Genomic DNA, 72,089 nt, shown 5'->3' with positions numbered 1-72,089 from the left:
CTGTTAATTGATTTAATCTCGTTAGACTGACCTAACACTTGGTAAAGCACCCCCATCCTTTCATGTATTTATACCTGCTCCTGTATTTTTTACTTCATACATCTGATGAAGTAGGTTCTAGCCCACGAAAGCTTATGCCCAAATAAATTTGTTAGTCTCTAAGGTGCCACAAGGACTTCTCGTTGTTTTTTTGTTTGTTTGTTTGTTTTTCCTAAATAACTAGTCACTTTTGAAAATCTTGAGCTTTTGTTTTTGCTTACTCTTATAACACTTATGCTGTTGGAACTAACAAATGAAAATGTGAGTAAATGAAGGTAATCATAATACTACTCTAGTCTGCAAAATAGATTGTATAATTTCTACAAAGCAGTGACTACAGAACTTGCTAGAAAATTACCAGACTCTCTATAGCACACTCATCTTCAAACACAACACCAGTATGCATGCTGCATAGGACAAGACAGTAAATAAACCACTGCTGCAATAAGACTTAACTTAAATGATTTAGCTTTAATAATATTAATATTTTGGAATATATAGAACTCCCAAACCAGACCTTAAGCACACAGCATTAAACACAGAGGATTCATGTTAAAAAATTTCAAATTTCCATCACCCCTTTAAATCTGCAATTCTTAATTACAAAATTATATCTACAATTCTACATAAGTATAAAGTTTTACTTACTGTCACAGTTAACAGCTGTCCTAATTAAAATGACAGCTCTGCCCGGATTTGGGTCACATTAAAATTAATGGCAAGATAAGATTCAGACATAACACAAAATAAAATTTATTGAATAATTAATACTGAACACATAATTGTACACCTATTTTAATGGGATTGCTCTCAAAAATCAACATAGAACAGAAAAATTTTGCTCAGCATTCTGACAGAGATTAAGTCACCAAAAGAGACATGCAAGTCTCAGTGTGAATTAGGACATATGTTTACCATCTGTTGAAGATCTCCACTGAGAGGTTATGATACTTCTGACCTGGTTCTGCTTGAATTTTCATCTCCTCTTGTGCCTGTTTCTTTCTCCTATAGTCTCTGGATGCTAATCTGCTCTACATCTTTCCTGACAGATGCCCATGGAACTTCTTGTCTCCCACACCAGAGTTTTCCCAAAGTCTAGTTTCTGCCCTCTCTCCCCTCCCCAGCTGGTAGTTTATATCTCCTTCTCCACAGTCTTGACCAAATCATGTGAGCCAACTCTATTGTAAGGGTCAACAAGTCAGCAGAGATTATCTCAATGTTTTTTAATCAGCTGTCTGGAAACTGGCAGATTTCATATTCTGTGCTCTTAGCATCCAGATTACATGGGATAAGAGTGAAGGAAGGGAGTGAAGGAGTACAGTTGAGAGAACACTGTTTATCATGTTGAGCTGTGACTTCTGGTTTCTTGAATCATTTTTTAACCAATTGCTATGACATGACTTGTGATCGGCAACCCTGAAAATGTTTAGGGGTGCAGTTGAGAAACATTTAAAAGTTCACATTACAAGTATAGACAATAGAATGGAAATCTCACTAGGATAGCATCTCCCATAAATTTTATAGCACAGTACGTTTGTTCAGTCTGGATGTGTGTGTGGAAGGGATGAGGGGCAGAGATGCCTTTTCTTATATGAAAGTGATCCAGTGACCAGTACACAGAACTAGGAGTCAGAAGTTCTGGGTTATATTTCAATCTCTGCCATTGCTTTCTGTGTAATTATGGTCCAGTGATTTAACATCTCTCTGCCTCAGTTTTCCATTTATACAATGAGGAAAATACCATCTATTCATAGCAGTGGGATTTTGTGAGGCATAATTAAATGTTTTAAAAGCATTTTGAGATGGTTAAGTGAAAGTTGCTATGGAAGTGCAATATATATATATATATATTATTGCTCCATTGCAGTGCAATCTTCCCTTTTATGTCAAATATAGGTATCAGGAGGATCTATTTCAGAAGAAGGTGAAGCTGCTGCTATGTCTTTCTTAAATATTCAAAAAAAATTGTGTATGGAGTCTAAAACAGATGTTTTATGCCAAGAAGTTTCATGATCGTTTGGAATAGCTAAACAAATCTTAATTATAAAGACAAGGTGGAAATTTGTAGATTACTCATAGATGCATTAAAAACATACTGTGTTGAAAAAAGGAATTTCATATAAATAATTCTAGGAAGAAGACTATACATACACAGTATTGGATTTCCAGCAAGATTTGGAGGGGCCAGAGCCCTTAACTAGTCACCCAAAATTATTGGATTTTAATTTGAGGCATAGGTTCAGGCAGATGCTTACAGAAAACTTCTTTATTAGAAAAAAATTATTATACCGGAGAAAGACAAACAGCTATCGTGAAGAACTTAATTATATCATGGACCTAGAATTCAATAGGCTGTTTAAAAAAACACTATGGAAAGGATTCCCTTTCTCTATTCAATTCTATAGAACCCTATTGGTTTTAACCTTCTTAAATAATATAGGACTTTGTCCATATGCAGAGAGAGTGTTTTGTGTCTCAGACTTGCTTTCTGGTATTTGTGAAGTTATTGGTGGCAGGATTTTTATTCGGAATTATGCCAAACCCTCACTGTTTTTCTCCTCCTTGGAGGGTAAGAGCTGAGTTTAGTGTTATATCTGATGGGAAGAAATGGTTACTTATTCAGGAAAGTGTGTATTTTTATGTTCCTCTGATATATCCAGGGTAACTCAGATTATAACACATAAATCTGATGTACTGAAACCTCATTTCATAAAGTTTAGAACTGCAATGATATTTTATTTCACTAAACTTTAAATAATTTTGGACAGCAAGAAATTCATTTCCAACACTTTGGTGAAGCTAAAGAGTTGTCTCCTTGAGAAAGTTTTAACAGTTTAACTTAAAGCATCAATGTCAAACCCAGATAGTTAAATCATTGTAAACCCTTGTGTGGATACTCTGATTTTGATTTAAGGGTGGTTTATAGAGTTTAGTTTATATTGATTGGGACCAGATTCAACTAAACCAAAATAGGTCAATTTCAGTCAGAAATAAGTGTCCACTTAAAAACATATTTAGGTTAAATCTTTAGCCATCTCCGACTTATCACCCACACTGAAGTAAGTGATGCTGTTATGGTTGCAGCACTAGTTATACCTCTGTCTCCTTTTTGGCCCCAAGTGTACCCCTCACGTGTTGGCCTCTTGCCTCACCTGTCTTAGGGTGGAATTGCTCAGTTCTCCTACTCTTAGATTAGGACCCATGTGTACAACTGCTTGTCACCCTGCAGCTCCATCACAGTTTGAGCACCTGTATTCTTCCTTTTGCAGTGACAGTGACCAATGTCTTTTTCACATTATTTATTTAGCAGTTACAATAAAGCACTGGAAAAAGGCATTTAAAAACACCCCAAATCCTATGTACATAGGACAGGGGTTCCTTTAAGTTACAGAAACAGTAGCACCCTAACACATTCTATGAGATAGCAAATAACCTCTTAAACGTCTGTCTAGTTCTCTGATCTACCCTGTTCAAACTGGTTTGGGTGCTCCTCAGGACAGCGGGCAACAGCCATTAAAGCTACTTGCTCTAGCATTGTCTCTTTACCAGCCTTTCCCTTGATTCTGCTACCCAGACAGAACCCTAGGAGGAAATACCCACCCCCTATATGGTACGGAAGCACCATGCTAGTAAGAAATCCAGATATAGTATTAATTATTAAAGAGCACCCCCACATTTGTCACAGACACAAGTAAAAGGTAGACAGGGCCTTAAGACCAGGGATTTGCGAAGGGATATAAAAAGAAAGGCTAAGGTAGTAGTAAATTACCTTTAAAATTCTTCCAGTAATGGCAGCAGGTAAAGAGACAGGGAGAAGAATGATGGCTTGTGCAATTAAGGCACTAAACAAATGTAGGATACCTAGGCTCCTAGTTAAGCCAGCCTTCTGTGTGATTTTGGCAAGTCTTTTAATCTTGGTTTGCCTCAGTAATCTTGGTTTGCCTTGTGCAGAATGACAGTAGTAATATTTATTTACTCCCATTCTTTCTTTGTCTAGTCTTAGACTCTTTGGGTATTTCTACATGGCAGTTAGACACTGATGGCTGGCCCATGCCAGTTGACTCAGGCTCACAGGGCTTGGACAATTAATGTTGTTTAATTGTGATGTAGGTGTTTGCGACTGGGCTGGAGCCCAGGCTCCGGGACCCTGCGAGATGGGAGAGTCCCAAAGCTTGGCTGAAGCCCGAGTTTGAACATCTGCACCACAGTTAAACAGCCCCGTAGCCCAAGTCAGCTGGCACAGCTGGCTGTGGGTGTCTAACTGCAATGTAAACATACCCTTAGGGGCAGGGACTGTCTCTTACTACACGTTTGTACAGTTCTTAGTACTTCAGTACTCTGATCATGGCTAGAGTCCCTAGGGACTGTAAAGCCAACAACCATGAGACAAATTGTGAAACGAAGAAGTAGGGGAGAAAGGAAAGATTTTGGATTCATGAAACATAGATCTTCCTTCGGCATGCCGAGACACAGAGTAGTCTCCTTTTTCTTATACCTGTTTTACACCCAAGTAACTCCATTGTCCATTTCCAAATCCATCACAAGGGATGGTTTTCTAAAAAAAAAAAGAAAGCCTGTGAACCACTTATATGGGCTATAACAGTCTATCATGGTAAGCTGTAATGCTTTATTGAGCCTTTATGTGCTTTTCTGTCAATGTAGTTTATGTGCAGTGACTCCTGATGTTAAAAAGTCACTGAACACTTTTGATGAAAAATACTTTTACAAGTGCAACAGTCTCTTTTATAAATATAGGTCCACATTATAAATAAAGGTTCACATTATGCTCTCACATGTACCGTATGATACCTCACTGACTTCTGTAGATTGGCACAGAACATAATTCTGCCCTGACTTACCACAGTCAGAAGATATAATTTCTACTAGAAACTGGAGCTCATTGATGATTATTTTCACAGGAATTTTGATGTATTTTGTACACATTTTGGTAATACTTTTTCAATAACATTTCATTTTTTTCTAACTAGCTCTATTATAAAAAACATATACAAGTCCAGAGGATTTACTTTGCCAGTCACATAACCCTGGTTCTTCAAATACACACTTAGCTGCATTCCGGCTCCAGCAGCCATTTTCAGCATCTCAGCTAAAAATTGCTTAGACCAGTTATTATTGATGTGGTACTGAAAATGGCTACCAGACCTAGAGAACCACCTACACTAAATTTGTCATATCTAAATTTAGGCAGATATGAGGAAATTTCTAATTGTCACAAGAGTGAGGTTCTAGAACAGGCTTCCAATAGGAGCAGAGAGTGGGTTACACAACTTAACTAGTCTCAATACATTTAATAAATTTAAAAAAATGATAAATCTATTAATGAGATTATGTGACAGGCTTGTCTGCAATGGCAATTGTAGGGACTTGATGAAACAGGAGGTCGCTTCCATTGCTATCTTCCTATATAACTTTACCTAAATGAATAAACAAACATTCCCTGATGTATCAGAGGGGTAGCCGTGTTAGTCTGGATCTGTAAAAGCAGCAAAGAATCCTGTGGCACCTTATAGACTAACTTACGTTTTGCAGCATGAGCTTTCGTGGGTGAATACGCACTTCTTCGGATGCAAGTAGTGGAAATTTCCAGGGGCAGGTTTATATATGCAAGCAAGAAGCAAGCTAGAGATAACAAGGTTAGTTCAATCAGGGAGGATGAGGCCCTGTTCTAGCAGTTGAGTGAAAACCAAGGGAGGAGAAACTGGTTCTGTAGTTGGCAAGCCATTCACAGTCTTTGTTTAATCCTGAGCTGATGGTGTCAAATTTGCAGATGAACCGGAGCTCAGCAGTTTCTCTTTGAAGTCTGGTCCTGAAGTTTTTTTGCTGCAGGATGGCCACCTTAAGATCTGCTATTGTGTGGCCAGGGAGGTTGAAGAGTTCTCCTACAGGTTTTTGTATATTGCCATTCCTAATATCTGATTTGTGTCCATTTATCCTTTTCCTTAGAGACTGTCCAGTTTGGCCAATGTACATAGCAGAGGGGCATTGCTGGCATATGATGGCATATATACATTGGTGGACGTGCAGGTGAAAGAACCGGTGATGGTGTGGCTGATCTGGTTAGGTCCTGTGATGGTGTTGCTGGTGTAGATATGTGGGCAGAGTTGGCATCGAGGTTTGTTGTATGGATTGGTTCCTGAGATAGAGTTACTATGGTGCGGTGTGCAGTTACTGGTGAGAATATGCTTCAGGTTGGCAGGTTGTCTGTGGGCGAGGACTGGCCTGCCACCCAAGGCCTGTGAAAGTGTGGGATCATTGTCCAGGATGGGTTGTAGATCCCTGATGATGCGCTGGAGGGGTTTTAGCTGGGGACTGTATGTGATGGCCAGTGGAGTCCTGTTGGTTTCTTTCTTGGGTTTGTCTTGCAGTAGGAGGCTTCTGGGTACACGTCTGGCTCTGTTGATCTGTCTCCTTATTTCCTCATGTGGGTACTGTAGTTTTGAGAATGTTTGGTGGAGATTTTGTAGGTGTTGGTCTCTGTCTGTGGGGTTAGAGCAGATGCGGTTGTACCTCAGTGCTTGGCTGTAGACAATGGATCTTGTGGTGTGCCTGGGATGGAAGCTGGAGGCATGAAGGTAGGCATAGCGGTCGGTAGGTTTTCGGTATAGGGTGGTGTTAATGTGACCATCAATTATTTGCACCGTAGTGTCTAGGAAGTGGACCTCCCATGTAGATTGGTCCATTCCCTGATGTAGACAAGGCTGAAAAGTCAAGGGCACAGATAGAAGTTGAACTTAGTAACATTGATTTCATACTCTCTCTCAAATAGTTTTTGAAAATATATTTGACTGTACTGATCATTTTACACACAACAAGGAAAAAATGTGCAGTGTCAATGAAAAGCCTTTGGGTGTTGATTAGTCCCATAAGAATATATGTACTGTAATATCTGACACAGAAAACATCTCCAAAAAGGAAAGTGATAATTAATCAGGTGTTTATTGCCAGACTATAATCTCACAATAAATCTACTAACATTTTCTGTTAAATTGACATATTGTGATACCTGAAATTGGATATAAATGTCATATTTTATAACTAATTTACTATATGAAAGTGATTAAACTGAAACTTGATTATGGTATTAAATCACTACCAGTGAACATGATCAATTTTCACAATTTTTTACAGCAGTTACTTGTACAAGTTTCCATTCTGGAATGTCATGCTGCTCTACAGTAAGCAAACCCCATTTGTTTCAGTGACAAGAATAGTAAAACCAAATGTCAACAGATGAATTATGGAGTTAATGAAGAGGTGGGAGCATAACTCCATTGGTTTCATACCCTACAGCAGGGGCTCTCAAACTTATATAGAGCAGCTGTCATGGACCACATTCCCTCCCTGTAGCAGCCTCATGAATCTCCTCAAGATCAGGCAACACCCCTGTGGCAACCACAGCAATTGCTTTCATAGAAAAATCATGTTAGCAGAATGTTTATTTATTAACCCTTCAGTATGTGTCACTGAGGGCAGCATCTGTAGCAGCTGCTCTCATGAAAAAGTGGCTACTAAGCAGAAGCATCTCAGCTTGTTTCCAGCTGCTTTTAAAGGCCTCCACACTCTTTTTTGCAATAAAAAGGGCCGATATCTTTCAAAACTCATGGAAGTAATGAGGTTGAGCCAACACTATGTGACCTACCAGTTGTCCCTGGATCACAATTTCAGAATCACTGCCTTTCACAGCCTGTATCTTGGAGTGATAAAAGGGTCAATTAGAGCTGGTGGGGTCTTCCTCAAGAAGTTTTGCAGCAGACCTCAAGAATCTTGCAAATTGATGGTAAATTCCCCTCTGATCAGGCATAGACTCAAAAAAATCCCCAATATTTTTGCCTGAGTTTCATCTAATGCTGCACATTCTTTCTCATGTGAAGAATTTGCCTTGCCTTCGTGAATTTTGCAGCAGTCCAGTTTTAAGTTTTAGGAGATGCATGGACCTTGTCTGTGCACATATAAACTGCTTCTATGACATCCATACTGCAGCAGATTTGGGTCAACAAACATTTCATGAATGTGTGTCAAATTCCTCAAACTGATTTTGGGGAAAAACCCCAAAATCAAAACATTTTATTTTGACATTTTATAAAAGAAATTTTCATTTTTCAATTCAAAATGACTTTTCTTTTCAATATTTCCTTCATTTTTAAAAGAAATTTAAAAAGTAAAAAGCAAAGATCAAAATAAAACACTTCCTTTGAACTGAAACAAATATTTTTTGACTTTTTGGCTTGCCAAGTATTTGTTGTTGTTCACAACCGCCAGCAAAGCCAACATTCAGTTATTTGTGCAACCTCACATTGTACTGTCACTGGGCTGGTCTTTGACTATTTTAATCACCACACTTTCTGAGGAGTAGAAAAGATGAAAACTGAGATGGGGCAAATGAAACAGAAACTTCTATGCTCTCCTTCATGACATTGCTTCTGCTGATCCCCCTACTATAGGAGCTGACTGCCCTGCTGTGGTAGCCATGAAACCATTCAAAGTTGTAAAACCTTTGGATCCAGCTCTCAGAAACAGGGAGCATAAATATCTCGAGCTATTTTTCTGGTCCCCATCCCCACAGCATCTGAGGGCCTCACAAAGTTAATCCATTTTGTTAAGACTGTTTTTGAGAGATGACCTGGGTCTGACTAAGTTGAAGTGACTTCACTGGAAGCTCAGCATAAGGGGTTCACCCAACATCACAGTGTCAGAATTGGTAACTAAAGAGTTCCAGAGCCCCAGTCCTTCACTCTGCTCTCTAGGGAACATTATTAATATCCAGATGCCTAATTTATTCAGCATGCAAAAAGGAAGAATAAGAGCTTTATTTTTTGGAGATTGCAATATGCATAAGTCAGATACTATAGGGACAGATTGAGTGGGTAACAAAGCACATTGTGCCTCTTCACAGGTGCTGTCTAGTGCCTGGCTGGGGATCAGTTGCATACTCTTCCTATTAGCAATGCTAGACACTGATGGGGTCAGGGTGGGTTCAGACCTTGTCCCTATTGATCACTGGCCATTAGAGCTAGACTGTTCACAGAGGGGAGCACATAGTGCATTCTTTAAAGTATGATAGGGTAGAGCTGCTGCTGCCTTATGCAACCCTAATCTCCAGGAGGAATTCTAGGTAACAACATATCTAGTCTGGCAACATTAAAAAGCACAATCCAGCCCTCTATATTTAATTAACAGATACTTTGTCATTCAGGTACAAAAGCCTGATACACATCAAAAGCACTGCAGAAACCCTGATGTGGTAATGATTAATAATATGGTAACTGGTTGTTAACACACACTTAAATACTGACATTCATCTCTTCTTTACATCTTAAAAAACCACAAGAGAGAGAAAGGACACTGAATACTCTCCAACTCATAAAGGTTGCTGAAAAGTCTTTGGGCTAAAATAATCTCTCAGTTATGATGACATAAATCTAGATTAACTCCATTGAATTAATTTGATTTACACTGGTGTAAAATCCATGTAAGACAGATTAGAATCAGGCCCTTTGAATCTGAAGAGGAAAACTGGAGCTACAGAAAAGGAAAATCTCCCTTGAGGATAAACAACTTTCTATCTATAATGAAAATCAGAAAGCTTTGCTTTTGGTTCTGGAGAGTAGGGTTCATTGTCTACAGAAATGCCATTCCTGTTCATTACGTTTTGAACAATGTAATCACGTTTACAAAATTTTGCTTACATGTTCACTAGTGTAGTCCAACCCTCAGCAATTAATATACTCATTGTTTGATACAGATCGCTATAAAGTGCTCCAATTATATAGCTTGTTTGATGAGAAAAGAAAATGATTTCATTCTGCGGTGAATGTGAAAAGATGTTTTAAAATGGTGGCTTTGTTCAACTCAGCACACAATAGGCAACAAACATTCATGTTTGAAAAGCAAGGGAAAATACAAAAGTAATAAACGCAGATGTTCACATAATTGTGCAAGGCTCAGCTGTAAAGTTCAAATTGCAGTCCCGGAAGGGTGTGACCAGTGGTATCTATGCAGCATCCTTCCTCATGCCACTGGTTATAACTGATCATAACTAGAGGTGTTGCACAATTTTGTTAACAAAACAAAAAATAGGCAAAAATCATCTGGTGTAGCTATAGATCAGCAGCTCAAGAAAAATATCCTTTAGCGAGCAAGCTTGTTGGAGGCAGGGAATGTATTCATGTCACGTCTTCTATAGTACTAAGCATTTTGGCAATGCTTGACAAGTAATAAGTAATAACCATCTCCAAGATTTGATGTCAGGTTTGGAGGCATATCAAGCAAACATGAGCTGAGTTTTGAACAAATCCATTCCATTCCGTTGGGATTTGTGTGTTTGGAATGAAACCAGGCAAAACTAAGTAGTTTTGTTTTGAGATTGTTGGGTGCATTCCAGCCTGAATTTCAAAGCAAAACTCAAGATGGGCGAGCCTACATGAACTGAAAATCAAAACTACTTTGCTGAAACCCAGGCAAACTGAAACCACGGACAACAGTGGAAAGTAACAAAGAACCACACATGCTCTTCCAGTTAATAGGAAAAAGGAAAGAAACCCATGGTAGACAAACCCTGGAGCAGGTGGAAGTTCACTGTATGTACCTCCTTGGGTTCCAGGCACATAGGAGACCGTATTCTGGGGTTTTAGGGAGGAGGACATCAATCTGAGGGCAGAACTATGAAGTTATGGAGTAGCAACACTTCATTAGCATGTTTCCCTAATAACTGCATGGGTTACTCAAATGAGACCGAGTAGCTGACTCTCATATTATTATGTGCAAATCCTACTGTATTTAAATAATGAAATCATTTCTACAGAAATTTTAAGTTGTCATATGGAAGTTAATAGAGAATTATAACCATGCTATATAATTCTATAAGGTGGGTTAAAGATTAGATACAGAAAATGTACAGTTTTCTATAAATTCCTTACTTTTTAAAGCAAGTTCTGTAGTTTTCAGATTTACTTTCTATATTATTTATAATTTGTATTACCATAGCAACTAGGAGCCCTAGTCATGGCCCCCATTGTGGTAGGTGCTGTACAAACACAGATTCTTATTTACCACTTTCTGACTTAGGACAGGTTGGCTAAGGTCCAAGGACCATAAGTCAAGGTAGCATATTTCATAAAGAGCCATTCTGCTTCAGAAAGAGAAAGATGGCCCTTAGCAGGATCTGTCCAGATCTGTGCATGGAGTTCACAATAGATCCACAGGATTATTGCCCATGCAACTCTTGCCTGGAGTGAAACATTTGGAGATAACTCAGTGGATGTGGTAACTTATTCAGTTTTGGGCAAATGAATATATGAATATATGAATATATATAATGAATACAATGAGTATATTAATTGCTGAGGGTTGGACTACACTAGTGAACATGGAAGCAAAATTTTGTAAACATGATTACATTGTTCAAAATGTAATGAACAGGAATGGCATTTCTGTAGACAATGAACCCTTCTCTCCAGAACCAAAAGCAAAGCTTTCTGATTTTCATTATAGATAGAAAGTTGTTTATCCTCAAGGGAGATTTTCCTTTTCTGTAGCTCCAGTTTTCCTCTTCAGATTCAAAGGGCCTGATTCTTATTCTGTTTTGGGCAAATGCTTTACTTTCCAGATGATTTATATGTGAAGAGTTAGCATGTGCCCCAAATGCATACCTAGGACAAAAGTCAGAGAGACAAGTAGAATACCACACAATAAAATGGATGAAATTATTTTTATAACCCAAATATTTTTTATAGATAAGCACCCCCCTACCCCCCACATGCATATAACCTGTTAATACTCCATACTCTTATTGTGCTCTTGTCACATTAGCTTTTTACTCCAGTATAATTCTAATGTCTTCAATAGAATTACTCCTGATTTACTACTGTGCAAAAGAGAGCAGAAAAAGGCTCCAGTCTTTTCTTTTTGCCTTTAATATTTTTAACCAAACATACACTACAAGATGCAATTATACACATTGTAACTCTTGAACCTGATTGAATTCAATATATGACAAATAATATAGATACAAAGATGAGCAAATGCAATATGTGTAGGCTTCATTGCCTTTGCTCACACAAGCCTAAATAATGATTTTTTTTTGCTTTTTTGACAGCCTTCTATTGTAAAAAGAAAATTTGTATTAAAACTCGGACTTAAGCATGATATTATGTACACCAAATTTACAATAGCTAATAAAGTGAGTACTGAAGTTTTAACTTAAATGACCTGAATTTAGTGCTAAGAGGGTCATAAAGCCAATTTTCATATAATAAAAGATGTAATGTATTGCCAATTATCTAACCAAGAATAGATCATGTTAAATACCTTTATCATTAAGAGTTAGGCTAATTAACCTTATGCTTTATCTCATTTTTGTAATTATAAATTTGTCCTCTGAAAGAAGCAGTCTATAGCTTTGAAGGTAGAGTGTGATGGTGTCCAGCAGCAATATACCAAAAGTAGCTGTGAATCATAATGGAAAGGAACTCTTAAATCCTTTTAAATTAATTTCTTTCTCCCTTTTTGCACTTTTTGCCTTTCTCTTTCAGAAAGCAATATCAAGAGGAAAGTCAGATTCAGGGTATAAGAATTATATTGGATCAAAAAGTTGATGTTATTTCCTGTCTTCCACTTTGATCTAAAAATATTTGTTTTCAATGAAGAAATGCCCCCTATTGTATTTCAATAAAATTCTGAATAATGAAATAGTTTAAAAAGTTTCCACTAGATCTAAAAGTAAAAACCTGATGATGTTACACCATCAACAGAAAATCTTGCCGCCATGCCAGCATACATGAAAATGAGACTTTCATACACAAAGCTTCAGCTCGTTCACCACAAAATTAACAGAAGCCTCTGAAAAGTGCCATGCTGTAATAGAAAGGTCGGAGGGGTATAAGAAAAAAGTCATTATTCTAGTAAAAACAATAAATACTGTTGTATTAACTTGATTGAATCCTATGGGGCTCCACAAGTGAGAATGTTCAGGAAGTAGCAAGAGCTTCCCTGTTATGTGATCCACCATAGTGGAATAAGAACATCCGATGTAGGCTATGCCTACACTGGCAACTGGACACAGACCCATGCAGGCAACTGTGCCAGAACCCCCCATACCATGCACAACACACCCCAACCCAGAAGCACAGGTTTCGAGGTGTGCTGGGGCAAGAATGCTAGCACACCTGAGGGATATGGGTATGAACATGCCTCGGGATGTGGCACAGCCCTGTGCTAGTTTGCAGTCTGGACAGCAGTAAGGGGCACGTTCTGGGTCCTGAGTTCAATAGTCCTCCAGTCCTCTTCCCACAATACAAGGATCCTTTCCTGCCTTACCCAAATCTATAAAGGTCCCTTTGCCCCACTCTCATGCTCATGCATAGTAAGCTGTACTTACCACTTCACAACAGTTTAAGTGTGAACTGCTCCACCACTGCAAAGTTTTGTAGTGAGTCAGCCACACTTTATGATCAGCCAGTGTCAAAGGTGGCTCCATCACTATTCCCACGGATTTATCACCTATGGAAATGAGATCATCCATTGATTCAATCGCCACTATAATCTGCTCTAAAGCCTGACTGCAAAGTGGCCTAAAATGTCTGAGGAAGCCAAATGCTGCTCTGCTGGCTTATTACTATCTTCTTGAAAGAGAAGGGATTTGAATGAGAAAATTATACCATTAGCACATACAATCAAAGGGCATACCTATCTTTTTGTTTGTTTGCATGTCAAGTTGTGCATACACACATAAATGACAGTCAGGTTGAGTAGGCCTGACTGTTAAAAAATGCTTTGATATATTTTTCACATCAAGTTTTGCAAACGGAGCAGGAACCAGCAGTATTGAGATACCACAGGAGACTGCTTTGTGACACACTCTTAGCTATGACAAGAAACAAAAGTGCAAGGAATCTCAACTGAATGCATATTCTTGAGATTTCTAACCACATTTTTCAAACGCTTAGATAATGATGAAGTAAAATTTCCTCCTTCTCCCTTCATCCCCAACCAGCCTTCTGAAAAGGCCAGCATGAAAGGATTAACACACTAACCTATTTATTTTTTCCCATTCATTTAGCAGGCTTCAGCATATTTAGCCCTTTTTCCATTTGGTTTTAAAATCACCTTTTATAAGCTAACATAATTGTAATGAATTTTGTTAGATCCATTTTCTCTCCTGCAAGATTCTTTTTGGTCCTATGTAAAATTAGCACCATGTAACAAATTTGACAGCGTTAGATGTTTCGGACATTGCTGATTGCTAAATCATATGCAGCTGTGCACATATCTGATAGGCCCTATGCAAACAAATTCACTTCAGCACTGCAACAGCCAGTGTTCTTTCCAGCCAGGTACTAAGAAGTTAGTTCAGTTACAGTCAATCTTATTAAGACATATTACCATAAATAAGCAATATTTACAACAGAGGTGGCTAATCTGAGCCTGAGAAGGAGTCAGAATTTACCAACAGACATTGCCAAAGAGCCACAGTAATACGTCAGCAGCCTCCCATGAGCTCCCCCCGCCCCTGCTCCCAGTGCCTCCCACCCTCTGGCAGCGCCGATCAGCACCTCCCCCTTCCTCCCTGCACCACCCAATCAGCTGTTTCGTGGCATGCAGGAGGCTCTGGCGGGCAGGGGGAGGAGCGAGGGCATGGCAGGCTCAGGGGAGGGGACCGGAAGGGGGTGAGTGGTGGCAGGGCCTGTGACAGAGCCAGGGGTTGAGCAGCGAGCACCCCCACACACATTGGAAAGTTGGCGCCTGTAGCTCCAGCCCCGGCCCTGGAGTCGGTGCCTATACAAGGAAACTCATATTAACTTCTGAAGAGCCGCATGTGCATCCGGAGCCACAGGCTGGCCACCCCTGACTTACAGGCCCAGGTATAGAAGAACCTCTTGTGCTTATTAGGCTGTGTACTTTTTATTATAAAGACAGAACAGACCCCTCCCAAAATTCTAATGCTAATTATAATGAAAATACTAGGGCTGGTTGAAAAATGCATCCCATTTTCCTATCTTCTCTAGAAAATACTGAGCTAACGATCCTTAGAGCTTCAATTTGTCAGTGCTTTTACAAAGATTCAGGACCTGATTGTGACTTCTGAGTAGGGTCACTTATGAAAGTAGTTCCCTGGACTTCAATAAGAATACTTGAGAAAGTAAGCTGCTACTCATAGTATGGGTGGCAGAATTGGGCCCAAAATAATTAATCCTCACAACTTGTCTGGGAGGGTAGGCAAAACCAACAGGAGAGTGCTTCTGGATGAAAAGTTAGCAAGGATACCATCCTGGAGCATTCCCCACATTACTTCATTAGAGGAGGAGCCATTGCCACAGGGTCCACATAGAAACTCTGTGGATCTACATGGATCTGTGAAGATATCAGCAGATGTGACAGTGTCCAGGACCATTCACAAGAAGGTTACTATGCAGTTCTGCATTTCAGTGACCTCCCGCAGGTCTCTAGCTCCTAGAATTCCCTCGACAGAGGGAGAGCCATACTTTTTCCAGTTTTTCCATGGAGAAGGAGGGGGAATGATGTGCATTCCCCTCAGCCCTGTTCCCAGCCAACCCCACTTTTCTCCCAGCCTATGTAGCACCCTCCCCAGACCCACTAAGCATCTTGTGGGGCCTAAGATGGGAAACTATGACACAGATGCAGCTTAGCCTCTCTGTGCAGGAACTGTAGACCTGCACATAGTGTTGTCTCTTTACATATATTAGTAGGGAGGGCATAAACCCCAGCATATTATTATTCCATACTGAAAATTTCCATAAATGGGTACCATCCCATGGTTAAGGATATGAAATCAAGGAGTCAAATAACTAGGAGATTCCAACCAGAGTTTAAAAGATCAACTTTAACTTTGTATGCAACAGAGCTTAATGTACATTCAAATATAGTCTCTATTATAAGCAGAGCTGGCTGCATTGCCTATGTCAAGGTTACTTGACAGTTTCCATTATAATACCCTGTTCACATGTGCTTATAACTTCACCTGACTTTAATCATTCTTGCTGAGAATGGGGTTCTGACTCAGGCTGAAATTGTTTAGATTCAGAGAATAAAATTAGGGGAATATAATTTTTTTTTCAATATGGGCAAAACAATGAAACTATTTCATTGTTAAGCTCTTGTATCTTCATGTTATGGAACAGGGAGTTGAAATTTGGCAGGGGAACAGAGACAGAACAGGGTAATAGGGTCAGAAGGATCTATAACCCATAATAATACACTCCCCTCCAAAACCTGGAATTGAATCGAGGATTCCCAAGTCTCTATATGACTCTACTGTTGGTAAATAGCTGTGACATCCACCGGCAAATGGTATGCCTCATCCCCTTATAAAGCCTGGTTCACATGTAGATTAACAGCATAGTACTGCTACCTGTTACTTCATTAGCTCAAGCATCAGAGGTCTGTACTGTGGAACTGAAGGCCCAGACCTTGCTGATGACTCAAGTAGGGGATCAATATGAAGCCACATGATGGAACTGCTGTGTTGTTTTTCTTTTTTTTAAATGAGGAAATTGCATCCAAAAAGCCACATTAAAATAACATTAAGGTTGCAAAATCAAGCACTCAAAGTTAGGAAATGCCAGGTTTAAGATTGCACCTACAACTTCAGTTCAGACTATCTTGATGCATTCTTTAATTATATGTTCACATCGCTCCCCCCCCCGCCACACACACACAGATCCCCTGCTTCATTCAGTGCACAAGATGGAAGGTGCTCTGGTGATGAATAAGGGTTGTGTAGAGAAAGAGGCTGTTTATTGTGCCCCTGCCTCATTTGCTGCCGAAGTTGGAAGGTGCTGAGTGAATGAAGCAAGGGATTGGAGGACAAGAAAGGGCAGTCTCAGAATTAAAGCAGTTGAATACTTCCCTGGATAATTGAATTCTATCCCTGCCTCTGCCACAGAAATCCTGTGTGATGCTGGGCAAGTCTCTTAAACCAAACTTTTCTCAGATGGTCACTAGTAGTATGTGACTCAGTTTTGGGTGTCCAACTTCAGATCGTTGGGTTCTGGTTTTTTTGAAGTACAAAGTGCTCACCACTGAAGTCAATGAGAGTGGCCTTTTTTAACATAGTACACTCCTGATTATCCAAATAGCATGGGGCGGGGGGCGGGGACACAAATATTTTACATGGATAATCAGGATTTTCGATCATCAAGAAGATGGGGGCCATTTGGCATGGCTGGGGGCTCATCTTCCTCTTCCTCTTTGCAGTCCTGGTTGAGGGTTTCTGCTCTGTCCCACCAGTTCTGGAGTCTCTGCCCTGTCAGTACCGCAGCCTCCCCTCTGGACCTTGTGCCTTGGACAAAGGTCCCTTTGGCAGCGCAGGAAGCCCTCTGCATGTCCACTGTCATGGCCCTTGTCACTAAAGCCCATAACAGTGGGTCTACAGAGGGCTCCCTGCACTGCCACAGGAGCCATTCAGCAGCAGGGTAGCCTCCCACATGGCCATGGTCTTGCCCTCTTCTGCCTCTTCCTTACAGTCCTGACTGGGGATGTGTCTTTACTCTGTTATCCAAATCTCTGCAGTATCTAAATCCCTTCCTTTTCCCCCAGCATGAGATACATGCCTTCTGCAGCATGTATCACATGTGCGGGGGGGGAGGGGGGAGGGGGGAGGGAGAAGGGATTTGGATAATAGGGTTTTGGATAAATGGTAGTGTACTGTAAAGTACTTTCTTCAGAGTACTTAATCGGGCTCTAGGTATCTCAAATTGGGCACCCAAAATTAATGGATACTTTTGACAATTTTTGCCTTAATATCTGTGGGCCTCCATCCTCCAGCTCTAAAAAGGAAATAATACCATGACGATATTATGGTGACAGCACCATAAAAGCACCCAGGAGGAAAATAATGTTGCATTCATTACAGGGTTTTGATTGTGTGCATTAAATAAGGCCTGGGGTCATACACTGAATGAGGAAGATAAAAAGAAATATTGAAAAACTACCATACAGCAAATACAGGGGTTCTGTTAAAACAATTGCATGTGAACATGTAATTAAAGACTGTATCATGATGCACATTTACAAGAGGGCTGAATTGTTTGCACAGGCAATCTTAATTTTAGCATTTCCTAACTTCTGAATGCTTGACTTTGCAACTTTAATATTCTTGTAATGTCGTTTTGGATGTAATATCTTTCATGGTTTGATAAATAATGTATAGTGGAATCTGGAATTTCTTAGTGTCTTACATCTTAATAAGTAAAATGTAGAAAAAGAATGTGGTTCTATTTCCTGACATATAAGCAAATATACTGCATAATCTTATCAGTCTTGAAAGTGAGGTATGGCCTTTGAATTGTGACCTTTGTTAGTGAATAAACCAGTTCAGGAAATGTATACATCAGAGCAGATTTCACTGCTACAGAAAGTTTTGCCTTTAGTTAATCTGGGTACCCAGAGTTAGGGTCCTAAATCCATATTTAGGTATTTAGGTGAGAAGGTCTGGTACTTCAGCAATATGAAAAGGAAAACATCACAGCTATTAAGAGTACTTACTAGCTAGAAAAGGGGAAGATGCAACAAGCAGTAGCCAGTTACAAAATGACAACTTTAGGGCAGCAACTGTGAAAGGGCCAGCCCCACTGAGGGATGCTAAAATAAAAGATAAAAATAAAAATAGAAAACCTCCTATAAGAGGGCAAGCCTGAACTAGGAAGACTCAATGAGAACCAAAAATTCACTAAGGGAGAAATGCTCATGTCCTGTGATACAGATGTGTAATTAAAAACGGTTTGGTTTCAGTGGTGCTGAGTATCTATAGCTCCCACTGAATTAAGTAGGATATGTAGCATTTCTGACAATCAAGCTAGTTTTATGCAGAAGCATAACTTTATACATTTAGCTTTGAAAATTTTGGCCTAGACCTTTAAGATATGAAAAAATGTGGCAAGTTAGCCTGATGCCACACGAACATAGCTGCACTTAAATAAAGTCTCTTACATACCTTTGCTGGAATTAGTTCTGTCTTAAGCCGTGGCTACATTCAAAACTTCAAAGCACTGCCACAGGAGAACTCCCGCAGCAGTGCTTTGAAGAGCTAGTGTGGTCATGACGCCAGCGCTGGGAGAGAGCTCTCCCAGCACTGCACGTACTCCACCTCCACAAGGGGATTAGCTTACAGTGCTGGGAGTACGGAGCTCTGAGCACTGGGGCACTGTTTACACTGGCGCTTTGCAGCACTGTAACTTGCTGCTCAGGGGGGTGTTTTTTCACACCCCTGAGCGAAAATGTTGCAGCGCTGTAAAGCGCCAGTGTAGCCATAGCCTTAGCTTATATCACAATACATCCACCACTAAACTCTTTACAGCACTGCCTAGTTAACATGACTGCTATATGTGGCAGTGATTTTTTTTAAAAAATGTGTAGTTTTCATACCTTAACATTTATAATATCTTTATTTTAAATGCTTGTGCCCCTCCCCAGCCCTTTTGAGTCATCAAAACCTGACATTTGAGGTGGGTACAGTATTCTGGAAATTACAATCTTTAAAGATGCATCTGAGCAGGAGGTAAAACAAACTATGCTATTGAGATTTTCTTTTTGTTCCCTGGATAAACTTTTTGCTGAGCTTTCTGAAAGCCTGGAAAAATTACCCCTCCCCCCAAATATGCACTTATGGGTAAACATGAACTATTTCATTCAGTTCTTTATTTTAGATCAGTCTTTGAAATTAAATTGACACACAGTAACCATTCCCTTGGATTAACAATAAATTGATGTGCCCATGACAAGGAAATAACCATGATCAGGATCAAGAGGACAAGAAGTACCAAAGTAAAAATAAGAATACAGTGCTTGTTAGAAAGAACCATATATATGATCATATGTTTGACTATGCTTTGTAGACTCCAATCTATGAAAATCTAGGATATGTTTTTTTTTTCCTGTATCATGCATCTGAAAGTTCTTCACATATATAGCTGAGCTCAGAAAAGAAGGATTAAAGAAGTCAGTCATTGTAATAGAATGACAGGGTCAAGTTTCAGGCAGAAGACAAATACTTTCCAACAGTATCAAAAGACACCACAACTGACAAAGAGCACTATGTTCCCTCAGATTTTTGTTAAGATATTGATTGTCTCTTACCATACCATTCAGGGAAGCATGGCAGATACTTTCCGTGAAAGAAAACTGCAGAAAGAATGACATGTTAAAAGAAACATCAAAGCTGAATTCACCTACAGAAGTCCAACCTATATCTTTCTCGAAGGGTCAACCAGATCTGTGACAAAAGCTCCTGGGAAGAAAACTTAAAGGATTTACTTGTCTGTTTGTATTTTAAACGGTGCTGTTCTCTGCTATGTACCATTATTACAGTTTGGGATCGTTACCTCACTTTGTCAGTGAAACTGATGTGAAAAGTTCTCACTATTATGCTCTGATAGATATATACATTAACGGAATGATGAAGTTCTGTCCCCAGCTTTTGAAATTTGCTGAGCTTCAGTAGCAATGAAAAGTGAAAGATTCACACAACAGACTTAAAACTGCTTGCCTTGCTGCAACAGATTATATGTGCAGAAGTCTATGGTGGCTTTTTACCGTGTCATAGTTTTGTCAATTAACTTATTGGCTATGAATTATGTAAATTTTAAGTTGCATTCGTACAAATAGGGAGTGAGTGTGGTCAGAGATTAGATACTTCCAGTTATGGGTGCTTTGGAAAGATCTAATAGGATATCAGGGAACATTAATTAGATTTTCTGAGTTCCATGTTTTTCCTGACCAGTAGGTCAGCATATGACCTACAATAAATTACTTAAGATGAAGTTCTCAAAAGGATCCACTGATGTTTGAGATACTTAATGCCTGATTTTCAGAATTACTGAACAGCTGCTCCAGCTCTCAATGAAGTCTACTAGAGCTGTGGGTGCTCAACACCCTTGAAGAAAGTTAGCATTATCTGTAGTTGGGAATGCAAAAATTGAGGCACATGAAATCGTGCACACTTTTGAAATTTCAACCTTCCTGTGTCATAAATCACACAAGGCCTAATTCTCCGCAGAATCCAGCTCACCTTGGACATGGGGGGAATAGGGGGGAGCTGTCAGGGACCGAGTTATGGCTCCCTGATTCTCTTTCTGCCCTGGGTCCAGGTTAAAACAGCTTGGGAGCAGCTCTAAATTTTGTCAGCTGGTTACTGAATCATATGCCAGCTGACGATTGCTAGAGAGAATTGTGCTTCAACCACTCTCGCTGCCACCAGCACATCCTTCATCACTCCCATTCCCTGCACCAGGGGCTGAGTGAAAGGTGGTGTAGAAGTCGGCTTGGGCAACCTAGGCTTCTGAGGACTCACATACATTGTAATCCCTAGGAGGAGACTGGAGACAGATTTTCACTCCCTTTGGGTCACAGAGGGAGTAGATCAGGGCAGAGAATCTGGCCTTCACTCCATGAATTGAGTATATCAGTATTTACCTATCAAATAGGGTGTACTGAGGCTTATCTATTTAATGACTAACATGTTTTGAGATATATAGTATGCTTTGCCAATGTAAATGTTAAGTATTATGCTATGCTATGAGTGTAAGTTTGAAGAGTGGATGGACCCAGTATTACAGTTAGACCAATTTATGGAGCAAGGAGCCAGGTGTGAAATCTAGAACTGGGTCTAGAGTCAGATTCTTCACTTCTCTCACCACCCAAAGAGGGAGATAAAACAAATGGTGTTTGGAGCTGGAATTTTGGTTCAGGCTCCTCTCTAATTATAATCTGGAAATGCTGGGTCAATATAATTGTGCAAAAGAGACAGCCATCTACATCCACCCTCCCCATATTAAAATCCTCCCCCGTTTGTCTCTGCCACCATCATCCTATCTTCCTTGATTTCTGCTTCTTTTAAAGTTTGCATGCTCTCTGCCAACTGAATAATGCACAAACTCATGTGTGTACACTGATGAATACTGATTGTGTAATTTAAATGAAAGACATGCTGCCTGATTTTTCTTTGAAAAATATATTTAAAAATCATGTAAATAACATTTGTTACTTGATCCATAACTGTAGTATGCCAATGTAGCATTAAAGGAAGCTAAAAATGTATAATATTCCCCCATATAACTAAACAAAATAGAATAAATCCTTGGGAGATATTTTATTGAATTTAAGCCTTGACATACATACATCTGTAGTGTTTTATGATGGTAACAGGAGCTGTCAAGGTCAGAACACTCACCAGAATATAGAATTGTTCACAATATTATTATATTGTACAGTTTTTTAAAATAAATTATAATTTGCTACTTATAAATGTTGAGCTCCTACTAATTGTGGCAAAGTCCCGTCTCAGTCTCCCCAGCCTCTGCTGTTTTTAGCTCTGGTGAGACTGGCTAGGGTAATGCAGTCCCCCTTAGGACTCAGGGGAAGTCTGTCCCCTGTCTTCTCACCAGTCTTAATTAAAGCATTTTTACCCTGTCTTGTAGGAGAGTGTCCTGCCGCTCTGCCTGGGAAGGCTTGCTGCTTCAATACTCCTGGTAGCCAGGCTCCTTCTCTCTCTGCTTTCGCCCCCCCTTCCTTCCTCCCAGGAAGGGGTTTAAAAAGGTCTCAGGCAGCTCCAAGTTGTAACCAGCTGATCCTAATTACCCTCAGGTAGCTCCCCTCAGCTGATTCTAATTTGCTACCTGGGTAACCCTTTCTCAGCTGAACCTGCTTGACCTGTAGTTGCTTCAGTTGATAAGGAGGAGGGCTTTTTAACCCTCTGGGACTGACTCCTCCCCCCCCTCTGGCAACTGTCTGTCCTGAGTTTATCACACATCCCCTGCTCAACACTACAGGGTTGGGCTACTTGGGTCGGCAAAACAGTGTACCCTTGAAAGGCCGTCCGCGTTGCCATGCTTGATTCCAGACCTATGTTGTACTCTGAAGTGGAAGGGTTGTAGTGACAGGAACCACCTGGTCACTCTCGCATTTTTCTCTTTGTTTTGGTGCATCCACTTCAGGGGAGCATGGTCCGTGACAAGGGTAAACTTCCGTCCGAGTAGGTAATAGCGAAGACTTTCAATGGCCCACTTTACGGCCAGGCATTCCTTTTCAACTACGGCATATTTCCGTTCCCTGGGCAGGAGTTTCCTACTGAGGAACAGGACAGGGTGTTCTTCCGCTCCAACCAGTTGTGAAAGTACCGCTCCCAACCCAACTTCTGAGGCATCCGTTTGCAAGATAAACTCCTTCTCCCAGTCTGGAGCTACCAGCACTGGGTCAGTGCAGAGCGCGGTCCGCAGATCTGCAAATGCCTCCTCAGCCGCGCTAGACCATTTCACTATATCTGGGCCACGGGCTTTCGTTAGGTCAGTTAGCGGGCATGCCCTGGTGGCGAAGTGGGGGATGAACCGCCTGTAGTACCCCACCAGCCCCAGGAATGCTCTGACCTGTTTCTTCCGGACAGGTCGGGGCCAATTCTGTATTGCCTCTAACTTGTTGAGTTGGGGCTTTACCACACCTCTCCCCACTATATATCCAAGGTATTTGGCTTCTGCTAGCCCAATTGCGCATTTGGAGGGATTTGCAGTCAGCCCTGCCTTCCTCAAGGTGTCCAGGACTGCTTCCACCTTCCCCAAGTGCGTCTCCCAATCCGGACTATGTATAATGACGTCATCAAGATAGGCGGCCGCATACCTGCCATGTGGGCGTAACAGTTTGTCCATGAGTCGTTGGAAGGTGGCAGGAGCCCCATGTAAACCGAACGGGAGGACAGTGTATTGATACAGTCCCTCTGGAGTTGAAAAGGCCGTCTTCTCTTTGTCGGCCCTAGCCAAGGGAATTTGCCAATAACCCTTAGTCAGGTCAAGGGTGGACAAAAATCGTGCTTTCCCCAGTCGGTCAATTAGCTCATCTATCCGGGGTATAGGGTACGCATCAAATTGGGACACCTCATTCAGTTTCCGGAAGTCATTGCAAAACCTCATACTGCCATCCGGCTTAGGTACTAGGACCACTGGGCTTGACCATTGGCTATGAGACTCTTCAATGACCCCTAGCTTCAACATTTTCCTGACTTCTGACTTGATCTCTTCTCTTTTCGCCTCCGGGATCCGGTATGGCTTTACATTCACCTTCACTCCAGGCTCTGTGAGGATGTGATGGTGAACCTCAGTAGTCCGGCCTGGCTTTTCTGAGAACACGTCCTGGTTGCGTTCAATCATGTGGATCACCTCCGCTCGTTGGTCAGAGGTCAATTCTGGGGATATTCCCACTTGGCCAGGCAGGTTGCTCTCTGGAGGTTGTGACCCTATAGTGACCACATGCGCTTCTCTGTCTTGCCAAGGTTTCAACAGGTTCACATGATAGATTTGTTCCAGCTTCCGGCGTCCGGGCTGTCGGACTTTGTAATCGACCTCTCCAACGGCTTCTATTACCTCGTATGGCCCCTGCCATCTGGCCAGGAGCTTGCTCTCTGCTGTGGGTACGAGTACCATCACCCGATCTCCCACCTGGAATTTTCGGGTCGCCTGGCAATTGTAATATGTTTGTTGGGCCCCTTGTGCTCTCTCCATGTGTTCCGCACTATGGGAGTGACTTGGGCTATCCTGTCTTTCATCTGCAACACATGCTCGATGACGTTTCTCCTGGGTTCGGCTGTTCTTCCCAACTTTCTTTGGCAATGTCCAATATGCCGCGGGGGTGGCGACCATATAACAGTTCGAACGGGGAAAACCCAGTCGAAGTCTGAGGCACCTCCCTGATCGCAAACATTAGGTACGGTAGCAGGGTGTCCCAGTTCCTCCCATCCCGGCTCACCACCTTTCGTATCATGTTCTTCAACGTCCTATTAAAACGCTCGACGAGGCCATCGGTCTGCGGATGATAGACTGATGTCCTTAGTGTCCTTATGTGGAGCATTGCACATAGATCCTTCATTAATTTAGACACAAAGGGAGTTCCTTGATCTGTCAGGATCTCTTTGGGTATTCCCACTCTAGCGAAAATTTGGATTAATTCTTTAGCTATGGTCTTGGACGTAGTGTTCCGTGGGGAATGGCCTCGGGTATCGGGTGGCGTAATCTAGCACCACCAGTATGTGCTGATGGCCCGGGCTGATCTTTCTAATGGCCCTACTAGGTCCATAGCTATCCGCTCAAAGGGGACTTCAATAATCGGGAGAGGTACCAAAGGTGCCCTTAAGCGGGGTCGGGGCCCGTGTAACTGGCATTCTGGACAAGAGGCACAATACCGTCGGACCGCTGCATATATTCCAGGCCAAAAAAACCTCTGTAGAATTCGGTCCAGGGTTTTATCTACCCCTAGATGTCCCCCGAACAAATGGCTGTGAGCTAGCTCCATCACGCCCCTCTGATGTTTCTGTGGTACTAGGAGCTGTTCCACGACTTGCTCTTGGATACGGACAACACGGTACAGCAGATCCTTCTTGATCATATAATACGGCCCGGGGCCCTTGGCTCTCCCTTCCACAGGGACCCCATTCACCTCCACTACTTCTTTGCGAATGTTCTGGTATACTGGATCATTGGCCTGATCCTGTCCAAAATTCTCTAGTGAAGTTCCAAGTTGCCCAAACTCAGAGGGTTCTATCTCCCCCTCCTCTTCAAGGGAGGTCCCTGGGGAACTGGGCCCGGCTACTGGCTCCCCAACCTCCTGCCTAGTCCCCTCGTCCGTTGGGCCAACTCTCTCCCCTACGAGTATAGGCTTCTGATTCTGGGCCAAGATGCCCGTTCCCTCCTCTTATCTGCCCTCCTTTCTGCGAGTCTTCCTGGTTTTCCCAGGGGGCGAGAATAAGTCCTGGGCAAATTCTTGGAAGGCTGGGGGGTTGCTAACTATTGAGGCCACCCCATTGCTCTCTGGAGTGTTATCTTCTTCTGACTCCTCTCCAGGAAGTAGACTGCCAAACCCTGGGAAGTCTCGTCCTATGAGGACTGGGTAGGGGAGTTTCGGGACCACCCCCGCCATCACCTTAGTGGGGTTTCCTTGGACCTCTATTTTCACTCGGATGGTCGGATAGTAATTTACATCCCCATGGACACAGGATATCCCTGTGCGCTTGGCCCGGGATAGTTGATCATACCCGACCAGCTTTCCCGAGACCAGCGTGACTGCACTTCCTGAGTCTACTAACGCGGTGGTCTTTATACCATTCATTTTAACTTGCCTAGTATATCTATGAGGGACCATCGCTACTCCTACTAGGCTTATCAGGTCACATGACTCTTCTAGATTTCCCAGGTCGCATTGCATGGGCTCCTCTAGGTTTGGGCATTGGGCCGCTATATGCCCTATCTCTCCACATGCATAGCATCGGTACCCTCCTCGGGGCAGCCCCTTAATTTTTGGGCTGTGGGGCCTTACCCCCCGAGTCTCTCTCTCCCAGTCCCCAGGTCCCTCCGAGTACTTTGGCTGCTCTTCGTTCTCCTTCTTCCCTGCCATAGTTCGGCCTGGAGCTATGGCAACTCGGGCCCTTGGTACATAGCCTTGCCTCCTATCCTGGCGCCTCCCTTCCCCAGTGGTCCGAGAGAGTTCCTGTGCTGCTAGATGTCTCTCTACAAGGGCAACTAGCTCATCATAGGAGGAGGGATCATTTTGACTGACCCATCCTCGTATGTCCAGCGGTAGCCCTCTCATGTACCTGTCCACAACTAGGGTTTCCACGACTTCCTCCGGCCGGCGGGTCTCGGGGCACAGCCACTTCCGGGCCAGATGGATCAGGTCAAACAGCTGGGACCTCGGGGCTTTGTTGGCTCGGTATTTCCACTCATGGAACCTCTGCGCCCTTATAGCTGTCGTCACGCCAGACCTTGCCAGGATCTCCGCCTTTAGCTGGGAGTAATCGGAAGCTGCTTCTGTTGCCATATCAAAATACGCTTTCTGTGCCTCCCCACACAGAAAAGGTGCCAGGATACTGGCCCACTGGTCTTGGGGCCAGGCCTCCCGCCGGGCCGTCCTCTCAAACGCAAGGAGATACGCCTCCACGTCATCATCCACTGTCATCTTCTGTAAGTAGCGGCTGGCGTGCAGGGGCCGAGTCCCCTGGGGGCCGTGCGTTAGGGTGGTCAGGGCCTTTAGCTGGTTCACAACCTCCTGCAAGGTGGCTCGATCCTGAGCCGCTTGGCTCATCAGGAGTTGATTTGTCTCCTGCTGCATTCGTACCGCCTCCTGCTGGGCAGCCATCTGCACCCTGGTAGCTTCTTGCTGAGCCGCAGTGGCCTGCACCAGTGCCTTCACTACATCTTCCATTTTTTTTTTTTTTTTTTTTTGGGGGTGCTTTTACCCTGCCCCGAGACGGTTTGCCGCAAAGTCTCACTCACATCCCACTCCTGACACCACGTGTGGCAAAGTCCCGTCTCAGTCTCCCCAGCCTCTGCTGTTTTTAGCTCTGGTGAGACTGGCTAGGGTAATGCAGTCCCCCTTAGGACTCAGGGGAAGTCTGTCCCCTGTCTTCTCACCAGTCTTAATTAAAGTATTTTTACCCTGTCTTGTAGGAGAGTGTCCTGCCGCTCTGCCTGGGAAGGCTTGCTGCTTCAATACTCCTGGTAGCCAGGCTCCTTCTCTCTCTGCTTTCGCCCCCCCCCTTCCTTCCTCCCAGGAAGGGGTTTAAAAAGGTCTCAGGCAGCTCCAAGTTGTAACCAGCTGATCCTAATTACCCTCAGGTAGCTCCCCTCAGCTGATTCTAATTTGCTACCTGGGTAACCCTTTCTCAGCTGAACCTGCTTGACCTGTAGTTGCTTCAGTTGATAAGGAGGAGGGCTTTTTAACCCTCTGGGACTGACTCCTCCCCCCCCTCTGGCAACTGTCTGTCCTGAGTTTATCACATAATAAAAAGCACTATTTGCTGGTATCCTGAAAAGACCCCTTTGCCTACTGGCTCACATGCCCTCCACTGCATGTCATGAAAATAATTCAGTGAAGTCAATAGTAGTTGAGGGTACTGAGTGTCTCACAGGATCAGGCCAGGCATACTTACGAGAGGTGCGAAAGTGATTCTATATTCAGATTTCATCTTTCCAAAGACAGGGTTTTTGTTACGAACTCAATTCTCCACTGCTTCTGAGCTCCTTGATTTAACCCTCTGCCTGTCTTCAGCCTGAGGGCTGCTCTAATTTATGCCACGTGAGATCTAGCACAGTGGAGCTTTGATCTGATATGCATCCCACCTGCCTGGCCCACAGTTTTCTCTCTCACTATGTACCGTAGGTCAGAGTGGGTACAGCTGATACTGGAGTTGACACCACTAGCTCCATAAGCGTTACACCAGTGGGAAGTTCCCTAGTGTGAGGGAAATTATCACGTTGCCCTTTATGGACATAATCATATAGCAGAATCTGGGCCAAGATATTTTGGCCCTGATCCTGGAACACTTGCTCCTGTAAATAGTCCTGCTTGAATCCAGGGATCAACTTGTATAAGGATTTTTCAGGCAAGAGCTGGAAATAGGTGAACATCTCCAGCACAAAGTACATACATTTGAAGATTGTGTGAAAATTAGCATGAAAATGACAGAAATAGCAATGATAACTATGCATTTACACATCAGAAGGTCTCAAAATATAGTACAAACACAGATTAGGATGTAAACATTCCTGTGACACAGATAACTCTTTATCCCCTTTTACAGGTAGGGTAACTGAGAAACAGGGAAATTAAATGACTTGGAAGTGACAGTTCTGGAAATACAATACAGGACTCCTCAGCAGAGAAGTGAGAGAGACTTGCTCCAAACCTCAAAATCATGTTGGGTTTCAGATTCATTGTGTTTTGTCAATGGGGAAGGAGGCTGCTTGTACTGTGTGAATCCAGAAACAGCTTGAAGACATGCTCACCTGAGTCAACCTGCCTTTCAACTTGTTCCCAAAAGCTTTCACACCCAAGAAGCCCACTCCTGGGACAGAGGGGGAAGCTGGGGATGGGGAAAGTTTCTTCATTGTAGCCAGTGGTTCTCGTAAGCCAGTGGAACAGAGCATTAGTGTCCCTGTGTAACCATGCTAATGAAGGAAAGGAGCATAATCCCTTAATTAGATTGTAAAAATCTACATAGTATGTTTTTTTAATAGGTTTGAACAGCAACTACCATAATAGGGACCGAATTCAAAGTTGTCTGGTATCCTGATATTAAATTATATCTCTAATTGGTCCATAATGGTCCATCTGAGATGAACTTCTACTGAGTTGCAGAATTTAAGATACATTGAAATAGGTAAGGAAGTATTTCCCATGATATTTCAGTACTTGGTTAACATGCAAACTATATTATGCTGCTGTCCATAATCAAGTTAAGAATTTTATTTTTAAATGTGGAAGTACTTTTGTTGCCTGGTTAGACAGCTATTGCTCGTTACTAGTCAAAAAAGCCATCATTAATAAAAGGAGGCCCAATCCTGCAATGCACTGAAGCCCAGACTTCTCACCATGAGAAGTGAGTTGAGGCTTTGCCCATTTCTATCCCTTCCTGCCCAATCCCATGGGAGGATCCTATGAGGATCTGGCCCTGAGTTACATCAATTCCTCTTGATTTCAGTGGGAACTGAGAGTTCCCAGTCTGTCACAAGATTAGGTCCTCAAGCAGCTAAGTTATACTACCTCCGGTATTCTGGTCATTACTTGGATCACTGTGGGTCAGAGAGGTTACACATTGTCAATAATCCAGCTGGGTTTGGTTTTGCCTTGGATCACATTAATCATTTTTGACAGATCAAAGTTGATAGAATTGCAGTGAGTGTTACTGTGTCTTTTTAGCCCTCTTAGTAAATCTCCGTCAGATAAATAACCATCATTTCTTCAGGACCTCATCTGGTCTTGTTCCTTCTGTGCAGTTTGTCAAATGCCCCCCTCTTTTTTAACACACACGCCGGCAGATCATTTCCTTCTGAATTTATGAAGTTTCCTGAGTTGATGTCATTTGATTTCTAGCCTTGGCTATTTTTAAGATATCTGCATTTCAGTACATCTCTTTGAAATCCAGAACATCTTATATTGAAAGCAAGGGTTTGCTCCTTAGCACAGAAGCTATTTTTTGCACAACATTACAGTCTGCCATACAGTCCCTGAGTAAGGGGCAGCACATAGCTGTGCTGCTCCAAGTGCAGGCCAGGGAGTGAAGTGTGTTCAGTTGAGCCTCAGTTCACTCATTGTTTCTCTCTCTCTCCTAGGTCTTGGGGGGAAGTGATCTGCTTCTGCTCCTAGCCAGTAATGGAGGACTTCACCCTGTGACAGATCATATCAGCTCACTAAAACGTTCTGGGGATATAAATTGAGGTTCTGCCCATTCCCCATCCAAGCCTACTTTTGAAGGCTCCATGCAGCTTTTTAGCTTCTCCATGATTTCAAAAACAACCCAGGTAATGTACACCAGCAAATAAAGATGTGAAATATGCCCCCTTATTCCTTTGCATGAGCACATTGGGAAAATAACAGCCTTGACCACTATTACGTTTTTGAGACTGTAGATTGCATTGCTGCTGAATTTATGAATGATACTTCTGTATTGGGATAATCATACTTGGGTTTTGGAAGTTCAGTAACAGCTGAGTCATGGAGGTTTGTGATCCTAATTAATTTCCATTGTCAATCAAGACAACAACACTGATTCCTTCTGTGAAGCTAATGGGCATATGCCAGAGAATGTTACATTGGCAGCTTGTAAATTGCCAAAGAAATGCACATTCTAGAAGTTTTCCTGAAGGAAAAAGGAAGACAGTAGAGCAGTCTGGAAGAAAACTTTCCTTTGAATGGAAGCAAAGCCTTATGTTTGTCCAGAGAGTGGCATGAAGGGCTGAGATTTTCGAGTGAATTAGTTGTTCCTTCTAGGGAATGGCCAAACTACAAATTTGACTGTTGATGTGTCAGAGGGATAATTTCTCCAATTCTCAAGATAAATATTAGGAGTAATAATTATTAGGAGTAAAATTAAAGACATACAACTGAATATGAATGTAGTTTTGTATTCCTGTGATGATTCTTATAGTTTCTTATTGTTATACTTTTGAGCTTGGTTCAATTTTACTCTTCTATTTTGTAAATAAATGTGTATCTATAGCCCATTGCTAATTAGATTCTGTAATCATATTTTATCATTTTATCCATCTTTTCCTGCCTAGTGAAGACTGACTTATTTAAAATTATACCGGTAATACACCAAAAGGGGGAAAGAATCTACTTTGAATATCTTCACAGGACATTGCTTAGTATTCAGAGTGGTATCCAAACAGATGACTCTTGGGTCTGATTAACTGAAACACTTAAAAAAAGAGTTAACTTGGAGGCAGTTGATCTACTTTAACTAGGGGTTAAAGTAGATCAAAGTCGGGGGGGAATCTCATCAATTTTGCTGTCTGCACATCATCAAGGGTATGCAGGTCATCTGCTGAAGTCAACTTGCATCAATTTGCGTGACGGGAAATGGCACAAAGAAGAGAACGGAAACAAGGTAATACATGCATCTGAAAGAAAATCCATGTTTTTCACAGTGTGGAGCTGTATAGGGGAACATTTCACACATTCCCAATAATCAGTCTCGCCAGAGCTATTTCACTTACACACCCACTATGGAGTTTCAAGCTGGGAGAAGGAACTGTCAAGGTCATTCTGCTTCCTCTGGATTCTGGCTAAGTGAGAAGAAACCAGTGGCAAGGTCTTTCTTTCCAGAGGAGATGGAAAACAGGAGATGAAAGGTTCTCCTTTTGTTCTCTGCCCACTGGAAGGGACGCGGAGTAGCTGAGGACAGATCTTGTAGAAGAAACGAGGCAAATAGGAGACTCCCATCTTGAACAATTCTCTTTTTTTTTAAGTCCCTGTCAGATCATCATGCTGCTCTCTCCACCGGTAAGGAAGCCTTGGAGTCTAATAAACTCCCCAGTCAGGCACCAGTTCCTTCTGCTGTTCCCACTTCAAATTCTCTCATCTGATGATTCCTAAATTCTACTGTTCTTATTCCACCAACTTGTGAAGAATCAAAAGGTAGGGAAGCTGGGGAACCAGGGAACAAGAGAGAGAGTGGAGGGGGAATTATCCCTCTGCTTTTAGCAAAGGTGGGTTAGCTGGGCTTATCTGCTCTTCCTCTGACATTAGCCCTTTGTGAGACCTGTGTTTATTTCCCCCAATAGTGAAACATGCACTGCCCCCTAAACTGCATTGTGCCACCAAGTGTCTGGATAGACATCAGAAGATCTCACACTATCTATAAAACGTACATAGCACATTTCAGGCCTGACTTCAGTGGAAATGCTGCCTGAGAGAGGGCTGAAGTACCAAGTCCTTGATCTGAAATCCCTCACCCTCTCTTGAAAGATCATCTGCTTATCTAGAGGAAAAGATGACATGCTGAGTTGTTTCTATTGGTGGACTGTCATCAAAAAACCTCTTTTCTAACTTTTTTTTCTACTTCCAGCTCTAGCTGCCACTGTCTTTTACTGCACTCCTTGTCATTTTTGTTCTCTTTTCATGTTTATCATCTTTGAAATTGCTCCTTTTTCTCCCCAGTTACCAAGCACAGATTAGTTACTGCTTGTGCTACCATTTAACACAAGCAATGTAGATTTTTTTCTTCCTATTGATGTGAATATGTTTTATATCCCTGGAAAAGACTGTTGTGATTCAAGTGTGGTTTTACTACACCTCAGAAATACCATTTTGTGTGTGTGTGTGTGTGTGTGTGTGTGTGTGTGTGTGTGTGTGTGTGTGTGTGTGTGTGTGTGTGTGTGTGTGTGTGTGTTTTCTTCAGGCCCAAGGATAACACAACACATTTTTCTGTCGAAAGGCTGCAAAGATTTTCTCTTTCCTCTAATTTGTCTAAAAGGTACCACACCAATATGGGACATGCAATCCTGAAAGGAAACCTCCATCTATTTTTTGCTGCTTGACAATCTGAAAGTTCCAATGGTAAGAAGCACTTCTTAACATGAATACTGCATGGAAAGCATTTGAAAAGAAAGCCTTCTGCTTTCTGCTCAGTTATAGTTATCATTTCTGAGATTTCTACAGATATTGGTCATTGCTGAACACTTGACAGGGTGGAAGCCCAGTACAATATATTTTAAAACACTAAGGGTTGGACTCTGGCTGTCCTGCTAGGGAAACAGGCTACAAAGATCCTTCCTCCTCTTGTTGCAATTCAGCTGGAGATAGACCTCTGCTCCATACTATCTCTAACAGTATTAAGCCTCCCTAGGTGGCAGGAAGAGTATAGGCTTATGGTCCTTCAGTGATTTATGCATGAGCTTGGCTATGCAGTATAATTGACATTGAAGTTAATGGGATTACTCACAGTGTGTAAAGTCACAGCTGTGTGAGAGTCTTCCAAGATTGTGGACTAAAGGTGAAATTCAGCCCTGAACAAAGCCTGTGTAACACTCAAGTACTATTTTGATAGCTTATGTAGGACTTACCTGGTGCATAAGCCTTATGTGAGCTCTTGGCACAGGTAAATTTCATCCCAAATGCTCAATTTCACTGTTAGTCAACATGCAATATCAGAGTATGCACCTTTATCCAAAGGGCAGACTTGTTGCCTCATCTGTGTTTCAAGGCTTTTCCTGTACACAGAGTGAAGAACAAGATCAGGAGAGTGAACTTAGGTCTCAGATGCACCAGTGCAGAACACCACCAATAAACTTCAAGGGAGACCTTTTTCAGGTCACCCACATTGTTCATTATCTCCTCCAGGGACTGTAGTGATGGATTATTATTTGAAATTTTTGATGAGTAATGTGGTCCTTGACATCTTCTGGGAAAATTTTACCCTGGTAATTCCTATTAGTGACACTTACTTTTGAATACTTGTTTAAAAAACTATCATCCCTATTTAAAGTACTGTTTGCTATTTACACCATTCACTAATCACAATTCAGCAACATCTGAGTGTGTCCCCTGTTGTCACATTCCAGTGAAGCTGCACCACTAATAACACCAAGGACCAAAAATTGCAACTTGTTTGGAATCTGAAACTATGAACACCAACATTCTCAGAAGAAGATGGGAACAGTCATTAAAGATCACTACCAAACCCAGCTATCTATTTAGGGCAGGCTGTTGATGAAATTAGTGAAAGTTTTCATCACAGACATCTATTTTAAGTGGGGGTGTAAATCTATATAGCAATTCTCTGAAAGGGGCCTTGATTCAGCTGCTGTAATTCAGTACACAGGGGCTTTTTAAATATAAGTTTGGAGCATGTGTTTTTAGAACCACTTTTTGAATGTTTCACCTAATTTCATAGTGTTCAGATCCCTTTAAGTTGTCCAGATCAATACAAGATGCAGCATATTTCCCCCATTTGAAGTGTGGGGCTGAGGGAGAGTACACACAACAGGGAGGAAAGAAACAGAAAAGGTAGTCTTCATCTACCAATGAAGACGTTAAACAAGATATTCTGATAGCAAGATGAGAAGAACAGTAAGAGAATACCACATCTTGTGCCAATCTTCACTAATATTTGAATTAGGAAAAGTATGCACCATTTTTAAATCCAGCTTTAAACTTCACATTTTTTTTCTGGTGTCACAGGATATTTCTTAAGCTATCTGCTGTGCCTCACTGCCTATCCTGCTTCTATGGTCCCTCACTCACACAGGCTGTTTCCCTTTCACCATATGTACCTTTATTCCTCAGTTCACCAGCCAACAAAATATGATACAAGTATATAGCAGGAGAAGACTTCTACACAGCTTCTCTCCTCTGCATAGCTCACCCTCCAAATGCCCCCCCACACACCATTTTCTGTTCCTCCCCATTAGAGCCTCCCAATTACTGCAAATTGTATCCTTATTATCCCAGCTAGTGCCACCCTGGTGTTTGTAATCTCTCAGCAGAAAATGTTTAATTGCTCCCAGCTGAGGCAGCTGCCTCTTCTCTGCCACGGTAATGTCAGTGATCAGGGTACTATGACTAGCACTCTGTCACAGCTGGTAAAGATGATTTTTCAACTCTTCTTGGGATAAATTATGAATTTGTCCAAGTCACAATTTCTCTAGTTTTGCAGAGAAATGTCTTTTGACTTTGAAAAGACAGGTTTTTTTGTGCAATAACTGTCTTTCCATTTTGGGAGAAATTCAAAGCAAGAATTATTTCTGTTTTGCTTTTTCACAAACTTATAAAACCATGAGTTTTTATACCAGTCTTGATATCCCATGTGTTTTCTTTCCAGACAAGAAGATGTGTGCATATTTTCATAAATAAACAGACTGTACAGAGTATCAGAGGGGTAGCCATGTTAGTCTGTATCCACAAAAACAACAAGGAGTCCAGTGGCAATAACAGATTTACTTGGGCATAAGCTTTCGTGGGTAAAAAACCCACTTCTTCAGATGCATGGCACAGACTGTACAGAGGCAATGAAAATCTTAATGATCTTTTAGCATCAAACTGCAATGATAATATGTTCTGTATTCCATCCCAATCATTTATGTGCTATATCAATGTCAGAAGCAGAAAACTAAGGCCATTGATATCAGCATATATTGTTTGCTTTTGTAAGCAGTTTCCTGAGTTAGTGTTTTGTTTTTTTTCTGTGTATTAGTGAAAAACAATTTTTAAAGTAGAAACACACGATGGCAATATCATATTTATCTAGCACCTTTTATCCAGAAAAATCACAAGGTGCTTTCTCAATCTGTTATACTGTACAAACTATAAATAGGTGTTATTTTATCTAAGACTATTGAATGACACATGGCAACCATATAACGATAGCATTTAAGGCAAAAATGTGAAGATCTTTGTGTTTCTGCAACAGGATGTATGGGGGAATTTAGGTGGCCATACGATAATAACTTGGGATGGAATTTGTCTAGAATACTTTATATAATGGCCCTACTTTTATGAAAAAGCAACACGGAGTCTTCAAGTAGTTAAACCTCAGTTTTGCTTCTCATGTGAACAAAAGCACTTCATGGAGCATAATACCCCTGTATTTTATGGTGGGGCATCAATTCAACAACTGACTCAAAAGAGAAGAATGTCACCTACTGAATCACCAGCACCAGTCTAAAGAATTTCCATTACAGTGCTGACACAGCCTAAGAATTTACAATCAGTTATGGGATCTAATGAGATCACAGTCCACACAGGCATTGTTGCAGCCATTCTATTACCCATATCAACAGTATCAACATTGCTGGAATCCACCAGTAAGGATTATCTGAGGACATGGAAGGAATTAGAGGAACACGCACATCCATATACATCTTGTTTACACTGGTATTAACAATGTTGAGACCCTTACCATAAATATGCTGCTAATATTTTTTAACATCAGCTCATATACCCCTGGTCAGCATAGGAGCCTTAGCATAAATGACTAGCAGTGGTGGTGTTAGTATTATGTTTTATAATACTCAGAGGGATCTAAAAGTTAAGTTGGTTTATCCCCACCCCCTCCCCGATGCTTTCTTCACTTGTAACAAAGGTTCTATAGGCCACATTATGCCCTCCGTGGAATTTGTGCAAAGGATTGTCTTCAAATTATTTTCCCATTTATTCCTTCAGTACATTAGTAAATTTTGTCCTCTTTGCCTTTTATGAGTTTATACTGGGGTAACTGATTTGAACTTAGTAAACAGTTCTGTTAATGAAGCACAGGAAAGACCTCTTGGTCATTGGGCTGGGTCCCAGTCTTGCCACTGACCTTCTGGGTGACCTGGAGCAAGTCCAGTCACCTCCTTCCCAATCCACACACTTGTCTTGTCTATTTAGATGATATGCTCTTTGGGACAGGAACTAACTCTCACTGTGTGATTGTAAAGCACCTAAAGCATGGGCCTGCAATCTCAGTTGGAATCTCTAGGCACTACTGTAATATAAATACAAATATTTTATTACAGTTCTGTATGTGCTGGGCTAACAGAAGAAAAAAGTAGTAAAAATTGACTTTAGATACTAAAGTAGCATGTGTGACAGAGTACACGCAGGGAGCAGACCTGTTGAGGTGAAGATGACATTATTATATACTGACTGTACATAGCAGAACATTTTAACATGTCATTAAATGACTTTCCCCACCTGTGAAAAGGCAGGGACAAACATCTGTTTACTGGGGTGGGGGGGAGGGTGAGGCTCAGTTCCTAGTAGCTAGTAACATGTTTTGAGATCCTTAAAAGAAGTCTGCTAGAAAATTTTAGAGGTGCTTTATTATTGTCTCTAATTCCAGTATACAGTAAATAGTATACATTAGCAGTCCTCTTGAGTCTGTAATTACTGAGCTGTGATTTTGATGAGAGTGTTTTCAACAAGTCATTGTAACTTCACTTCATAACTTATGAAAAAATTTCCTTTGCAAGTAAATATGCATGGCAATCAGCAAGATAAAGCATTCAATTTGCATCCAGTTTATCTTTTTTGTTCTCTATTTTTGCATTTTCCATAAACAGTAGCATTTTATTGTATGGCATTTGTGTTTTGCTTTGCAGTATCACAGCTGTAACAACCAAATATAAAACTCCTTTTTTTTTCAAAGAATAAAGGAAACATCAGGAAAGATCTATAGTTTCACCCTAATGAACCAATTCAATACATGTTTATTCATCATGTTAGCAGTTCTCGTGGGATTGCCAGAAGCTCCAGCAGTGAGAAGAAAATTGAGGATCTGATGTTTTATTTTGCTTTGTGCTGTAGCGGGATTCAAATGTTAGCTTAATGGGTATTTAAATCTGATGATTGCATACTGTATCAATAGCAACGAAACACGTGGAGAACTGCAGCTACTAGATTAGTTGAGTTAGACTAATATAGTCTGAAAAAGACATTCCTAAACATCAAACAGAGAAATACTGTACTGCAAATAAAAGGACAAATGAGAGTGTTTGCTTTTATTTTGGTAGAAGGGGACACTTAGCCTGACCTGATGCTCATATTACTCTATTTCTGTGTAAGTGGCTTTAAACTACTTTAGCATGTTCTGTTTTTAGAGCCTGTGGAGTTGCCTGCCCAGTTCTTGGTGTAAATTATAACTGCCCATGCCCTTCTCTGGGCCCTGGCAAACAGCATATAAAGTGCAGTACATTTTGGCCATGCCCATGAGATCTTCCTATTTCCATGACATAGCCCCTGCATGTGCTGCTGGGACAACATGAATTGGCCCTTTGTGTTTTGCCACTCCCCCAACCATCTGCCAATATCTCCTCATGTTGGGCATCTTAAGCTGTAGATTCTTTCCTCTGACACTGTGGAAACATCATCATAGCAATCATCTCAGCACCCTCAACTCAGCTCCAAAATATTTATTTCACACACACACGCCACTCTAAAGCTCTATTCCTCAGACAAGCCTCTCCCCTAGCTCCCACTACAAGAACTCTGCAGGAGAGTCTCTTTGTCCGGGTGTGGGGCCATTGCACTGCAGATGCCCTACATTCCTACTCCATAATGCACAGCTGGCCATACGCAATGAAGTCAATGGGAGGTGACGCTGTGTGTCTTACCTTTGAATTCACCAAGTCAGAATGTTGTTACACATGGGAGAGAAAATACTCACAGAGGTTAAAAAATGACAAAAATAATGCATTTCAGTAGAATAAATATTTTATTTTTTAACATTCTGTGCTGTTTTGCTCACACAAGACGCAGTTTGCATGCTACTAGTGCCAAGAAAACCTATGCTCACTGGTACTAATGTCAGGACTTTACCCTCAATACAATTAATGATCACCTAAGAAACCTGGCCAAACTCTGTCCCTCAGGAGGCACACAAACTTCCCAGTGTTCAGAGGGAATACACAGCCTGCTTCATCCTTTATGACAGTGCAGCTTTTTCTTCTTGGTGTACCCAGCTCTATGGATTCATAACAATAGTAGTGATTTTCCTTCTCAGGATACATGGTCCGTTTGACCCTGAGCACTGTCTCAGGTGTATGAGAAAGTTTCCTTGCACACTGTTCTCCTTTGGTATCCATTGGAAGGCACTGCAGAATCTGACCCTATATAGTTTTCATTGGATGTACAGTGAAGAGTTTTTATATACATACTAAATACTGCTACAGTAGTCTACAGACTATGAATTCTCTGAACCACTGGCTGCTCCCTTTTGGAAATTTGAAACTGCAGTTCCCATGTGCCAAATAGGTAAAGAGGATGGAACCAATGTTCTAAAATGAGAAAAAGTCATTTTGAATGCTTTATTTCCCCTCATTCTTTTGAGTAAGGTCCACCTTTAAATAATCCCATGGGAGAAACAGTGTAGAGATCACAGAGTAATTTAAACTATGTAAACCTTGCAGCAAGGTGTGTGAAATGTGCGCTTCACTGTCAAACAAGATAGCAGAAAGCTTTATCCTGTTCTGATGAAAGATCCATCCAAAGGGAAACACAATTCTAGAAATGAATCATAGCAGTCCATCACATCTTAAAGACACTTTGCTATCTTTTGTCTCCTTTGAGAAAGATTGGCAGGCAAATTTGAGACTAGGTATTTTGTTCCGAGTTTTGGAAGGTTATCTTTTAGGTTGATTTTAGGTTCTGTGAAACATTGATAACAGGCTGTCAGAGCTTGTGTTTACATCGATTTTTCAGAGGTAGGAAACACATATCTTATGAACTGAGCTGGTCTGAAAATAAAAAATCTGGGTGAATTTCAGTACAAATCACTTTATGATGAAAAAACGGAGTCAAAGTCACAGATCAGCAGCATTCTGAAAACTTTATCATCTTTGAAAACCCCTGTGCTGCTGGTTTGATTATGAATTTTAATCAGTGGAATTAAACAAAAAGTTATTAGATCTCCTTCAGCTTCCTAGATTTTTGGCCTCCAGAGTGGAGAAGAAGTCAATGCCCTGGGATAGCAGGGGAAAAAAGAAGTTGGCATGGTGTCACTTGTCCTGAAATACAAAACAGAAGATGGAATTTTTTCTGCATTATCAGTGTTACATCTGGAGCCTGAAGCTGAACAGCTGTGACCCTTTATGAAGCAAGAGTTGATAGGAAGATGTGGTGTTGCATTTGTTTTTTCACTCTAAACTGAAAAGATTGGAGTAAAATAATTCTCTCTAATATAAAGTTATTTGCATGTTAAATACTAGAAGTGAGATTTTGTGCTGAGCCTCTAAGAAGAGCAGCAAAGAACTCAGAGTCGGGTTGAGGTGGGGTGTCTTTAAGCCACCTCGGATTCTGGTCTGCTCTGTGGCATCCAGCCAATTCAGGGAGCTCATCTAAATTATCATTTCATGTACCACATGCTGGGTAATAACATGAGAGCCCTCCATATTTCTAAAATTAAATTGGCTCTCTATTAAGAGAACTATTTACAGAAGTGCTGCAACTACATCTAGCATTCAAGCCATGTGCAGAGAGACGGCTTCCTGGTGCATCCTCCAAACTCTTCTCTCCTGCAACCCATGTTCTTCCTTCCAAGTTCCAGGTGCCACAATTATTGTAGTTTGTCCCCAACTGTCTGTAGATTGAAGCACTGCCTGAAATCGCTACACCATTGTGTGCTGAGGTCTCACCCCCAATAAAGCTTTCCCAGCTCTAGCCCCCCCCTTCCTGGAATGTCCCCTACCCCAAGGCTTTTAAGGGGGTCTTTCGAAGGTAGCAGTACTGCTATCTTCCCACCAGGGCTTTTACATTCTTACACATTTGGCAAAGATTTGTTTAAATATCCAAACTCAGCTGAACCTCCAAGACTTTTGAGATTCTTCCATTGTTTACCATAGCACAGCTCCATGCTGAATCAACATCTATGCATCTGCATTAGCAAGAGTGAGATTTTCAAACTACAAAACCTTATGGCATCTGGACAAGATGAAGGCAGATGTTTGGGCTTGAAAACTAGCATGGAAGCCAACAAGAAGTCCCACCCCAACCCGATATTTCTTCTCTAGCCTGGGATAAATGCTATGAGCTGGGGGCCATGTGTCATCACAAAGTGAGGTGGGGGGGTTAAGAAGAGGAAGTAGGAAATCTGTCCTGTTTGTTTCCCATTTAAACCAACTCCCTTCTCATAAATATCACGAGAGACAAGCAGTGGGGGATATAACTTGCCTACTCCATTACAGCCAGCACAGCTAGACTCCCAGTAACAAACAAAGTTTAATATTTTTTTCCAAGTAAACCTGATGTTCTTGCCTCAATATAACAAATAAATCTGTTGTCCAGTCAGTACAGTCAGAAGCAGGTTTCTTACTGCCTCTCCTTCAACAGTGAAGGAGGCACAGCTGAGAACGGCATGGAAGCAGACAAATGAGAGGCAGCGCTGAGATGAGATATACACAAATCATCTGTACATCTCAGCTGTACAATGTTGATTCGAGCTACTTTTCTATACTTTATGCCTGTCTATGAGTCTGAGATGGAAATGTGAACCTGAGCTAGGTGCATGCTTATGGGTACTCTAAGAAAACGTAGCTTGTCACAGATAAATTATCTTTGTAAAGAATTCCAGATCAACACAGCTTCCTTTTTTTATTATTATTATCATCAATTTATTTTTAAATTACTGGGAAACCAAGATTTCTCAGCCAGATCAGGGTCTCATGATGCTAGGCACTGTGCATAGACTGAATTACATACATACACACAAACCTAAGTTAAAAGGACGTTATTAAGGTTGCAAAATCAACACTCAGAAATTAGGAAATGCCAGAAATACAGTTGCCTGTGCAACTTTAATTTGTCCCCCTTGTGCATACGCATTATGATACAGTCTTTAATAACATGATCACATATTACTTTTTCCACAGGACCCTTGCCTCATTCAATGAACAGAATGGATGGTGCTCAATTAATGAGCACCTATTCAATATTTTGTTTTCTACTCACTATTCAATGTATGACCCCAGGTCTTATTCGCTGCACACTATTCAAACACTACTCTGAATACAACATTTTTAATTTCCTCATGGCTTTTCTATGGCGCTCATCACAATAGTATCTGAATGCTTCAGGAAACATTAATGTTCATAACACCCCATTTCACAGGTGGGGAACACAGGCACAAACACAGTAAGGTCAAAAATATCAACTAATGTTGAGTGCCCAGTCTGGGACACTGAGGACCTGATTTTTCAGAGTACTTAGTTTTACATAGGACTTAACATGTTCAAAGCACAGCTCCCATTGACATCAGTTCCAGTTGTATTTGCTTCTGTCACAGCGCTTCTGAAAATCAGACCGTAGTGGCTCAAGCCAGGCACCTAGAAAATGAGAAACACACAAGTAGTGACCACCTCTGAAAAGTTTGGCTCAAGGGACTTGCCCACTTAGGATCTCTGAAGCAGAGGGAAGGGTTAGAATCTAATTCTCTAGGGCAGCCTTTAAATGCCTTAACCATGAGACTGTTATGCTATTAATTTATTTAATTGTCTATTATATTATAATTTTAACATAATTATTAATCCAATTTTAAAGTGATATAAAATAACATTAAAAATAAAAATAAAATGAAATGAATATAATTAATTCAAAATGAAATTATTTAGAAATTTTTTGTTTTCTGGAAAAATCTGAAATTTCAACTTTTCATTTCAATTAGGAACAATTTTTTTTCATATCAGAATTTCCCATGGAATGTAAATTCCAAGTTTCAACCAGCTCTTTTCCTGAATATGTGGCTGAATAAAGGTAATTGTCAGAGTACTGCCAGTTTAAATGAGGCATTAAGGGACCGCTTCACGTGTGGTATGCAAAATGAAACAACCCCAAACCAGCTGATGACTGGGGCTGTCCTAGAAATTGCTGTGTCAATGGAGACTGCTACTAAAGAGATATCAGAGACCTACAACAGCATCATGTGGTCTGTGCACCTAATAAATACACTTGGGTCAAGCAGAAAGCACAACACGGAAAGCAATTAAAGACTGTTTTTTATCCTGGGAAACAGTCTCACCATGAAAATGACTGTTGGTTCAAAGACAAACCTGGAAGAAACGGCAGGCACTGGAGCACACATGGAAAATATGCAGGTAAGTTCAAAAAGCAACAACCACCACATCAGAAGAGGATGTCAGGTCACAACATGGAGTACACTGGGAATGCTATAGCATCTCTGCAGCTGTTTAATTTAGAATACAATTAATAGAGCTGGCTGGAGGATGACAGTTTCATTTCACAACCTCTGAGTTTTCTTAATTTGTTTGAGTTCCTCATTGGAACAAAAACCAAGCCCTTTGAATGTTTTTGCAAAACAGAATTGTGCCAAAAAGTCCATTTTCAGATTTAAAAAATCAGATTTTTCAATTTGGCTCTCCTTCTGTCTCTGATAACAAGTGACCAGAGTCAACCATTGACCTCAGAAACCTTCTGGGCTAAAACTTCATCAAAACTGATACATCTCCATGAAACATTCTGGCTTCAAGAAAACAGCATATTTTGTTGAAAATGTTCCAACCAGCCCTAAAGATAAATGAATTGTCATTTGGATTTCTTTATAAGTAAAAGAGTAAGACTTAAAATGGACCTTGATTAAGTGTCTTTTTCTGTAGTTTCATAGCAGAATATTTAGAAACTACTTAAAGAGGTGAGATTTCGGAAAACCTCAGTGCTCCAAAAACATATACAGGGGGAGTTCTCAGTTCTCTTTGCATGAAGGTAACATAGCTGTAAACAGCATATGCTAAACTTCTATGATGTAGAGCAAGAGCGTCATGTACTACTGTATTTGGTAAAGAATGGCTGAGAGAGATTCAGCCTGAGTGGTAAAGGATAACGTGTCTGCAGGCCTCAAAAAAGATATCTACTTGAGCCCAAAACAAGCATTAGTTAAACTCTTGGTCAAGGTAAATTAGGATGATACTGAAGCCTTAAAATATCTGAAAGCAAAAACTGTGCTTGAAGAGAAAGCAATTTTGTGAATCTTGTCCAGTATCATTTCCAATACAGTCATAAATAGAGGCAGAACTTCAGCACTTACAGGACACTAGAATTATATTCAAGTTTAATTGGAGTACACCTGTAGTCCCACTAACAAAGAAGAATGGGGCTCTCTGTATCTGTGGTGAGTTGTCTTTCCTTTTACCAAATATTGCATGTAGCTCAGTATCCTTTTCCTAGAACAGAGAATTTATTTGTCTCATTAGCTGGTAGCAAATATTTTTCCAAGACTGACCTAGCCCAAGCCTACTCACAAATGCAGATTGTGAGAAATACCACCTCACAATTAATACACACAGTAGCTTATTTCAATATAACAGATAAATGTTTGGAACAGTGGCTACGCTGGCTATTTGGCAGAGAACCATGGACAAGGTATTACAAGGCATTTCTGGTACTCAGTGCCACTTGGACAATATACTGGTCACAGTAGCTTGTGATGAGTAAAACCCTAAGAACTTCCAAAAGGACTTTTGAGTCTGTCAAAGTATGATCTTGCAGCAAACAAGAAAATATGTTTTTTTTTCCCCCAAAGATTAATTTGCATATCGTGGTCATTCTATGGGGTAGGAGTCCTGGAAGGGCCGTCAGGGGACAGGAGGGGTTGGATAAAAGGTGGGGGCCGGGCCACACCTGGCTGTTTGGAGAGACACAGTGTCCTCTAACTGGCCCTCCATACAATTTTGGAAACTCGATATGGCCCTCAGGCCAAAAAGTTTGCCCACCCATGGGATAGAGCAATCTAGGGCCTGTTCCAGCTCTGCAAGCTGGCTACAATCCCTAAGGACCACAGTTGCAGAAATTAAGGTGTTGTGTTAATTTCCTAATCTTTTCTTTGTAAATCAATATACTGCACCTCTATAGAGGCAGCCTCACCAACATGTTTATATACGTCTCTCAAAGAACAGTAGCAACTAAACTATGACCACTAATGTTATTTATATGCAAACTTGTTAAGCAACTGAGTTGTGACAACACTGCATTTTAAATGAGCTATTTTTAAATTAACCAATGCCATTAACACTTCTCAGAAATACTTAATTCTCTAGCCCTCTAAGAAATGCATCTTTGCACTGTTTCAGTCAATCTGTCATCTGGGTTGTGGAGGTATGCTATGGGGAAGAGGAATTTCTAGGAAGCAGAATGGATGAGAGAAGAAAATTTAAGGGGAAAAAGCACCTACAGTGAAGACAGACACATAAAAGGTGACAACCCTCTCTGGGTTGATTTTACAGATGTCTTTGCAGCAGGCCATGGTTGAAACACAAAAAGAGCTGTGCAAACAGCATAAGAGATAGGCAGATCATCTCTGAACCCTGCTATTTCATCCCTGCTTGATAGATCCAGAATTAGTTGCTAGTAGAAATGGAAGGTCCCTAACTGATTAACAGAAATAATATTGACAGAATAACTAATCTCTGGCATCAGTAGAGACTGACTTCTGCCATTTAGCAGGGATTATAAGCCATTTGTGAAGCACATCAAGTGATGAGGACCAATACAGATATTTTCTTTCTGCACAGTAATCAATGAAGATACACCAGCAGACAATTTGGCCAAAAATATTCAGTTCATTCTGGCACAAAGATCTGTTTTGGATGCTCTGTCTAGGTCCTTTTGTTATAATCAAGGAAGAGCCTTTCTTGATTAACTGCCTTTCTTTATTAACATTTCCCTTTGGGATAGAAACTATCTCCATTTGATAAGAAAAGGTAAGATCCGACTCTCATTTAACTGAGTAGTAAACAAATAGTTCACCTTATTTTGGTCACAGAGTTGTAGTGGAATGAGAGCAGGCCCTTCTAAGAAATCAGTTTTCATTAATAGACACTGATTATCACTTTGGCTATGTCTGCACTGCACACACCTTATGGTGGCAGTTAGAGTACATACACTGCACATCCCCCTAGCATGGGTATAAACAGCAGTGTAGGCAGTGGGACAGTGCTTTGGTGAGTAAAGGCATGATTGAATCCTATTAATATCTCTACATTATACACTCCGGACAGAGGTGTTTAGTGCACACGTAGATACATGCTTGCAGTGATAAGCAGGCTGCATGTAGAGACCTGCACAGATGCAAAATTTATATCCACAGATACAAAGTGGATATCTGCCAAGCTGCAGGGCTCTACCAGGAACTTTATATCTGCAGATATACATTTTGTATCCTTGCAGGGCTCTAGGCTGCATCAACAACCACATATACCTACATGTGTCAGTGAAAGGCTCTGGAAGAGGTGAGGCAGCAGGGAAAGGCTTTAACAACTCCCTGCTGCTGGAGCCTTTCCTCTCTGCATCTCTCCTTCCAGAGCTTTTCCCCACTACTGGACCTTTTCACTGTGGCAGGGAAAAACTCCAGCAGCGAGAAGGCCCCAGGATCCTATTCTGCTAAAAATAGCTGTGTAACCAGAGGATGCATGGCTTGGACACACAGAATGCCATCTAGGGAATATACCCTAAGGTGTCTTTACCCACCTACGATGTACCTCATCATCTACACTACTATTTATACCTTTGCTAGGGAGGTCTGAGTGTATCTATTCTATACACCACCATAAAGAGTGTGCAGCATAGACACATTGATAGGACTCTGTGGGGAACCCAAATTTATCAGTGGATTTTTCCCCCATAATCTTACATTAGGATCAGATCCAGCCCCGCTAAGAAATCCTGATTAATTTACCAAGTATTGGATCTGATCCTAAAGTGACTCTGTGGGAATACCCTATTCATTAAAATTCCTCCTGGAAGTAAAAGGAACTGAAAGTTCCCATGAGCAGTTTTGTAGTTACAGCTGTCTTAGAATTAATTAGGAAATGATCAGAAGCCAGTCAGGGATTGCATTAAATGCCAGTAAGGAGAGAGAAAAAAATCTCAAAGGAAAAATAAAAAAACCCAAACATTGTTTTTAAAGTATCGTTCTTTTAAATTGGTTTTTAAACATTTAGCAAAATGTCAGAGGGAATGGACATAAGAGACAGCATGCTCTGAGATCCACTAGCGCCTGCAGAAACTAATGTGGGGTACACCTACCTGATCCTTATGGCTGATTCTTGCTCAGTGGGACTCTGAATTAACACAAGGGCCTGTATTAGCCAATTTTTATGCAGGAATGGAATTTATGTCATATTAGGAGGGAGGAGAATTAAGTCTCCGGACCAACCTCTGCCCTGCTTTACTTTTGCTTGACATTGGTATAACTTCACTGCTGGCAATGGAGTTACACAGATGTAAAGCAGGTATACATGAGATTAGATTCAGGCCCTCCATAACAAAATAAGGGCCCGATCCTGCATATTGTTATTTACCGAGGTTATCCCACTGACACCAAATTTGATTGGGTGTATTTATTCATCCAGTAAATATGTTCTATATTTGCTTTTGGTAGGTATCTATCAACTTTAAAAAAAAATTTCTGCATTTTGCATATTGAGAGTAAGTTTTATATTACCACTGGGGGTGTGAATGGACCTACATATCACAAATATGCGAACCAGCTGAGCAGCGAACAGCAGAGAGGCAAACAGAAGGAGTTTGCCTGGGATCTGTCTGAGCAGAGGTACGCTAAGTGCTGCAGTAGGGGAACTGCGCTGGTGAGTATCTGAGTGTCTGTTGGGGGGGCAGTTTGGCAGTTTGACTGTGTGCTTGATTGTTTGATTGCTTATTTGACCAGTGTGACCTGGGAGTGCTTTGTTCCAGCTGGGCCTGACTGTTATAAAAAGGCAGTCAGCTGCGAACCAGCTGAGCAGCTAACAGCAGAGAGGCAAACAAAAGGAGTTTGCCTGGGAGTGCGCCTGGAGAGACCCTACCGAGGCTCCCCTCTCGCAGGTTTATTTTAGTAGCTTCTGCCACAAGTAAGGAAGCTCTTAGAAGGAAGAGACTATGGATGCTGAGCAATCTGCTGTTGTGACCTGCACAGGATGCGCCATGTTCGTCTTCCTTCCACAGGATAGAAGCGACTTTGTCTGTACAAAGTGCAAGCTGATCTCCATCCTGGAAGAGAAGATTCAAGGTCTGGAGAAATGAATAACAACCCTGCGTTTTCCATAAAAGAAAATGAGGATTTCCTGGATAGACGTCAAGATCAACTCCAGCGGGCACAATGTTCTGAAGATTCAGAGCAGGCTACGCAGCAGGGACAGAAGGCCAGCGAGGATAATTGGTGGCATGTGACTTCCAGAAGGGGAAAGAGTACCAGAAACATCCATGTACCAGAAACACAGATGCAGGTGAGCAACCGTTTTCATGTTCTCTTTGCAGGTACTAGTGCAGAGAGTGGAGTGGATGATACACCTGAGGGAACAGAGCAGAAAGAGACTCCACTGATTGGAAGGCATGAGATGCACCATCCTAGGGATGGGGGTTCCACGACCACCACTCCCAAGAGGAGGAGGAGGAGGGTGGTGGTGGTCGGGGACTCTCTCCTCAGGGGGACTGAGTCATCTATCTGCCGCCCTGACCAGGAAAACCGAGAGGTGTGCTGCTTGCCAGGGGCTAGGATTCACGATGTGAAGGAGAGACTGCCGAGACTCATCAAGCCCTCGGATCGCTACCCCTTCCTGCTTCTCCACGTGGGCACCAATGATACTGCCAAGAATGACTTTGAGCGTATCACTGCAGACTACATGGCTCTGGAAGAAGGATAAAGGAGTTTGAGACGCAAGTGGTGTTCTCGTCTATCCTCCCTGTGGCAGGAAAAGGCCAGGGTAGAGACTGTTGAATCGTGGAAATCAACGAATGGCTACGCAGATGGTGTCGGAGAGAAGGGTTTGGATTCTTTGACCATGGGATGGTCTTCCAAGAAGAAGGATTGCTAGGCAGAGACGGGCTCCACTTCACGAAGAGAGGGAAGAGCATCTTTGCAAGCAGGCTTGCTAACCTAGTGAGGAGGGCTTTAAACTAGGTTCACCGGGGGAAGGAGACCAAAGCCCTGAGGTAAGTGGGGAAGTGGGATTCCGGGAGGAAGCACAAGCAGGAGACTGCAAGAGGGGAGGACTCCTTTCTCAGACCGAGAAAGCGGGACAATCAGCGAGTTATCTTAAGTGCCTATACACAAATGCAAGAAGCCTGGGGAATAAGCAGGGAGAACTAGAAGTCCTGGCACAGTCAAGGAATTATGATGTAATTGGAATAACAGAGACTTGGTGGGACAACTCACATGATTGGAGTACTGTCATGGATGGATATAAACTGTTCAGGAAGGATAGGCAGGGCAGAAAAGGTGGGGGAGTTGCATTTTATGTAAGAGAGCAGTATGACTGCTCAGAGCTCCAGTATGAAACTGCAGAAAAACCTGAGAGTCTCTGGATTAAATTTAGAAGTATGAACAACCAGGGTAATGTCGTGGTGGGACTCTGCTACAGACCACCGGACCAGGGGGATGAGGTGGACGTGGCTTTCTTCCAGCAACTAACAGAAGTTGCTAGATCACAGGCCCTGGTTCTCATGGGTGACTTTAATCACCCCGATATCTGCTGGGAGAGCAATACAGCGGTGCACAGGCAATCCAGGAAGTTTCTGGAAAGTGTAGGGGACAATTTCCTGGTGCAAGTGCTGGAGGAACCAACTAGGGGAAAAGCTCTTTTTGACCTGCTGCTCACAAACAGGGAAGAAATAGTAGAGGAAGCAATAGTGGATGGGAACCTGGGAGGCAGTGACCATGAGATGGTCGAGTTCAGGATCCTGACACAAGGAAGAAAGGAGAGCAGTAGAACAGAGACCCTGGACTTCAGAAAAGCAGACTTCGACTCCCTCAGGGAACTGATGGGCAAGGTCCCCTGGGAGAATAACATGACGGGGAAAGGAGTCGAGGAATGCTGGCTGTATTTTAAAGAAACCTTATTGAGATTGCAGGAACAAACCATCCTGATGTGTAGGAAGAAAAGTAAATATGGCAAGCGAACAGCTTGGCTCAACAGTGAAATCCTTGCTCATCTTAAACACAAAAAAACAGCTTAAAAGAAGTGGAAGATTGGACAAATAACCAGGGAGGAGTATAAAAGTATTGATCAGGCATGCAAGAGTGAAATTAGGAAGGTCAAATCACACTTGGAGTTGCAGCTAGCCGGCGATGTTAGGAGTAACAAGAACGGTTTCTTCAGGTATGTTAGCAACAAGAAGAAAGTCAAGGAAAGTGTGGGCCCCTTGCTGAATGAGGGAGGGAACCTAGTGACAGAGGATGTGGAGAAAGCTAGTGTACTCAATGCTTTTTTTGCCTCTGTCTTCACAGACAAGGTCAGCTCCCAGACAGCTGCACTCTGCAGCACGGTATGGGGAGGAGGTGACCAGCTCTCTGTGGGGAAAGAAGTAGTTCGGGACTATTTAGAAAAGCTGGACGAGCACAAGTCCATGGGGCTGGATGCACTGCATCCGAGGGTGCTAAAGGAGTTGGCCGATGAGATTGCAGAGCCATTGGCCATTATCTTTGAAAAATCATGGCGATCGGGTGAGGTCCCGGATGACTGGAAAAAGGCTAATGTAGTGCCCATCTTTAAAAAAGGGAAGAAGGAAGATCCAGGGAACTACAGGCCAGTCAGTCTCACCTCAGTCCCTGGAAAAATCATGGAACAGGTCCTCAAGGAATCAATTCTGAACCACTTAAAGGAGGGGAAAGTGATCAGGAACAGTCAGCATGGATTCACCAAGGGCAAGTCATGCCTGACTAATCTAATTGCCTTCTATGATGAGATAACCGGCTCTGTGGATGAGGGGAAAGCAGTGGATGTGCTATTTCTGGACTTTAGCAAAGCTTTTGATACAGTCTCCCACAGTATTCTTGCCAGCAAGTTAAATAAGTATGGGCTGGATGAATGGACGGTAAGGTGGATAGAAAACTGGCTAGATGGTCTGGCTCAACGGGTAGTGATCAATGGTTCCATGTCTAGTTGGCAGCCGGTATCAAGTGGAGTGCCCCAAGGGTTGGTGCTGGGGCCGGTTTTATTCAATATCTTCATTAACGATCTGGAGGATGGTGTGGACTGCACCCTTAGCAAGTTTGCAGATGACACTAAACTGGGAGGAGTGGTTGATACGCTGGAGAGTAGGGATAGGATACAGAGGGACCTAGACAAATTAGAGGATTGGGCCAAAAGAAATCTGATGAGGTTCAACAAGGACAAGTGCAGAGTCCTACACTTAGGATGGAAGAATCCCATGCACTGCTACAGACTAGGAACTGAATGGCTGGGCAGCAGTTCTGCAGAAAAGGACCTAGGGGTTACGGTGGACAAAAAGCTGAATATGAGTCAACAGTGTGCCCTTGTTGCCAAGAAGGCTAATGGCATTTTGGGTTGTATAAGTAGGGGCATTTCCAGCAGATCGAGGGACGTGATCATTCCCCTCTACTCAGCACTGGTGAGGCCTCATTTGGAGTACTGTGTCCAGTTTTGGGCCCCACACTACAAGAAGGATGTGGATAAATTGGAGAGAGTCCAGGGGAGGGCAACAAAAATGATTAGGGGGCTGGAGCACATGACATATGAGGAGAGGCTGAGGGAACTGGGATTGTTTAGTCTGCAGAAGAGAAGAATGAGGGGGGATTTGATAGCTGCTTTCAACTACCTGAAAGGGGGTTCCAAAGAGGATGGATCTAGACTCTTCTCAGTGGTAGAAGATGACAGAACAAGGAGTAATGGTCTCAAGTTGCAGAGGGGGATGTTTAGGTTGGATATTAGGAAAAACTTTTTCACTAGTAGGGTGGTGAAGAACTGGAATGGGTTACCCAGGGAGGTGGTGGAATCTCCTTCCCTAGAGGTTTTTAAGGTCAGGCTTGACAAAGCCCTGGCTGGGATGAGTTAGTTGGGTTTGGTCCTGCTTTGAGCAGGGGGTTGGACTAGATGACCTCCTGAGGTCCCTTCCAACCCTGAGATTCTATGATTCTATGATTCTATGAAAATTAACATGTAGGTGTATTTTTAAATGGTTGTAGAACCCAAAGACTACTGATGTTTTGGCACACAAATATTTGGTTAAAAAAGCTATGAAAAGCAGATTTACAAGGCTTGATTTGTGAAAACGCTTCATTTTTCGTTAAGAAGCATAATTAAAAATATACCTTTTAATTAATATCGATCCATTTCCAGGATTGATTTAATCCATCCCTGCCTTGGAGAGCAAGCAGTAGATTCTTGGACCGGAACTAGATAGAACTCATCTGGGGAGAATAAACCCTTTAATGAGCATAGAGTAATAATATCTCACTCTTATTTAGTAGATCAGTAGATATCAAAGCAATTTGCAAAAGGAAGGTAAGTATAATTATCCCCATTTTACAAATGGAAACACTGAGGGAGAAAGCAGTGAAGTGACTGGCCCAAGGTCCCTTGCAGGGCAATGTCATAGCTAGGAACAGACCCCAAGTCTGAGGCCCAGTCTAGTGTTTTACTAGGCCATGCTACCTAAATGTATTTAAAGCACTTTACTTATTTTCTGCTTATTGGGCCCTAATTTAAACCAATGTAAATCAGGAAAAAAGGTTGATGTCAGTTGAGTTACAAAGGTTTCATACCAGTGTAAATAAAAACAGAATTAAGCTTACGTGTATGTTCTTTTTGCTGTAACAGTAGTAAATTATATGGGTGGATCTAAAAGATAATTGATTGCAGAAAAGCAAATGACTTGAATTACAATGAATTCATTGTCACAACACCATTTCCATCTGCTTACCTTCTCTGGAGGGCCAGTTCTGTTTGACAGATCATTATATTTTTAGCTATCATCCATTATGAATAGCAAACAAATGTGTTGACAATGCAAAACATTTTCTTTGATGAGAGTTAAAAGACAGGCTAACATTATTTAGAACACAGCAAAAGTACATGACAGAGATCCGGTAATACATTTATAGTTGCCTAATAATGTCATTCAGATGTTATTAGCAGCATTTTTCTGCCATTTCCTTCACATCTTTTATTTCAGTAAGCCACATTCCCTTAAGGTCCAGTTCTGCAATCCTTACGCAACTAAATTCCCATTTGAGTCCATGGGAGTTTTTCTTGAGTATGGATGACAGAATCTACCCCATGATGTGTACATATTTGTACCCATAAAGTCAAAATGCATTTTGTTGTATCATGGCCTAGAGTTTCAGATAGGGGATTGGAATAGAAGAGGCCTGGATTGTATTCTACTTTCCGGTTCTGATTTCTGTGTGATCTTGTGCACATCACGTAACCTCCCTTTGTTTAATGTTTCAATCTATAGAATGTGTATAATAATAAGGTACTTCCTACCTTTAATAAAGTGTTTTTGAGATATTCTGATGAGGGGCTCTATATGCTGTGGGCCAGATCATCGTCATCATCATCATCATCAATCTCATAACAGCATTGGTCATTGGTGCATGGTTGTGGGGAGGCTGCCCCTCTCCTGGAGAACAGGGGTTAAAAGCAGCCAAGCTAGGCTGACTGGGGAAGCAGTCACAGCTGTGGCCAGTTCAATCAGGGCCCAGCCGGCCCTTATAAGAGGGCTGGGGGCCAGGAGCTGGGGGAGTCTCTTTGTCCAGCCCAGGAGGGAGAAGGGCTAGCTGGCTGAGAGGAAGGTACCTGAACTGGAGCAGGGCTGGGGAATAGGGCAAGGGAGCTGGGGAGCTCCAGTCTGGTAAAACCCCAGGCTGCAGGCAGGGCTGGCTCCAGACCCCAGCGCGCCAAGCACATGCTTGGGGCGGCATGCCGCGGGAGGGTGGCAGGCAGCTCCGGTGGACCTCCCACAGGTGTGCCTGCGGAGGGTCCGCTGGTCCCGCGGATTCGGTGGAGCATCCGCAGGCGTGCCTGCGGGAGGTCCACCGGAGCCGCGGGACCAGCGGACCCTCCGCAGGCACGTCTGCAGGAAGTCCACTGGAGCCGCGGGACCGGCGACCGCCAGAGCGCCCCCCACGGCATGCCACCCTGCTTGGGGCGGCGCAATTCCTAGAGCCACCCCTGGCTGCAGGCCTTGTTGAAGGCCTACAGAGGTACTGGGTCTTCAGAGATATAGCCTGGGGATAGGCAAAGGCAGCAGTTCCTAACCCCTTGCCAGTGATGAGTGGTTTACAGACTGCCATCTGCCCCAGTGAGCAGGGGCTAGATGATGACTGGCAGTAGCCACTGAGGCAAGGTGGGGACAGAGGTTTGGGGGTTCCCCTAGGAAGGGCAGAACCCCAGGAAAAGGGCACCAGGGTCTGGGAGGGACACGGGGGCCTAAGGCAGGTGAGCCACTGGCCAGCAGAGGGTGCTCCATGCTGGAATCAAGCTAATTCCCAGGACAACCAGCAGGAGGCGCCATGCTGGTGAGTCTCACTTCGCTACAGGCACCATCATTGATGAGCAATCATCCAATTGTCTCCACCCCTGATGATTGTGTGTCAGTGCTTAAGTCTCCATGAAGACCATTCCTGTTCACTCTTTTATGTTATCAGTCCATCTCTTCTTCTGTCTACCTCTTCTTCTCTTCCCCTGTACTGTCCCTGGGAGGATGATCTTGGATAGGCCAGATGATCTTGTTATATGGACTTAACACTTCAACTTGCACTTCTTCACGGTCGTTAGGAGATCTTCATATGACCCAGTGCATTGAGTGAGGATGTTGCAGACCTCTTCATTAGTGACGTGGTCAAAGTAGGAGGTGCCCAGTATTTTATAGAAGTATCTCATCTCTACTATCTCTGTTTTCCATTCAAGTTCTGCTGTAAGGGTCCATGTCTCGCATGCATACAGAAAAATTGAGATGACCAGTGCGTGCAACAGTTTCAGTCTGGATTTCAGGGAGATGTTCTTATTCCTCCAAATTGGCTTCAGCTTTGCCACTGCTGCTGTTATTTGTGCAGTTCTTGCCCAAATTTCTGCCTTGGATCCTTCATCAATGATGATTGCCCCCAAATACTTGAAGTGTTTCACTGTCTCCAACTCTTGTCCACTAAGTGCAGCGCTGGTGACACCAGCGCTGCAGGCAGGTGTGGACACACACCAGCGCCTTTACCTGTCCTCCCAGGGAATAAGGCTCCCCCTGTTTCCTGTTCAGCACATCAGCACTCACTCTCTGCTCCTCACTGCTCAGGTGACCCGCCCCCTTTGCCCCCTTCCTGTTTGCTGCAGCCAGGTGTGGAGTGCAATCAGTTATCAGTTTACAGGTACAGGTAACATGAGCCCAGCATGGAGCACAGGTGAATTGCAGGACCATCAGTGTTTGGGGTCCAGGGTAACGATGGACACTTCTGAGCAGGCTGGGGGACAGGAGGAGGAGGGGAGGGGGGGGGGAGAGGAAAGAGTGAAGCTGTTTTATTTTCTGGGTGGAAATGTTTCTGGGAAAATGTTGGGAGACTCTTTAGTGAAGAGATAGGGAGAAGATCACCCCTGCATCTGCATCGATAAAGAATGCAAGTGAGAACTTGCAAGTGAGAACTCCTCAGTGTAACAATTCATGTCTGGGGATATGTGGATACAATGCTGCCCGTGTTAAATGTTGTCATTTCTGTGTGTACAGTGACCTTGACTGGACTGCCAGATGTTCAACATCACAGAGCTTCAAAAAAAAAAAAAAAATCCGAGAAAGAGCAAAGAGCACAAAAAAAAAACTGTCAGCACTCTCCCATCACCATGCAGTATATGCACCCTGAAGTGCAGGGATTTTTAAACACAATCCAGTGTTTTTTCCTTCAATAAAACAATTCTTGGCTTTGAAAAACAGTCTTTATATAGCAGATAGAAAGAGACACACCTAGCCCAGTAAAGAAAGAGGCACACAAAAAATTATTATTATTATGGATAATAGAATAACAGTGTAAGCAGTGCAATTCTCCCATGCAAGGCAGCAGCAATTACTGTTGGCTTTCCTCAAATTCTTCCCCCTCTCAAGGCCCCCTAATCTAAGAAGCCCTGTGCCTGAGCCTCTCTATTAGCCCTGCTCTCTGGCTGTCATCCAGGAGCCAGGATCAGGTGGTCCATGCCTCACTGAATGTCACTGAATTCCCACCCCTTCCCATGGCATCCCCTACTGTGATCTTCCTGTCTGGCTAACAGTGATATGTGAGCTGATCCCATCATGTTTGTTTGTCATCAGTTTAGTTTTCTCTTCACTGATGTCTATGTCATATTTTGTGGTGGTTTCATCCAATTGTTTCACATGGCAAGTTCATCTTCACTGCCTGCCAGGCCATCAATGTCATCAGCAAACTGAAGATTTGAGATTGTTCACCCCCACAATGCTGACTGTGAATATGTGATCTTTAGCCCAGGGTAAATCCCCTTTGTGGTATCCTGACATAGGGGAATCCTCTAATGGTGTGAAGCAGCATAGCCCACTTCACAACACTCACTCTCCCATCTAGTGTGTATGTGTAGGGGGAGATGGGGAACCAGCAATTGTAGGCTGGCAGAACAGCACAAAGACCATTTCAGCCAGTGTGTGTTCCAACTTATACTCAGGGTGTGATCAGTCCCCAACCTGATCCACAGCTGTGGGAGGTGGAAAGGTGGATTTCAACTAGCTTTGCTTTCTGTTCTTCATCTGCAAAATGCACAGGCTCTGTGCATCTGAAGATTAAACACTGTATGTGCGAAGGACTATAATTATTTTATTATTGCCAGGTCTTGCAGGCATCTTTTACAAACTTTGTGCAGATTCATCAATTTCTATCTTTAATATCAGGAAAGCATCATTTCTTAATTCCTCAAAGCCAAATCAGCATACAACACAGTTCAAATTGTTAGACTCTGGGCCAAATTCACACACAGTCATCCTGTTTCAAGTGGCATGATTCCACTTACTGCCAGGGTGGGTTTTGCCTCTCGATCCGTCTGACTCTTCAGTCTTTCCTTTCCTGAATCTTGTTGCTCCCTTCCTTCCACCCCTCCCCCCCGCACCATTCTGGATTATTATATGCTTAATATGAAAATAAAAGGATACTCTGCTGGTGATTATGAGTAGTTTCTGAATAGTCATCTTTCAAGTCCATTTATTACTTCTACCCTCACAGTTCACAGTAAATGTTCTCTAGTTCACTTACCTTCTGGCAATAAAAACTGTGATATAAACAACTAAACCAATTTAGCTTAACACAACCATATCAAACTATTGTATGACAAGTATAATAGTTTTAGACAATTACAAAAAAGTTACATTTTGACTAACCTACAGCAAAACTATTCTGTAGTTCCATATAGAGACTTGAGATGCGCACATTAGAAGCAGACTTCCAGATCTTTCACAATAACCGGTACAAGATTTTGGAGACTACAACATTGTCATTTTACCTACTGGGGAAAGAAAAGAAAAAAAACCATGTTAAGGTAGTTAAGCTACCTCTGTTGTTTACTCTTATACCAACTAATTCCCTCTTTTCCCATCACCAAGATCCATTGATTAAAAAATTCCTGTTTTTGTAGTGAGCCTTCTATAGATTAAATTCCTTTTTTGCCTCTCTTTAACCTTACTAAATCCTCCCTTTCCTACACACTTAGTTTTTTACTTCCACACTTTGCCAATATCCAAAATATTTCTGTTTCTTCTCCCTAAATATTTCTGCTTTATAATCCTGCTTGGTCCCTGTGATGGGGCACTATTAGAAGCACCCTGGTCACTGAGGTTGCTGCAGCACTGGGAAGAGTGCAGGCTTAACAGAAGTCAATTTTTGTTGGGGATTATTGATATTGGGGTGGCAATTACTAAATTAATGGGGCAATTGGTTCAGTAACTGGTAGGAACAGAAAGCAGGGTGAAACTCAGAGGGTGAGTTGGGGCTGACAAGACAAGGCTGTGTGGAAGTCTTCTTTTGCTGTAAGCCTGCCATATGCTCTGTTATACTTGTAAGTGAAGAATAAATACATATGTGATGAAAGATAACAACCTCGTATGTGCTTGTGGTTAAGAAACCAAGAAATTGACCAGGCAGCATGGCACACTGGGTAGCAACAAAGGAACTCTGTGATAGTCCCATTTCTTTTTTTCATACTTAAATTCCTTTATTCCTGTGCAGAAAATATTGTGTAGCTTTGATCCATTAACTCTTAAAATAAAGTTATTTCATCATTCAGAATAATCATTGTTTTAATGTTTTTTCAGTTATAAAAACATATATATTGTGTGTGTACACATACATAAGTAGAAAATAAAAAAACAGGCTGTTAGCAGATGAACCAGACTCCCATGATCCTTTGTAAATGATCAACATCCACGTATGCTTTGTATTTATAATTTTTTGCAGTCAGGTTAAATCTTAGTGTGCTGTTGAATGATGGGCTGTGTGTGATCACTTACTCTGACCCACCAGCTCTTAGAAAATGTCCAGATGCCCATGAAACCAAACCACAGAATACTTCTTGTTGCAGGTGTTTTATGACTGATAAGATAATCACTTGTGACAGATGTCTTTAGCTTATCAGTTATGTAAATGGAGATGCCATGAAAATAACTCCACAGGTCACAAGAATGGAATTTTCTTTGGTTGTGTTTTTTGTTTGTTTGTTTGTTTTTAAACAACCATGATGTATAAATTGGTGAGGTTCTGAAAGATAGTTAAAATGGAGCAGACGGTGGAACTGCTTCCCCTGATCAGTAAGGTATTTGCCTTCCTATATTGTGCTGATTAATCTTTGACTAATAATCTTTGGTAATAAATTGATTGAGTCTGATTATATGACCACTTAACAACAGAATCAAATCCTGAAATAAGAAAACTGTATTATAAAGAATGTGGGGCCAAATTTTTCCAAGGTATTTCAGATACCTAATGGGATTTTCAAAATTAGATGAGGTACCTAACTTCTACTGAAAAACACTTTTGTTAAGTCCCACTGAATAGCTATCTGCATCTTTAGGCCCCTATGACCTGAATCAGAGCCCAAAGAAGTAAATAGAAAAGCTAGAATCAGTCCTTTAATGCCTGATTGGATGTGTTCCCCTGAGAGCTAGTATGCAAAGGAGAGTGTGAGAGACTTGTGTGTGTGTGTGTGTGTGTGTGTGTGTGTGTTCTCCAACATATTTGGAAAGAGACAAGTGCCTCTTTCATTACATGTAGCCAACTTCCTCTTGACCATGTAAGAGCCCTTCTGTAGGTGATCTGTAGCTTGCAGGTTTGGAAGGGGCCTATTATAGATTTCATGTTTTTGAAATGTTCTTTTTTTGCTCCTAGTCCTAAATAAAAGTTTATTTATTGAAGAAAAAAAATCCAAACTGACTTGAGTATTTTTTAAAAATATGAAATTGTACAAAATATATCTTTCCTTGATCAAGGGTTGGTATTCTCTTTCAGCCCACAGGAATATCTTTAATGAGTTAAACACTCCTGAAAATAGCAATTAAATGAAAGTGCTTAACACTGCTTGCACTATAATAGTCATATTTCAAACATGACAATTGTGATTAAATCATCGGAGATGAACATGGACATCTCGTTGTTTTTTCTTATTGTAAGACAATTCAAAAATTAATATTTTAAAAAACTGAGTCGGGTTATTAGCCATGTCTTAACATTATGCATTGCACCAACTAAAGAGACTGTTTCATTATCAAAAACCTTGTACTGGAACATTAGGGGGATCTAATGAAGATAAAGCAACCTATCTAATTTTCTAATGGATGCATTTTTCTAAGCTGAGCTCTCTTTATGTATCTTTAATAATGATTTATTTTTCGGGATCCCGAGGATGACATCATTCTCCACACTGGAGTCTTGATAAAGCCATTTGGAGATCATAAGAAAACCACATGAACTCCTACTTCCAGCACAATTTTTGTAGTCTCCATCCTACGTAAAAGCTAATTATAATGCAATGTGATTAGCTAGATTTAATATAAATAATATCAATGGCTCATGTTCTCTCAACATGATTCAGTTTAAACATTTAAATTATGAATAACCAAAGCAATTTTTATACATATTGCTCCTGGGAAAGGGTAAAGTAGTTTATAGAATGACTGCTTGGAGCTATTAAAAAAAATTACATCTGGAATATGTTACTTTTTTAAAGTCATATGTATTACCTCTTTCATGAAAAAAAAAAAAGTTCTCTGTCCACCTGGTGGCAAAATATAGGAATTTCTGAGGACTATATTCTTGTTATTCTCCACGGAAGATGAAGTTACACATATTTAAAAGACATGTATTCAGAATATGTTATTTGAATTGACCACAAACACTATTTCATTGTTTACATCAGTAAAAATCAGTTCTGTTTAAAAATAGTCTCTTTCTACATATATCTTATATTTATCTAGGGCCCTTCATCCCATCACCCACTGTGGGAGACTTTAAAAAACAATGCCCCATTTGCACTACTATATGGCCATTAAATATTGCATACAATTTTTGAAAAATGGGGATTTGACTAGGTTTTCTTAGCCAAAAAATGTTCTCCACCTGCACCCATTTACACATGCTGTTATGGAGAATGCACTGCATCACTTAACTACCACCCTTCACCCAAGAGGTGGCTGTATTTCAGTGGTGATGGATTTTACAATTTCATCCCAAATATCATGCATACACTAAGCTGTACAACACTCAGAATAACCACTGCTGAAGGACTGGATTAACTTCATCTGCATTTGAGCAGTGGTTGAGGGAGTTTAGGCATTTCAAACATGATGCTTAGACATCTAAGCCAACACAAAGACATGCTCTCAAAATGCAGCATTCCCAGGGATATCTATATTTCATGAAGTAAAGGCTGAGTCAAAAGCATTGACTTCAGTCCTATCCTTAGTGACCACTCCATGAACCTACCTACCAAATCTGCACAAATCCTACATAAAAAAGATGGTAGTTGCTTCAAGCAAAGCCACAAAGACCTAAATGCCACTGCTGGCCCCGATCTGCAGCCATGGTCAAGAGGTGCACAGGCGGCTAGTGATGGGGAAAGGGCACACTAAGGTGACTTTAAGCCACTTTTGTTCTCCTCCTCTAATCCTGTGCTAGCTGTTCATTGTGAGCCAAGGCTGCTAACATTAAGGGCTGCTCTAATTTACACTGGCTACTAATGACGCTGAGTGGCCAATTCAGCAAATAGTGCTGAGAAGTCTCAACACACCTCATTTATTCCAGATGTACCTCCTCCATATGTGCGGGGGGAGGGGTTAACATAAAAGCTGGCATGCCATTCAGAGGGTCTTCCTAGAGTGGGATGAACCTCACAGTGGATATTGGGGAGCAGCACACAGGGTTTGCACTGTAGCTCAAGATCAGGGTAACTGACTGTATTATGAATGCTTATCCTACTAAAGAACTTGAGGTTCCAGATTTGTAGACACACCTTTGTTTCTTTCCTACTTTTTGTGCGGTCCTCAAGTTTGAAACTTGTGTACAGATCCCTATACAGTGCATTTCTTCTGCATATAAAGGAGTAGATCTAAAACCTAATGGAAAAAAAAACTTTAAGAAATCTTCTCCTACAGCAGATTGTTTAATCTGCCACACACATTTTGCACATGAGAGCTGCCACATTTTTTTTAATTAAAATGTAACCTGAGGTGGCTTCACCAACACCAGTCTAATGAGAACTAACCCTTGTTTCTAGGAAAATAAATTCTCAGGTCTTAATTTGCCCAGATCCATTTCCTTAGGTTACTGTCTTTCCCAATTAAAAAATGCTTTTTTTAAAAAATATTTCCGGCTATGATTTTTTCTTCCAAATCCTCTGAGCTTCTCTGAAGTGGAAAAAAATAGTCTTTGTGCACTTTTGATTTACAGTCTCTCATATCAAGTTCTGAGAAGTGTTTCATAGAGGTGAAGATAATATCATCCAAAACATTTCACATATAATAAGAGGCATTATGAAAAGAACAGTTCACCTATAGTAAGATGTAATATCTCTTTAAAGAGTGCCATTATAAATGGAGTAGCTATTTAGAGTCATCTCTAAATTAGGATTAACGTGAACCCTGACACATACTCCATCGCGTACCCTACAAGGGAACCCTGATAAACTGGTGGGAGGAATCAAGTGAAACCTAATTGTGGCCTCCTTTTTAGGGCTGGTCATGTGACATAGAAAGTGATTGGCAAATAGTATGGTGAGTTCAGTTCACGATTACTCAAGGAATCACATTGTTAATTGTTTGAAAGAACTCACATGACATCTGGTTTAATTGTAAAAATGTTTGTGCATCCTAAAAGTGCTATATATTTTAGAACAGATGATTATTTGGACAGATGTGCATTATTCTTTATTCAGCATTATTTGTTCTGCTGTTTAAGGATTTTCAGGTCACAGAGTGGAAATATTACCATGTAGCTAAGACAACCAATCACACTCTACAAACAACAAATAATCGAAGCAAATAACAATTTTAAAATAACCCCTCACATGATATTTGTTTGTATAAACTATTGGTTGAACACTGGGAGAAACTGGGATCACTTTGCAAATGATTCACACTCAGAAAAAATAATGTCTAAAGAACTTATGGGTCTGATCCTCAGCTGAGGTAAACTGATGTAGCTCCACTGACTTCGGTGGAGATGTGACAACTTACACTTGCTATGTATCTGGCCCATAGTTTTTAAAGAACTGAGACAAGAAGGGGTGGGTATATCAGAGACAGAAAGAATCCAATGTCAAAAATTGACATTTGCTTCCTGACACCATGGTCAACAGCTAAATCACGTACGTACTTTTGACTATTGACTTTATAGTTGTAGGTATCCTTAGGACCTTCATGCAACAATAAAAGAAAGAAAGAAAAAAAAGAAAACTATAATACCCCTTCCTGGAGAGCTGAAAGGGGGGAGTTATAATTATGGATCCACTGTAAAAATATCAAAACATTAGTACATATGCAAACATAGGCATTTAAGGTCATGTTTATAAAGAACAAATATTTGATACATTTATTGCATGTATGATTGTTAATTTAACAATAATTGAATAAAGTTATCTTGAGAGAGGTAAACCTCTATTCTTTGACCTCAGTGTGTATATATTTAAGAGTTTTGATCATTTTTAGAAGCCACCCAAAGAGGACAACACAGTCACATATACAAGGAGTAATTCTGACTTTCTGTAGAGCAGAAATTAATAGTGCATCAAAAAATATAGTATTATGGTTGCATGATCAGTCACTCAAAAGCCAGGAAATGCCAAGGTGGCAATAGGTAACCTTGACTTTGTCTCTGTGAGCAAGCAATACAAGTAAGCTCTGATCACCACGTATCACATTATGTATCAAACAAAAAATGTTACTATCAAACCATGTAGTACAATGCTCCTATTCAAGATCAATACAAGTTTTGAAACACACATCTATATTGTGTAGGAAAAAAATTACATTAAAAGTGTTATGCAAGCAAAGTCAAGCATTCAGAAGTTGGACATTTCCAGAATTAAGGTGGCCTGCACCCCCTTAATTTGCTCCTCTTCTGCATGTGTATGCATTTTGATACATTCTTTAATTATATGGTCTCATACTGTCCCTGCCACATTCAACAAGATCCCTGCCTCATTCAGCACACAGGATAGATGGGTAGTACACAGGTAAGGACCTTTATCGCATTCTGGGGTGCAAACCATGCCAGTAGGGGTTTTGCTACAGCCTCCCCTGCAACTTTGGGTCCTTCATAATGCTGTGCTGTTATAGGTCCCAACCAGGGCTGCTCACAAACAGCCTTCCAGCACTCAGGTCACACCCTGAGTTTCTAGGTATAGCTGCAGCCTAGATTCAGCAGCTCTGATCCCAGCAGCCCAACAGCAACACACCAGTCACACATTGGCTTCCAGCAGACTTGGCTATTACTTGCAGGGTGACCCCAATGCACTCCCATTCCCAAAATGTTTCTTCTGTACTGTCCAGCCCTCTTCTGAACAATTCAGATATGAAAGCCTTGTTGCTCTTATAAAGAGTCAATACTCAACAGTTTGCTACTGTAACTGGTGTTACCAGACAATTCAATTTAAACATAGTATTCGATGGAATTAGATTTAAAAAATAACACAAGTTTATTAATAAAAATTGAATTTTAATTAATGTATAGGCGATAAAGTTAGAAATGGTTACAAAGCAAATTAAAGTGAAAACATACATCTAAATGTTTAAAACTTAATATACCAAGTTTTGGTACAAGCCTTTGTTTAAGATGGCCTTTCTCACCCAAAGCCTTCCAACAAGACTGACTGACCTTTCTTTTGTCAGGATCTCTCCCACAGGCGCAAAGGTTCTAGTGTCTTTGTCTTCTTAGATGAAAGACAGACAGACAGACAGAGATAACTTGGAATTATTTAGCCCTTTCTTTTATAGTGAATCATAGAATCATAGAATATCAGGGTTGCAAGGGACCTCAGGAGATCATCTAGTCCAACCATCTGCTCAAAGCAGGACCAATCCCCAACTAAATCATCCCAGCCAGGGCTTTGTCAAGCCTGACCTTAAAAACATCTAAGGAAGGAGATTCCACCACCTCCCTAGGTAACCCATTCCAGTGCTTCACCACCCTCCTAGTGAAAAAGATGTTCCTAATATCCAACCTAAATCTCCGCCACTTCAACTTGAGACCATTGCTCCTTGTTCTGTCATCTGCTACCACTGAGAACAGTCTAGATCCATCCTCTTTGGAACCCCCTTTCAGGCAGTTGAAAGCAGCTATCAACCCCCCCCACCCATCACTTTTCTCTTCTGCAAACTAAATAACTCCAGTTCCCTCAGCCTCTCCTCATAAGTCATGTGCTCCAGCTCCGTAATCATTTTTGTTGCCCTCCACTGGACTCTTTCTAATTTTTCCTTCTTGTAGTGTGGGGCCCAAAACTGGATGCAGTACTCCAAATGAGGCCTCACCAATGCCGAATACAGCTGTATACAGGGGATATATTCATTTTTAGTGCTTTTCTCCCTATACCCTCACTGCTTTTCATTTTTCTACATTCACTTGCATAATAGACATGACCCATGAGCCAACACTCTGAGAGTGACTCTGAGGTTGATAGACTTTCTTTTTGTTAACAGTTCTCTTTTGCAGATTTCATCTTATTTCTTGTTCATTCCTTCATATCATTTTATATATAATTCAGATGTGTTTATATAGAATCCAGTCACTTCCCAGACTTTTATTATGCAGATATTCATCTGATTTAAGGTCCTGATCCTCCAAAGACTCAGGTTATGTCTTCACTGCAGAGTTAGCTCAATTTAAATCCTTTCGAGTTAGCCTAGCTTGAGTGAGAGCAGCTACAGTGCAAAATAATACCTGAACTTCACAAAGTATTTGGGTCACCACACAGAGTAATTCTGGCAGCAGCTGACAAGCTGTAGTAACTTGAAGAGTAACCTATCCCCTGGCAGGCCAGCCCACTGGACTCAAATGTGACTCAAATGTGGTGGTGGTTTTAAAGTTTTTTATAAATAGATGGGATGTTAGGGGCAACACTTGTGTAACAAATGACGTTAACTCTGCAGTGAAGACAAGCCCTCAGGAATTTGCTTAATTTTACACCCATGAACAATTCCATCGACTATCATACGGACTCTCCTGCATTTTATTTGGACCGAATCTTGGCAATCAGGCAAAATTCTCTCACTGATTTCAATAGGACTTTGTATTATTGGCATCAGAACAATTCCAGGAGCTTAATTCTCTGTTACCCTGCACACATTTATACATTTACCCTGCCATAAAGTATTGGGCTCCAAGGCTCTATGAAAAAAATAATAATGTAAAGTAGCACAAAGAAAAAGACAGTCATGGGACCATATGACTGTCTATATGTTTGTAAGCACAGTGGGGCCCTGATCCTGAGGCCTTATGGTTACTTCTGGAGTAGAAATAATAACTAAAAGTAATAATCACATATAGGTTTGGCTGATTGCTTTTTACAGTTCCTTTGAACCTACAAACAAGCTTTATATAAGACATTTCAAAGAAATTACTTTTAATGTTCTACATATAGTTAGTATTTTATAGCACGTCATTAAAATAAATGTTAAAGCTAAAATATTCAACAAGGTTAACAATGGCATGGACTGTGGAAAATGCAAGTGAAAAAAAGTATTCACATTTTCATTCAGTGCAGAGATTTATTTTAATCCCCAGACATTAACTTTCATGGTTCCCAAGAGAAATATTTTTGCAGTCCCTTTAGGCCACATGCCATGCTTTTAGAAGAGGTCAACCACCCCACTGTCTCTTTATCCATTTCTTTAAGGAACTCAGTGCCAGTGCATAATTATTGAAACTTCAATGAGCCAGCTTCTCTTAACCCCTACTGTGTGTACCATTTAAAGGTACTATTACATCTTAATGGCCTGTAAAATCACAGAAAGAAAAAAACATACAACGGCCTGGCTGCTTTCTTTCTCCATTTCTCTTTAGTGAGAAGGGAAACGGGAACCCCCCTTCCTGTGATATTGCCTTGTGTCAACTCTCTCTCTACTGCTGCCCACTGCAATTCTCTTTTTTAGGACATAGATTCTTTTCTATTAGCCTTTAGTTTCCTATTTCAGGTAAAGTACACATAACCCTTGAGTTATACACAGATATTTTCAGTTTCTCACTTACCTAAATAAGTACTGAAGACATGATCCAAATCCCACTGAAGACTTTCCATTAACTTCAGTGGGATCTGGATCCAAGCCCTGAATGAAAACTGAGGAAAGACCTCAGGATTTGGCTTTCTATGATTAGTTCTTCTAGTATGTGCCTATACTGAAGTCAGATGATGTGTTGAGCACTCTGAAGTGACTCTTCCTGGTGTGGATTTTTTTTTACAAGAAATAACTTTAGAAAATTAAATCTTTGTAACAGAAACTTGCAGTTGAAATTATACCTTAAAGGTATGTGAAGGACAAAGAAGGGCAGCGTTTTGTAAAGTAGTCTGGGAACTGCTGAAATGCCATAGGATATGGTTCTCCTTGGAAGAAGTGAGTCCCAGTGATCATCCTACCATGAATTAATAACGGTAATTAATAGAAGCTGGACAAATAAGGACGAGTCAGGTTTTCAAAGGTGCCTAAGTGAGTTAGGCACCCAACTCTCATTGAAAGTCAATAGGAATTACCTTTCATACCATTCACAAACAACTATTCATAAAGTCAAAAAATTTCAAACCTGATGTCTAAGGTTAGGCTCCTACATCTAGGCACCTCAGTAAAAATGACTTTATTCTTAGAGGCAGTAGGACTCTGCAGCTTCCACTGAGGTTAAAGGGAACTAGCTTGTCATCACTGAATCCAGCCACCCAATATTTAGCTGCCTAAATATGGATTTCAGAGTTTAACTTTAGTCATCTAGATGAAAGCCTGGCCTCACTGAAGCCAATGACAAATCTTCCATTGACTTCACTGGGCCAGGATTTCACCCCCAGGTTTGAAAATGTTACCCATTTATTTTATTTAAAAACAAATATTTTATCATTTATCATTTCTACTGCAGTAGTGTCCAGAAGTCCCAGTTCATAAGCCAAGACCACATTATGCCAGGCACGTTATAAACACAGAACTAAAAGAGGCCCCTGCCTCAAGGAGCTAACAGCTTCTATGTTCACTATAGCGCTGCTCTGAAAATGACAACATTTATCTTCAGTATTTTCTGATGGCATTTTGCCTCAGAAAAAAATTGACTGAAAAATTCTGACTACATCTGCCTCATAAATATTGAAATTAAAAGAAACAGGTCAAGCATGATTTAACAAGCATCATGTGACCATCTACAGTAAATATTAAAATAATAAAATCTTAAATAAAAAAAAATCACATGACTGCTGTCTGTTCAGAACTCAGATTTGCCAATGAACCTTTTCAAGCTCTACAAGCCTCTGGACATTAGCTCATTCTGGGAAGCTAATCTACAATGGAAGCCTCAAGTGTTGTAGGTTCCCTAGGAGCAATGTGTTCACTAGCAGTTCCAAGATATGGGAATTTCAATGACTTAAGAAAGAAATAATGGCTTTTGGCCTGATTTTCAGAGATACCACGTGACAACCCATGCCTGACAATAATGTGTGTGAGGAGGGGTATGAGGGCAGCCAGCTTCAGCAGTGTTACTGAGCATGCTCAGTCAGTGTGAGCACATTCAGTACAAGCCAAGCAGCAAATGGGAGGTGGATAGGGGAAACGTGATTCCTCATGCCCCACCACCACATCCCACATTGCCTCAGCTGAGTTCTCACCATGCTCATTCATTTCACTGGGATCTGCAGGTGCTCAGCACTTCTGAAAATCAGGCCATCTGTTCCAATATGCAATTTAAAACAACAAACCACGTCACTTTGCTCCATATCAATTCAGTCCCTGATTCTGCTGTCCCTTCTGCACAAGTCATTTTATGCATAGTCCATTGGAACTACAAACATTCATAATTATGTTCACTTGCAAGCATTTTTAGTTTTGGTGCCTACGTTTTCACAACTTTAGATCAAAGGCAGGAATATATATTAACTTTAATCAATTACTCTAGCTTTCACTGTCATGCTCTTTAAGATGGCATTTAGGCTCAGGAAATAAAAAAAAAAAAGCCTATCTGAGGCCTGGTCTACACTAGGACTTTAATTCGAATTTAGCAGCGTTAATTCGAATTAACCGCGCACCCGTCCACACCAGGAAGACATTTAATTCGACCTAGAGAGCTCTTTAGTTCGAATTCGGTACTCCACCCCGACGAAGGGAGTAGCGCTAAATTCGACATGCTATGTCGAATTAGGCTAGGTGTGGATGCAAAACGAACTTAGTAGCTCCGGGAGCTATCCCACACTGCACCACTCTGGACAGCAGTCTGAGCTCGGATGCTCTGACCAGCCACACAGGAAAAGTCCCGGGAAAATTTGAATTCCTTTTCCTGTCTGGACAGTTAGAATCTCATTTCGTGGTTGGACATCGGGGCGAGCTCAGCAGCACCGGCAGCAATGCAGAGCTCTCCAGCAGAGGAGTTCATGTAATCTCTGAATAGAAAGAGGGACCCAGCATAGACTGACCGGGAACTCTTGGATCTGATCGGTGTGTGGGGCGATGAGTCTGTGCTTTCGGAGCTGCGCTCCAAAAAACGGAATGCAAAGACCTACGAGAAGGTCTCCAAAGCCATGAGAGACAGAGGATACAAGCCGGGATGCAACGCAGCGCCGCGTGAAAATCAAGGACCCCAGACAAGGCTACCAAAAAATCAAAGCGGCAAACGGACGCTATGGAGCCTGCCACCACTGCCCCACCAGTGACCATGGACTCTGACAATGGGACAGTGTCGACGGCCAGTTCCTCGGCGATATTCGCGGACAGGGAAGATGAGGAAGGGTTTGTGGAGGACGAGGCAGGCGACAGCATTTACAACGCTGGTTTCCCTGACAGCCAGGATCTCTTCATCACCCTCACGGAGAGCCCCTACCAACCCTCCCCGGCCGTTAACCCGGACCCTGAATCAGGGGAAGGATCACTCGGTAAGTGCTTTAAACATGTAAACTTTTATTCTTAATATAACAGGAATCTGAAGTATGTGAAAAGGAGGTCTCTATATATATGGGGATAAATCAGAAATCCTCCTGGGAGATCTCCACGAAGCTCTCCTAGAGGTAATCGAAAAGCCTCCGCAGGAGGTTCCTGGGGAGAGCTGCCTTATTGGGTGCTCCGTGGTAGCACACCTTTCCGTGCCAGGCTTTCATGAGGTACTCAGGGAGCATTGCCTCCCCGAGCACGGCTGCATAGGGCCCTGGTTTGTGCTGGCTTTCACGCAGCATGCGCTCTCTATCTTCTTCAGTGACCCTCCTCAGGGCGATCTCGCTTGGCGACTCCTGCATCTAATTAGGAAAATTACCGTAATGTTACGCCCGGTCCAAAGTATTTTAAAAAAAATCTCCGGACAGACGGCGTAGCAGAGAGTCAGCACGCTGCTGCGTGACAAGCTGTCATAAACAGATAGCTAAGGGTTAAAGTCTGTTTTACCTGTAAAGGGTTAACATTCAGTACCTGGTGACCACCTGACCAAAGGACCAATCAGAGACGAGATAATTTCAAATCTCTGTGGAGGGAAGCCTTTGTCTGTGTTCTTTGTTAGAACTCTTTTTGAATCTAAGAGGGACAGTCATGTCCCCAAGTTCTCCTGGAGTAGTTTCTACTAATTAATAGTGAGTATTAATTAGAAAGGCGAATTAATCTTATGATTTGTTTTCTACATTTGCAATTGTGTGTTTGCTAAAGGAAATGCTTTATTCCTGTTTGCTGATTTTGCTTTCACTGAGAAAGAAAGGGGGAGAGGGGATTCTCTCCAGAGATTGATAAGGTTATACCCTATGAGTGTCCAGCTTGGGCTCATAGAGATTCTGTATTTTCTTTTTGTTCTCTTAATAAATTCATTTCTTTTCTATTAAGGATTTGTTGGTCTTTCCTTGGGTGGATTCTCAGGGAAAGAGAAGGGGGAGGTATCCCTCTGTAGTTAGATCCCGTGTCTCTCCTAGGAAAAGGGAGGGGGGAGGAAGCAGGGGGAATGGTTTGTTTCTCCTGGGTGTAAGAACTCCATGGATTTGGGGCTCTTGGAATCCCCTAGGATTTTGGGGAAGGACTGTGTCTCAATCCACATTTAATGATTGAGTGGTGGCAGCCTACTAGATCTAAACTAGGATTTTAGTTTAGAGGGAAACCAAGTCAGGTCCCCACATTGGAGCCCAACAGTTCCAAGTGGGGGTGAGACCCTTTGACACAAGCGTAACGGGAAGCCAAAGAATCAAATGGACGCTCATGGAGGGAAGGGGGGGGGCTGAGGACGCAAGCTATCCCACAGTTCCCGCTGTGTCCGAAAATCATTTGCATTCTTGGCTGAGCTTCAAATGCTTCTAGGGTCAAACACAGGGTCCCCGGTGGTTCAGGGCATAGCTCGTCAATGTACAGCCACCCCCCACCCCCAGAAGGAAAAGGGAAAGAAATCGTCTCTTGACTCTTGTAAATGTCACCCTATGTGTACTGAATGCTGCTGGTAGACGCGATGCTGCGGCACGCTATGGTAGCATCCTCGCCCCCCCTCCCCCGCCTCATGGGTGACTGATGGTGCAATACGACTGGTACCCGTCCTCATCATCAGCCTTGCAGTAGATGATGTAGTGCAATAGGACTGCTACCTGTCCTCATCATCAGCCCATAAGTAGACAGCCTGCTAACCGTCTTCATCATAGCAACAGGGGGCTGAGCTCCATCAGCCCCCGCCCTTCATGTGTAAAGAAAAGATTCTGTAATGCCTGGACTATCATAGCAGCTGGAGGCTGCCTTACCCTCATTTCATTTCCCTAACAAGTCACTGTTTCTTATTCCTGCATTCCTTATTACTTCAGCATACAAATGGGGGGACACTACAACGGTAGCCCAGGAAGGCTGGAGGAGGAGGGAAGCAACAGGTAGGGTTGTTGCAGGGGCACCCCCTGTGAATGGCACGCAGCTCATCATTCCTGTGGGATCTGACACAGAGCGGCTGTGCTCTGTCGTTCTCTGATACACTAAAACCCTAGTACAGTTGCCCCATATTCTAGGCGGGACTGTTTCTATTTTTAGATACCATAAAGGAGGGATTGACTTGGGGAGTCATTCCCAGTTTTGTCTTTTGCGCCCCCGGCCAATCTCGGCCAGGGGCACTTATGACAGCAGCAGAAGGAGTAGTGCAATAGGACAGCTACCCGTCATCACCTTGCCAATTTACATTGGCGTGGTTGATGGTGCAGTATGGCTGACAACCATCTCTGCTGTCATGCAAAAGCAAATGAATGCTGCTGTGTAGCGCTGCTGAATCGCCTCTTCCGCGGCATCTAGTACACATACGGTGACAGTGACAAAAGGCAAAACAGGCTCCATGGTTGCCACGCTATGGCGTATGCCAGGGCAATCCAGGGAAAACGGGCTCGAAATGATTGTCTGGCATTGCTTTCCCTGAGGAAGGAATGACTGACTACATTTACCCAGAACCACCCGCGACAATGAAATTTGCACCATCAGGCACTGGGATCTCAACCCAGAAGTGCAAGAGTCGGGGGACACTGCGATGGGGTAGAACAGGGGCAGAGTTTATGCTTTCCGGATTGCCTGCTGCAGGAGTGCGGACGAGATAGGTGCTGTGCATGGTGTTGTTCACAGACACAGACTAGACTGTGTTCATTGTTCGCAGAAATGTATCTTTGCAAGGAATTCACTCCCTCTTTCCCATCACACAGCTTCGACTGTCTCCAGACCTGCAACAGCATCCCCCTCACAGAGGCTGGCAAAGATTAGGCGGCGAAAGATAAAGACACGGGACGAGATGATCACTGAAGTTATGGGCTGCTCCCGAGACGAGGTGGACCAGCAGAGCCAGTGGAGGGAGACCCTCTCTCAGCAGCAGCGCTCACACAGCGAACGGGAGGAGAGGTGGCGTGAGGAAGACAAGC

Source organism: Mauremys reevesii, linkage group 2, assembly GCF_016161935.1.
Source record: "Mauremys reevesii isolate NIE-2019 linkage group 2, ASM1616193v1, whole genome shotgun sequence".
Taxonomy (NCBI): domain Eukaryota; kingdom Metazoa; phylum Chordata; order Testudines; family Geoemydidae; genus Mauremys; species Mauremys reevesii.
Note: the sequence above shows the minus strand (reverse complement) of the source record.